The sequence below is a fragment of the Sapajus apella genome, unplaced genomic scaffold (genome assembly GCF_009761245.1).
Source record: "Sapajus apella isolate SASKATOON/1434 unplaced genomic scaffold, GSC_monkey_1.0 scaffold71, whole genome shotgun sequence".
Lineage (NCBI taxonomy): Eukaryota > Metazoa > Chordata > Mammalia > Primates > Cebidae > Sapajus > Sapajus apella.
Genome location: NW_022437011.1, coordinates 2,993,604 through 3,065,692, shown reverse-complemented (window position 1 = coordinate 3,065,692; position 72,089 = coordinate 2,993,604). Strand labels below are relative to the sequence as shown.

General features: G+C 38.2%; 1 protein-coding gene and 1 non-coding gene across 4 annotated transcripts in view; one reads left to right on the top strand and one right to left on the bottom strand.

The window, feature by feature from the left end:
* Positions 1–4,427, bottom strand: part of HTR4 (5-hydroxytryptamine receptor 4) — a 203,611-nt gene extending 199,184 nt beyond the window's left edge. For 2 of the 3 annotated variants that reach the window (XM_032250286.1, XM_032250285.1), the window contains exon 1: positions 3,774–4,427. The gene's annotated coding sequence lies outside the window, so the exon portion shown is untranslated. The remainder of the gene's footprint in view (positions 1–3,773) is intronic. The other variant, XM_032250284.1, reaches the window with a different exon arrangement.
* A 39,805-nt stretch (positions 4,428–44,232) lies between these two features.
* LOC116531693 lies at positions 44,233–44,339 on the top strand. Its single transcript, XR_004260524.1, has one exon. It is a non-coding gene; the product is annotated as a U6 spliceosomal RNA (small nuclear RNA).
* The last annotated feature ends 27,750 nt before the right edge of the window (positions 44,340–72,089 follow it).

Sequence of the window (72,089 nt, the reverse complement as noted above, 5' to 3'; positions counted from 1 at the left end):
GCAGTCATTCTTACTCTGACTATATTTAAGGCTAGCCCTATGAATAAGTCTATTTGATAGCCATTTACATTGTATTTCCCATTGTTCAAATGTGTACCACTTTCTGCTGCCTTAATAGTATAAAAAGTCAACAGCATGCAGAATGAAAGAATCAAAGGGCAAACCAAGAAGTGTAACGAGGGAGTTGATTTAAAATACGGCAACTTTAATTTCGACAAGAGAAGAAATATCTAAAGTTTAGATTGATGGTAAGGAGATGTTAATGGAGAAACAAAGGTATCATGCATTGTTCCTTTCTCCATCCTTCCTTTCCCCTGCACCTTCCCACTTTTCTATTACCCAACCCTGCCACCACCCCTCTCACTCTACATATGCCTTTGAGCTATTTCTGAATAACAGACAGGGTGAGAAGAAATAAAAATGAGAGAAATCACATTTCAGCTGAACACAACTCACAAACTCATAGTCTCTCCTGTTTTCTAAAGGCAGACTTGGATCTACAACCGGGCTTGGGGATATCTAAGCTCTTTTCTACCCTGTAACACCAAGATCCCATTCATGCAAGGCATTATAGTATGGAGGTTCAGAGCATGGACTCTGGAATCAGACAACACATGATCCCACCCCAGCTTCACTACTCCATAGCTGAGAGAACTTAGGTACATTATTTTACCTCTCTGTTTGAGTTACCTCATTGCTAAAATGAGAGTAACAGAAGTATCTCTTTCATAGGATTCTTAATGAAGATTAAATAAGATCATTTTCATTAAGCATTTAGAACAGTGTCTGGCACATATCAAGATCTAGATTAATGTGAGCTATTAAGATTATTATTATATTGTCTCCCAAATGCTCCTCAGCCTTCAGCAGCATGTTGAGCATTTCCAGGCATAGCAACAAGGCAGTGAAAATTGGGAGGGATAAAGGTAAATGTGTGAGGGTGATAAAGTTGGAAGGGAGTGGGAAGACAGCTAGCAACACAGCAATTCATCTATTTATTTAAAAACTTTGTTGTAAGATGTTTCTGTACAAGGTTACAAGACTCGTGCTTGAATTACAGCAGTGGTTTTCCGCTGAACTGGTGGGAGGAGGGGTACTTTCCCACCCATCCTCACAGGACATTTAGCAATGCCTAGAGACATTTCTGGTTGTCACAAGTAGGGGTTGCTACTGGCATCTAATAAATGCCAGAGATGCTGCTGAACATTCTATGATGCAGAGCACGGTCCTCACAACAACGAATGATCCACCTCAAAATTCCAATAGTACCAAGAAATCTTGAGTTTCTGCGTGGTGTGATGTTACTTTAATAAGGCTGGACACATTTTTCAATATTCAAAAGGCAATGATATGGGAGATTCTGGTACTCGATGGGAGGTGAGAATGGGTAACCTCTAAAACTCCTCCAACTCTAAGGCTTCATGTATGCAGTTGAGCTTCAACCTCAAACTGAAGTCAAGAGTGTATTTCACTCTTTCCCTCTTTGCCAGTTTGCTTTTCCTAACAACAAATTGAATTTTCATATCAACAAATTGGCTGGTTAAGTATCAGAAGGTAACCATAAAAAATTAGATGAAATGTTTCTTGCTAAAACCAAGAATATCAATGGCAATCAGAGAATTCTAGCATTGAGAGAATACTTGGAAATGATCTAGTGACTAGATTCTTGCTGAAATCATTAATCACATTTCACAGGTGAAGAAACCAAAACTGAGAAAAGCAAACAAATGATCTATGTCACATAATGATGCCACAGCAATCATCCAGATTCTTCCAAAAACCTGATTTTGCTTGTTCATCAGACAGTGATAATATCAAGGGTGTTGACTTCATGTATTTGCTTTGCATTTTTTCAGTGATCACAGTCTATATCTGTTCCTATCTCCAGAAACTCCCAAATAAAGGTCTTACTTGGTAAGTGGCAGTGGGAATGAAAAACATAATAGATTTAAGAGGTATTGAGAGAAAACAGATAAAACCTGCCTGTTGATGAAAACGATGGCAGCTAGTGATGAAGGAAGAGGAGGAATAGAAAGGTGCCTTCAGTTCCCAGACTGGGTGATGTAGAGGACGGTGGTGCTCTATAACAGGCGGAAAAATCAGGAGGTGGTTTGGAGTAGCAGGATGTTTATGTTGGGTTTCAGGTGCTGTCCTTTAGTCTGTGAAGCTGGGGGAGGAGATGAGGAGATGAATAGAATCAGGGAAGCCCAGAAGAGCAGGGTGAAATACTACGCATTTGATTTTTTGGCTAGAAGGACACGGTGGCCCTAGAAGGAACAGCATCAGGACTGAAATCCAGATAACTCAGAGGAACCAGAGACATGACTGTCCTCTGGGACCTCAGGCCTCCTTCTGCTCCATATAAGCTGGACTAAACTCTCTCTGAAGCTGCTGCTAGCTTCAGTGGGCTACTGTTCTCCTGGCATTTAAATAATGACTGTGGCTCTCCTCTCTAATAATAATTATAATAAGGCTATTTCCCATAGGAGGGAATGATGCAAACATAAGAGAGAATTTAAGATGAAAATGGATGAGGAAAATAAACATGATTAAGAAATCACTTGCTAATGCTGCACAACCTCTTTACTTTTTACTAATTTTTTTCCTGACACTTGTATATTTCCTAGGTGAGAGCTGCTCTTCAGAACTCTGCAGGTCTCATCCCTGCCCTGACTTTTTCTTGTTTTCAGGGCACCGCATCCATCACCCACATCTTTTTCCTTCACAATCTGGCTCACCAGGAGCACACAGCAACATCTCCCTTGGTCACTGATGCTGAAGTTCCACTCAGGGGACAGGTTAAATATCCACTACTGCCCGCCACAGTCACCCACAGCTTTAAGGCCCTCAGAATCCATCCCAGCAATAGAAGACAGGGAAGGCAAACTTGAATCAGTGTCTTTCCATCAAAAGTCACCTTTGGTTCATGCCAAACCTGTACCCTAAGAAACATTCCATTTCTTCATTTGATTGGACCAAATGGAAATCAAGCCAAGATTTTCTCTTAACATTGAACTCTAGGAAGACAAGCTCATGCCTACCACTTTTTCACCTCTGCCAGCTGCCACTTCCTTGTATCAACAGCCACTTCTCCCAAAGGCAACTAACAGCACAGGGCCACACAGGGTAGCAAGCTGTGAGGAAATGCATCTGAAATTGGGATTGGGATTCTGTGAAAGGCAACTGCAGGATGGTTGTGAGTACCAGCAGTGACCGCCAATGTTTTATGCAGCACAGCGTACCCACACACTCATGCCACGTACACACAACCAGGTGGATGCTCAAGACACACGTACTCTCTCTCTCTCTCTCTCACACACGCACTCACACACACGCACACACAGCACACTCTCTGCTCTGTACATCAAGGACCAGTCATAGAGTTCACACACATCCAGTTACACACTTGGCTATGGATGCACAGCCTATGCCCTTTCTTACACACAGGCACAAACACAAATCTTTCCATACATAACCTTCCTTGTATAGTCAGTGAGCACACATGCAGTTTCACAAGTACTTACATACACAAGTGCAAAGCACCAGCCCCAAGCCTACAGTGGACCCACGCTGGAAACACGTCGTATACAACCAGCAAGCCCACCTACGCCCTGAGCCGCCACGCACGCAGCCCACCCTGCCGCAAAGCCGGGTCTCCCGAGTCGAGAATCCCCAAACCCCCGACCCTGTCAGGCTGCCCCGCCCCCGCCGCGTCCCCGCTGGCACCTGTAGGCTCCTGCGGTCCCGACCCCCGGCGCACTTGCTGCACATACCCGCTGCCGGAGGCGAGGGAGCGAGGCGCCCTGGCAGATCCGAGCGGCCACCCCCAGCCGCGGAGCCGAGCTTCTGCCGCCGCCGCTGCCGCTGCACTCCCAGCCGCTGCCTGCGCCCTCCCCGCCGCCCCCTCGGGTGCGGGCTCCAGCCCCCGCGCTGGGGAGCCGGCGGGCGCGAGGCGTGGGCCAGGGGCTGCGGGCGCAGGACCCCAGCCCCGGATCACCTGAGCTCGCCGCGCATCGTCCTTCTCCCCGACCGAGCCGAACTCCGTGAGCTCAACAAGCCCCCAGCCCCGGCGGTCCCCGCTGCCGCCCCCACTGGGCGCCAGAGACGGCGGGGGTGCCTTTCTGGCAGCAGGGCGCACAGGGGAGTGGGCGCAGAGGCGGGCTGGAGCGATCTCACCCGCTCAGGGCTGGCCAGCACGCGTCCTCCCTGGCCGGAACGCTGCCCATCTGATGGAGGGCAGGAGGGAGCCCTGGGATCACTGCAGGCTCCTGGGTGACCTTGGACAAGTTGGTCAGCCTCTCTCAGTATTCACTTCCTCTATTCAAAGACAATAAATATGAAAGCGTTTGTGGTGTCTGTGCCAGGGGAAATCCTACCCCTGTATAGTTTACTTCCTTCTTATGCCTTTGTCTCTGTCAGCGCAGGGTTAGTTTGGGAGGAGGGTTCAGAGTGAGCTTCGTAGCACCTTGGCTATAATACTTAAGTTTTCCAGAGGCAGTGATTCCATTTGCCTGACGTCTTCTTAAATGATCCTGCCCAAACTGTTAGCCCACTATTTGCTGTCTTAGCCTGTTCTTCCCAGCTTTCATGATCTGTGACCTTGAGCTTGTAATTAAACAAGAGTCAAGCCTCAATGTTCCCATCTGTAACACGGGCGTAAACTCACACCTGTGTGGTGCTGGTGTGTCAGTGAGTCACGTCATCTGTAAAGGACTGTGACAGAGTGAAAGACATTTTTCCTCAACACATGTGACAAAGGCCTCAAATTCCAAGGATAAAATAATTCAAGAGTTAGACTAGGCATGTTGGGAAGGACAGGGGAGTGCAGAACCTTCCTTCACAGAGGCAGGCAGGGAGCCAAAAGGGATACTGGGTGAATAATTCACCCCCTCAAGGGTCACTGAGGCGTCCTGGAACCTAAACAAAACAGAGAAGCTGTGGACAGTGATTAACTTGTGGAAGTAAATAAATCTGCCAAGACAATCTTAAATTGTGAGTGAACTGGAAATTTAAATTGGCCAACTTATTCATGCTAGAAACCTCTGAGTTGATCACTTTCTTAGTTTCTCTCTGTTGATATTCCTTGTCTCTCATTTTCCCTCTATTTTGTTAGGTCCTTCCATCATCCTCATAGTCTATATTTCTTCCCCATCTTACTCTTACACGTTTTTCTCTCCTCTTTCCTTCTCCTCCCGTCTGCATCCCCATTCTACGTGTCTCTTCTTCACCATCTTTGTGCCGAGTTTGTCTCTATGTCTCTCAGGCATTTCCACCTATTGGTTCTCTCCCTGGCCTGAATGTCTTGAATATGTATTTATTGCATATCCCCTATGAAAAATTTAAAAGTAGAGGAGCTGTAGATTATTTCTCTGATGACAATAAGATCTAAACTTGAATTTACCACTACTCCACTTCCCTAAACCAAACACCTCAGTTAATGAAGCCATGATCCTCACTCATGGTTGCTCAAAGCCTGAATCATCTTTGACACCTCCACCTCTGTTTCCCTCCTCCCCACTCTCTACTCAAACATTTGCCAGTTCCTGGAGAGTCTATTCCCACTCTGTTATTTGCATCTGTCCCTTCCTTCTTATTTCCACTGGGCCTAATTATATTTTTTTGGTAATCATCAAAGATTTTCTAACTGGTCTTCTCCTCCTCCAGTCTAACCTCTTCATTGATGTCAGCATGGTCTTCCTCAGGCAGATAGATTCCCAACAGTGTCACTCATTACTCTAAAACCCTAAAGCCCATGGAAGGTAGAAAGCAGCTCCCCAAAAATATCCATGTCCTAAACCCTAGAACCTGTGGTTATGTTATCTTGCATGGCAAAAGGGACTTTGCAGATGTGATTGAGGATTTTGAGATGGGAAGATTATTGTGTATTATACAAGAGGACCCTTAAAAATATTCTTAAATGTAAAAGAGAGAGGTTAAAGAGGAGGTCAGAGTGAGGGGACAAGAGAAGTACTCAACCAGCTGTCACTGGCTTTGAAGACAGAAGAAGGGGCCATGAGCCAAGGAATGCAGATGGTCTCTAGGAGCTGGGGAAGACAAGGAAACACAGTCTCCCCAGAAAAAAAAGGCAGCTCCACAGACACTATGATATTAGCACAGTGAGATAGATGTCAGATTTCCGATCTAGAGAATTGTAAGATAATGAATTTGTGTTGTTTTAAGCTGCCAAGTGGTAATTCATTGCAGCAGTGACAGGTAACTAATACAATCCTTCTCTTTTACACGTGGAGTTACACATAGATGCTTTATCTTGTTATTAACATCAATACAGGTAGCCCAGACTTTCAGCCACCCTACTATACCCAAACCTTCTATTTCAAGCAGCGTTTTCTCCAAATGCATTCTTTTCTTTTCTGCTCTGTACCAGTGCTCACCGTGCCCTCTCTTCTGGAATGCCCCTCCACATGAAGCCAGTCCTACCACTCGCCAATGCCCATGGACTCCCTGGAGTTGCTCTTGATCTCTCCCTTCTTTACTTCCACATAACTCTCTGTTTGTATTTCTCAAGGTGTATCTCACATTCTCATTTTAAATAGTGCTTTCTGACGAGAGAGAAGGAAACAAGGAGACTTTAAACACACAAGTTGAAACTGCTTCTGGCTTGCTGCTCTCAGCGTGCTGTGTTTATGCCTCCCCTATGACAGTGGCCACCACACTCTGTTGTCTGCGAGTTATTTCTGGGTCTGCATGGCTCACTGGATTGTGAATGCCTCAAAGCTGGAAACTAGATCTTGCCTCCTTTCACACGCTCCCAGCCCCTCAAACCGTGCCAGGTACACAGTAGGGACTCTATAAATGAGCTTTAAATATATGAATGAAGAGAGCAGGTATAATGTCTGGTAGTATTGAACATACAGGGATATTAATACATTCTTCTTGCACCATCTGTGTCTATTTAGTTGCATCGATCAGTTGAAGCACCTCACTTAATGCAATGTGGTTTTAAATGGGGCTGTCTTGATGCATATCTTGAAATATAGACCATTCTTTGTTTTTGTTTGTTTTGTTTTTGCTGAGGAAGAGCTACAATAAAAGGGCTATTCATTCTTTTAATCAACTTTTTTAAGGGCAATTTTTGTGAGTAAAAGCATTATAAACATGCAAAGTCTTTGGCCCAACAATTCTATTTCTTGCAATGTATCCTAAGGGTAATAAGCTTATGCATACAAGGATTTACCTAAAAGAATGTTCACTGCAGGATCTTTTATAAGAGTGGATACTTGGAGAGAACTCAAATGTTTAATCATGAGGGATTCACCACATAAACTATATTATCCCTCCCATGAGATATGCTTAGGTATTAAACATGATTTTTTCAATTGATATCTATTATATAAGATGTTTGTATATATGCTTATATTTTTTATGCTTGTCTGAATTTTCTAACTACCATACAATAACCATATATTTAAAAGTTTCAATGATTTTTAGAAAACAGTTTTTCCTCTAAAAGACGTCATAGAAAACTTTCATATTTATCCAAGCTTCAAGAAAATTCATCTACAGATGCAGTTCAATTCTCTGATTATGATGAAAGAAAGGAAAAGTCATAAAAGACCTGAAACATAACCTGGGCATATCTTTATTGTGTGAATTTATTCACCCTAGGAACATTTATTATGCCATCTCAATTAAGACCTTTGAGAGTAAACAACAGAAACAGAGTCTAGCTACCTTAAACAAAAGAAAATGATTGGAATAATATGAGAAGCTCACAGAACCACTGAGATACCAGGAAGCAGGCTTGGAGAAGCAGGCACCAGGAGAGCTCCAGAGAACCGAAAAGCAGAAAGCACAGCAACTGGTTCACAGATAAACTTAACCAAGCCACCACAGCATCACTCCTGACATAGTGAATGGCGTCCATGAGTTTTCCATCCTGGGGTAGGACGGTCTCCCAAGTTCAGAGTCCCTGCAAAATACACTGGATGGCCAAGGTTAGCTCTGTGTCTTTTTTTCCCTTGTTCTGAATCAGAGCATAGGAGGGTGAGGCCCTGGTCCTACCACTATGACTACAAGCAATGGGCAATATATTTTTCCAGTAAATTGAGGATGCTGTTAGGAAGGTAACATGGAAGCTGGCAGCCTAAATGCCCGCTACAAGTCCCTGTCACTGTAATGTGCCAGACCTGTGCTGCTCGGGCCACAGGCTCAGGTTCCCTCCCAGAGACCCTCCAGTACAACCAGCTCAGTGGAGCTACCACTCAGAGATGGAGAAATATGACTCAAAGAGATGGAATTCTTTGATTCTATTATTTCACTTGTAAACTTGAACATATTGAGGTTTTCAATTGCTAATTTCTTCTAGTCTACAGAAATAAATTCTATTTGTTTCTGTTCTGGCTATCCACACCATACTTTGCTTAACTGGTACAAATATCCTGCTATGTACTTACTACATAGCAGCTTGCCAAATGGCCTGGAGTATGTCATCAGCACCACACCATGGAGATTATCTTAAAAGTCTCAAAACTTGTTTTAAACCTATTTTATTTAGGGTTCCTTAGCTACAGAAAAGTCCTGTGTGTGGGGTGTATGTGTGTGTATGTGTGTGTGAGAGAGAGAAAGAGAGGGAGAAAAAAAATAGGTAGAGAACAAAGAGAAAGGAACAAGAAAGATGGAAATTAAATTCCGAATTTAAATTGCTAAAATAAATCAATGCTTCTCTTAAATTCACAAACTTGAAACTGCATACCTTCCATCCACTTAAGAGCTGCTAAAAATTTAAACAGTTATACAAAGAGTTTTAATGCAGCTGCAAAGGCATGGAAACCAAACTGTGAATACTTTTCCTGTAATAAAGTCAGGGTGGCTGGCTTTATTTTAATAAACATGACAGAGTAAATAAGATCCTACAGCAAGACACTGTGTCATAGAGAGGCACGTGGGTCATTCACAGCCATCTCAGTTTACCTTATAGACAATCATGCTATGTCAGGAAGGAACTTCTAACAAGAACTCCTCCAAAAAAAGTTGGAAATGGAGAAACCTTTGCAATTTGTTGTTTGTAAGAGTCAAATCCACAGCAGAGGGCCATGTTTATCCTTATTTTGCTGTATGTTCTGAAGTGTATGATTATCTCCTACTCTCCCAAACCCACATCAGACTCATGAGTGGGGCTTGTGGCTCCGACCTTTCTACTCAGCTTCCAGGAAGCTCGGGTTCTGGAAGCTGCTTCCTCTCCCATCCCAGTTCACAGCTCTCTCCTCACCCACTGTGCTGAAACTATAGTGGGCTTTAGGTTTTCACACAGATCTTTCTTGTCTCAGGATCTTTGCATTTACAGTTTCCCAGAACTGAAATGCTTTCTCCTCTGTTTCAGCATAAATATCTTAATATCTTTTTGGTTGTTTTTTGAGACAGAGTCTTGTTCTGTCACCCAGGCTGGAGTGCAGTGGCGTGATCTCGACTCACTATAACCTCAGCCTCCTGGGTCCAAGCAATTTTCCTGCCTCAGCCTCCCAAGCAGCTGGGACTATAGGCACATGCCACCACACCCAGCTATTTTTTTGTATTTTTAGTAGAGACAGGATTTCACCAGACTGGCCAGGCTGGTCTCGAACTCCCGACCTTGTGATCCATCCACCTCAGCCTCCCAAAGTGCTGGGATTACAGGCATGAGCCACCACACCCAGCTGATAAATATCCCTTTTTATGGGTTTTTACAGGTCCAGGTTTCTCTGAACCACTTATCCCTTACCCCATTATTTTCTGTCCCAAGCCTCTGTTGATGTCATTCATAACCCTTATCTCACTCTGAAACTAACTCATTCTTGTGTTTTTCACTCACCCTGCCTCCCTCACTAAAATGTAATCTGCTGGAAGTAAGAGATAATGCACTTCATGAGAACCTGGCTTAGGGTGGACACTCACTTGGTAAGAGGTGAATGGGTGAAAACATGAACACAGGGACAGTTGGATTTTCCCTTAAGCATCTGTCCTCTCCAGAGAGATCACAGTTACCCAGGAACCAAGGGCCTTTGGAGGTCAAAAGAAACCAATTCCGTGTGGAGTAAAGGATAATCACTCAATTTTGTGAGAGAAGATGACTTGGGAAGAAGTTGACTCATGTGCAAGAGGGGTTGTAAAGCAGAACAGGTGTTCAGACAGAGTGACATCATATGTCTGTAACTTAAAAATGAATGTGGAGCCAGAGAAGGAGGAGAGAGACTTCAGTCTGCCTCTAACTGGGAAACAGCTGCCCAGAAGTCAGCCTAGTTCAAAAAGAATTAACAGAATTGAGCAAGAGAGCGCAAAACCACATCAATTCAAGATAGGGCATTCTTAATCACTTACTGTCCGGCAAAGTCCGTATTAACCTGCTGTTTGAACACAGAAAAGCCGACTGTTGAAGCAGCAGAGAATAGAGGCAGATAAACAGTGGTGAAGCAGTTATCGCAGTCCAGATAAGAGCCTCCTGGCCCCTTTCTGTGCTAGCTGGTCTTTGTTCTCCAGTCTTCCCGGTATTGTTTGGTTTAATCTATTTATGTTTGAGATTGCAGTTAACTAATTCATGTTTTATTATCAATAGAAATCAAATAAATGAACATTCAGAGTACTGGAAAGGAAATCTAGAAAACAGACTTTCGAGTCAGCTCTTTCGGGCAAGGGCAACCAAACAATGAAACAGACATCAAGAGCAAGAAGTACTGGGAAAATCCTGACAACGCCAAAATTTTACAATTTATTTTTAGATGTATATGTAGTAAAATGTGCTGGTTTTGGTGTACAGTTCTGTGAATTTTGACAAAGTTATAGAGTTGTGAAACCATTGCCATGTTCAGAATACAGCAAAAGTAAAATTTAACTCGGATAAGTGTACTTAGAGATACATTTTAAATAGCATATTAATAGGGCATCTTTGAATGAGTCTCTGCTTCATATTGTCCATCATGCCTTCCCTTCCATACTGTCTATTGCCCCACTCCTTCTCATTGGAGGAAAGAGAAACAAGGTGAGTATGGCTGACATATTTGCATTTTTGGGTACTGGTGGATCCATTTGGGGTCTCCCACCGATAATAATAAGATGGTCCCATGCATATGCCTAGAAGCTCTTGTCTTGTAACTAGGAAAGGAAGCTCTGAGGAGGAAGGGGCTACAGTGGGAAGAAAAGTGGAGATAGGGAATGGCTTCTGGCTCCAGAAGAGCCCTTAGACTGGTCTGAGCTCTAAAGAGAAGGTGTTAGAAGCAACAATCAATAGGAGTGTTCAAGAGGGATTTGGGCACAAGACAAGATGCTATGTTCTGGGTCCAATTAATAAAGCAGGGCTAGACTCAGGGAGGAGGCCCTTTCCTCAGGCCTGGAGAGACAGGTCTTCATGTCGTTCCCAGCTAGCCTCCTTGGCACAGGCACTGGTGCTCTCATGAAGGGCAGGGCAACAGTGATTCATCTTCAGGCAGCATCGCAGGCAGTGGAGATAGTCAGGGAAAAGAGGGACAAGGTGAATGTGGCTGACATATTTGCATTATGGGTATAGGTGTATCCTTTTGGGGTCTCCTACAGATAACAATAAGATGGTTAGTGGACAATCAGAACTACCATTCAGTGTTAAATAAAGGGCAACCAGGTTGTCTGGGGGTTGGCAAGTATTTGTTCCATAAACATCTTACTCATTTTCTATGTGGTAACCCCTGTGTGATGAATGAGGAGACAGGACTCTACTTTTCAAAGCACTCCAAGCCAAGTAGAGGACATGGAGTTGGACCCAGACAATTTAAACTCACTGAGATCATTAATTAAGCATAGGCAGCAAATGGAGCTCATTATTACTGTTATTATTATTACTGTCATTATTTTATTATTACATAACAAACACATATTGAGCACATACTGTTTGCTAGTCACTGTACTAAGCACTTTATATGCATTTTGTCAGTTAAGCCTCATAGCAAGTCTATGAAGGAGATTCCATTACTATTACCATTTCACAAAGGAAAACAAAACAAAGCACGGAAAGATTAAGAAACTTGATATTGAGAAAGCATGGCTAGAAAGGAGCAGAGCCAAGATTGGAATTCAAGCTGTCCGACATTAAAGCTTTTGCCACAAGCAACTATGAAATAAAATGTTGTTAATAGTAACAACAATGTAAAAACAACATTAATAGTTGATTGCATCAAAAGTATTGAGCACTTAAGTATCTCAGACTATTTGGAGCACTATTATACAGAGGGAAACAATACAATCACGCCAGATTTCTGATGCATGAGAAGGTGGAATAGGGGCCAGGATATTACAGAGAAAGAATTCAGCTTAGTGTAAAGCTGATTCAACATTTGGGGCTGTCTAGCACTGCAGGTACCAAAGCACAGGCTAGGTGCCATCTACCAGGAATGCTGAAGCAAGAACCCCTGTTCCAGGTGTGAGATTCAACATCATTTCTGCTACTCCCCAATCTTGTTCATTCTCTGATGCTAAGATTTGAAAAGCTTAGTCTCTTTTGCCAGCTCCTTCTCTGGCTAGCACTTAAATATCAAAGCCCTCCCCTTCTCCTTTCACTCTCTACAGCACCCCCCATACTATTTCATCCACAAGCCTTGCTTAATTATCATTTGTATCCTAACAAGTCCCAAATTTTGTGCTCTAGCCCAGAATTCTTTTCTAAGCCCCAGATCTACCTTTTGGACATAAAATATCCATGCTGCTGGTCTCAGGAGGACTTGGTCTAATTCACCCTGGATGACCATGGAAGAGATGTCTCTAAAGGAAAGAAAATTAAATAAATAAAAAAGGTAAACCTGTTTAACTGAGATCCTGAAAAACTTACAGAAATGGTAGAGGTATTTGTGGTGGTTAGAAACAGAGAAGCCATTTTAAACTTCAGTGGGACAGGCTTATGTCTTTGATGACCTAGAAGGAAAGTGTAATCACCTGGAGGAACAGCATTCATAATGTCATACAAATTTAAGTAGCAGGATAGAATGTATATTTGTCAATCTCAACATTATAAAAATAATGATACAATTGGCATTAATAACTGGGAAGTAGAGGTGAGAAGGTGTGATGAGTGGATAAAGAAACTCTGATGTCCTCATCATACAAAATAAGAGTCAAGGGATGTCCACCCCCTGTGTTTAATGGAATGAACATTCAAATAAAAATTTAATTGTGCTATTTAAAGTTGCAGAGGTGACTAGAAGAGGAAATAATACTGGGAATTTGTAAACAACAAATGAAGACATATCTATGTAAGCATACTACGTAGAAAGAGGGAGGTAATTTCCAGAAAACTTGTAGTGAACACTGGTTTCTTTAGGTACCTATGCCCATGTTCATGTGCAGTAATCACATTTCCCCCACCCAGACAACCTGTATTGTAGGGAAGCTAAAGTCATTGCCAGTGCTAGGGATAATTTTAACCGGCCTAAACCAATCAGTATATCCCATCTGCTTGGCCATAATGACTGAATCAGGCATAAGCAAGTGATCCAGCTTTGCTACTGAAACACAAAGAGCCCTTGCTTAGGATTCTGGGAAGAAAATATGTTTGCCTTCCTGTGAGAGGTCTCGGAAAGAACGTTTCTTTACTTTTTTGGACAGTGAGGTACAAGAATGATGTATCATGAAATGTTAAAGCCAACTCTGCCATCCAAGAGAGAGCCAGTCTAGAAGTAAAAACATGAGGAGAATTAGCCAGAGACTCTGAGACAATGAAATCAAAGTCCTGATTATGTTGTCATAAATTGGATCAGACTGTACCTGATGCTATAAACAACCCTTGAACTATTCAGTTATGTGAAGCAATACGTTGTCTGATTGCCTGCCCAATATTCTTGATGTCTTTCCATGAATAGTAAAACCTCAATTTTATTAAGTGGTAAATGACTATATTTGCAACTTCCCAGCCCTTGCCTGAGATCTGGCCAGTAAAATTTAAGTGGATGTACTGTATGGAACTTCCAAGAAGCCGCCTTCAAATTTCCTGATATGACTAGAGCATGCCATATTTATATTGATTCCTTACTTAGTATTGCTCTGTAGAATAAGGACCTCCAACAGCAGGCATTTCAAAAACTTGAAAATGGAGGTCATAAGAAAGAAGAAAACTACCACACCCTTTGTCCCTGATAGAGCTTAAATAGCAAAGATTGACTATATATCTTCAGGCTTCTGATACCTGAGAAAACTAATAATAAAGTGTTTAAGCTACTATTAATTTGTAATTTCCATTATATACAATAAACCTCCTTCTAACAAATGCAGCTAATTTTTCATACTTTTTAAAATTAAACACTCCTGATAGACAAACTCAAACAAAAAGATCTCTCTTCTGGAGATAACTGATTCTTAGGTGGTAAATAGGCAGATTACTTTTTGCCTTTTCTTACAAGCACTGTATTACTAGATTTAAAAAAATGATGTAAAAAATAAAATATGAAGAAAATGCAATTAGGCATGAAGAGTCAGGAGTAAAACATTAAACTACATGGTTTGTGGTAGCTGTGCCACAAATGGGAGAGTGATGCTATGTAGGAAGACTGGATGGGTCTCTGCCTAATGCAATGTCAAATTATGGAAGACATCACTGCCTTCTGTCTATGTACACACACATAAGCATATCTAAATGTGGTCACATAGACTATTTAAATAAAATGAGGAAACGTTCACAAAATGTTGCTAAGAGAAAAAGTGGAATGCCTAACAGCACATTTAATAGCATCCTACTGTAGAAATTCCTCTGGTTCTAGATTAAAAACCTATGAGAAAGTTCACAAAATGTTAACAGTGGTTGTCTCTGAGGGGTAGAATCAGAGTTCATGCTGCTTTTTAAAATTTATAATTTTCAGTATTTGCCAAATTCTCTACATTAAATATGCCTTACTTTTAATAAGAAAAGGCACAGTATGCATTCTATAAAATGTTTGCAAAATATTTTCCAATTGAAAAAAGAATCCTGGGTCTCGATAACACAGCTACTTGGGAATAGCAGTTGGCATGAGCTGTGTTGAGGAGAGGGGAGCTCAAAGCAAAGGAAAATGGAGCAGGCTGTTGTTTCCAAGAGCAAATTGGATGACCTCACAGTCTTCCAACCCCACATTCTCAGAGTTCAGAGCTGCAGGTGTGGCCTGAGAACAAATCTGCTAAAGCAGAGACTGCACCCCACATACTCTAAACTTATGTGTGCATAGGTTCACAACAACTCACCTCCAGGCACAACAGCTGGACTGCAGGCACACAAGTTAAGCTCTGGTTTCTTCCATTCTGTATCTTGGAATGAACCCAGGAAAGTGAAGCGGGGAAAAGAGAGAAGCATGTGAGAGGGGTATGAGGTGGCACACACTCAGAGCTAGTGCCCTTCTGCACGCTCAGGTGATAACAAAGCCTGGCTTTGTGTGAGCTTTACAGCTTTGAGTATCTTTCTGATCCCGAAGGCAGCCTGGGTCATAAAGTACCTTGAAGAGGGAAAATGGAAGAAGGTAAAAGGTGATGTAGATAGTGTCTCTCACTGTGCAACAGTACATATAATAAATTCCAGATTAAGAATATAAAGTCAAGGAGATGTCTTTGAAATGAATTAGCCAATTAGCTTTTAAAAACAGAGGAAAGAAAAGTCATGAACTTAGGAGGGAAAAAACAAAGCAAAAAGCAATCAGAAAGGCAAATATTTATATTGCAAATTAACTGGAAATTTGGTGCTCCTGAGCTTATAGTCTTAAAAAAATGAGGTAGCAAGACAAGATTAATGGCTATAAACTTTGGAGAGATATACACTGAAATTTCCAAAAGTGTAGAATTGCAGTAACAGATTCACACTAGTTTATTAACAGACTAGATCTTTTTGTCTGCATTTGTTCCATGCAGTTTAAAATAGAGATGGTTTACAAAACAAAAAGCAATAATTGCCATTCTAGCCTCCAGCTTTTTCTCCACTCAAGTACCTATTTCACACTTTCTCCAAAGCTCAGACTTATTTCCACTTTCCTACATTGTGTACTGCAGTAGGACCCACCAGATCAAGAGGTTCCGAAATCTTTTTTCAACTTTGTTTCCTTCAAGCCTATTTCTCCTTCTTTTTCTAATGATAATAGTAATAATGATAGCAATAAGATATCATGTAAAATATTTACCTGACTCATTGGGACAATACCCATATGCTCCTGAGCATTTATTTTTTTTTAATGAGTAAACCATCTAACATTTCTGAGTGGCTTAAAGACAGGGTTGATCTCTTCATCTCTCTCAAATGTCTCAGCACCTGGGACAGCGTCTGGCACAAAGAAGGTACCCCTGTTACTATTCTAAGAGTAAGTGATGAATAAATTCATGAATTCTTCAAGCTCACTTAAAACAAATGCTCACACCTGCTATCACTAATATTTCTTTCTTAAGAACCCTCATAAATGATAGATCCACACGAACCTAATATTGTTTACCAGGGAGACTCGAAAGTTGAATACATAGTTGAGTAACATGCATTTTCACTTAAGTTACGTAAGTTTGATTTTACATCTTTGTCAAAACATAGAGAAAATAATTCAAATACTAGGAGAAATTCTATTATCTATATCATTCAGTAACTATATGCCCTAGAGTTAGCATATGAGAGGAGCAAATTTTATTTCCCAGTTTTCATGTACTCCTCCCAAAGCAAGCATCTCACTGTGCTGTGATTTTAGTGTCTCAGTTAATACACTTTTTATATAACATTCTCCATAAATACAAACAAGCAGTATCATGTGGTACTCAACTAAAGAAGCAACGATCTATTCTAAGATGAAAAAGAAGTTGGCTGGGTTGGGTTTATTCTGAAAGGACAAAATGGTTTCCAATGTTGCCCTTTATAAGGAAATGTGTTAATGTTATCATTTTTGTCCATATGGTATTTTAACCTTTCAACTAATTTTAAAAATCAAGTCTAAGATGTAACTACACCATAAATATCTGAAGAGTTTGGGAAGAGGGATTTGCTCTGTGGGATACGTGTGTGTGTGTGTGTGTGTGTGTGTGTGTGTGTGTGTGTACTGCATGTGTTGAATGACAGAAATACAGCTCTAGGCAAAATGTAAACTTACCTTCCATCATGGAGCTTCACATTTTGCTACTTTCCTCTGCTTCTGTAGCTACGACAATAGATTTTGCTATAATTTTAGAGGCCCCTAATCCAGAGAAATAACTTTTCCATAAATTGTACACACATTTATTTCAAAGAGAAAATAAAATCTGAATTGAGGGCTATGATATTTGAAGAGTAAGTCCATGGTACTGTGGCTACCAGAGATAGGTGGATTCAGTGAAAGACAACCAGGGAGCCATACACAGGCATGTAAGTCTTGGGAAGTACTTGTATATTCCATCAATCACAGGAATTGATGCTGGGCCAAGTGTCTGAGTTACAAGCTATGTAGCACTGGACAAACTACTTCCCCTCTACAGACTTCCTCTCTAACGTGGGCATAACCAGGATACCTACCTCACAGGATTGTAGTAAAGATTAAATGAGGTAGTAGAGGTAAGGTGATAGGGCACATGATTAGGCATGAACACTCACTTAATAAACACTAGTTATTAACACTTATTCATTCATAAAATAACGTGTGGGAGTAGACAGTTTCTCCCAGTTTTGATATTCTAGTCAATAGAAATATGTATGCCACATATGTAATTTTAAATTTTCTAATAAACACATAAAGTAAAAAGAAACAAGGGAGAATAATGTATTTTATTTAATTCTATACAGAGAAAATGTATTTTAGCACATAATCGATAAAAGTCACTAAAGAGATATTTTGTGCTCTTTTTCTTGTACTAAGTTTTTGAGGTTGAGTATGGCCACACATACAGTACATTTCAAATTCAGACTAGCTGCTTTTCTTGGGCTTAATACCCACACGTGGCTGTTGGCTACCACATTGAACAGCAAAGTTCTAGATAATCAGTTTAGTTTAAAACATCCAATTTGCTTCAGCTGAAGAACATTGGAAAAATAATGCCTACAGGAACTTGAAAGTTTGGCACTGAGACCTTGGGTGAGAGAGCTGGGCTGAAAATGGAGATGAAGGAGCTATTTTCATTGTTAAGGACATGAGAATGGGTGGCCATCACCAAGCCTGGCACCCTCCCTAGGGAGCCATCTTTGGGTTAAGGCATTATTGTCCTCCAAGGAGTTACAGAAATATATTGCCTTGAATGGTTGGTTGCTATCACCACTTGGGTCTCTCTATGAACCTATGAGAGAGCAAGAGAAATTACATTATACTTGTGCTCCTGACTTAATCCCAGTTAATTAATAGTGACTCTAGTCTTATTTGTAGCAGTAACTTAAAGTTAATGGGCAATCAGAGTTGTCATAATCATTAAAATAATAAAGAATGTAAAGACAGTTTTATGCTAGCAGTTAAACCTGAAACACACTAGAAATGAATTGTGAAGCAAAGGAGGTGAATCGTGTGTGTGTGTGTAAACAGTGAAGCATGTAACCTGATAAGGAAGGAGTAGTTTAACTGTTGCTCCAAGAACTCAAAAAGATTCTGAGCATACACACCCGGAGGAAAGGGAGAATGAGCAGATAGAATATCAGGGCAATAATTGATAAGATATTAAAACTGTCACTGGTGGTAATTTAGGTTGATCTACCCCAGAAAGTGCTTTCCAAAAAACTTCCTCACAGCCGTGCAATTGTTCACCAAAATTAAATCCTTTTCAGAGCTGAACACAACAGTGGAAACTATTCCTTCTCATTGTGTTCATCTATGACACCTAGCCTGTGGGAATAAGGATGTAAAATAACCGCACCTTTGAATCGATGTATGTCATGAGTGTAATGCAGAGATTAAGGGCCCAGACTTTAATTCTGCCATACCTGGGCTTGGACACTGGCCTCCCCATTTACCATGTGACCTGAAGCCTGACCTCTCCCAATCCCCAGTTTCCTGTGAAGTAAAAACAGAGCTACCTCACTCACAGGAATGTTGCAAGCCTTAAGAAAGAGGATGCATGCAAACCGCCAGGCTCAGTGGCAGGTACCTCATTATTATGATCATTTGTTGTAAACTCTCTCCCTGCAGATTTAGTTACGCAAAAAACAAGTTTTTAATTTGGCAGATCATAACCAAGAGCAAGCATTTAGATAATTCCATATATTTTGCTCCTTATTATGCATTTAATTATTTTGGATAGTTGGGGGAAAACATCAATAAAGATGCCAAGAAAGGCAATTTTTAAAAATGTTGTTAACACGTTTCAAACATAAAAATAGAAGGCAAAAATTCTATTCCAGTTTCACGAGGAAAATCTTTAAGGTAGCATTGTGATCCCACTGTGACACACTAGAATCTTCTGGGATGAGAATTACATAGTAGGAAATTAAGTTCTGAGCCTCATTTAAAGGCATTTTGCTATTAAAGTAGGAACATACTGCCTTACTTATCAGATGGTCCTGGCACTGAGAAGCTACTCTGGGTTCCTTTCTCTAGACCTTAGACCTCTAATCTGTAAAGTGAGAACATTGTCCTAAGATAACCGATTTCCTTCTGCTTCTCACACTATAGGGTTCTATGTCTGTAGCAGAATTGAGTTCCAGTGATTCTATTAATGAGAACGTGGCTAAATTAAAATAATTAGCTTTTGAGCCTCCTCCCCCATCTAAATGGGGAGTTCCTCCTTATAATTCATGAGATTGCAGGATTCGAGGTCAAGAGGAGATGATGGAGTAATAAAAAGGACGTGAGGATTTGAGGAGAGAGCTAAAGGGCAGAGAAACTGAAGGCAGCACCTGAAGATGGAGAGGCAGGTGGGGAAAAAAACAGGAAATGAGGGATTTTGAATGTTCCTGGAAATTATGTTTGACTTTCCTGTTGCTGAGACATACTTACAAAAGATTTGGACTGTGCTCTTTTGATGAAAACACCATTGCTAGATCAACCAGGTGGGTGACAGCATTATCATTATCCCTGTTTGTTTTAGAGACGCCACTCAGCCACGTGGTCAAGCTTACTCCCTTTCAGATTGATATGTCTTCCCCTGTCATCCCCACCCACAGCCTAAGAAAATCTTTTACATGGGAGTATTGAATGTATACCAAAGGTGACTACTTGACCCCTTTTACTTGGAAAAACCCACAATGACAAATGTGTGGAAATTTTTTCTTCCACAGTTCAGTTTTCTTTAGCTAGATCCACATCCATCCTTCCCACATGGACATAAGCAATGGACGACTGTGTAATTTACTTTTTTGAAGTTTAGTTCCTCTCATTTTTTTTCCTTTTGTGTTTTAAATCTCCTTTATTATTTTGAATTGAAATAGGAGATGATTAACCTAGATTTCTTTCCACTCTTCCCTCCCCTCTCTCATCTGCTGACTCAGGACAAATTTCAAACACAATTTAGGCACTGCCTCTACAGTTTCTAAAAGTTTTCCTGACCTCTTCCCTTAATTCCATAAAATCTCTGCAAAGCTCACCACCACATTTATTTAAATGTACTAAAATTCATTCATGCAGTTCTTCTTTATGGTAAGCACCATATCTTCTTCACCTCCTTCTCCATAACACCCAGCACAACCCCTGACATGAAGCCAGTCTTCAGCCCGTGCTTTGATGAACAGTAAATTTTGAAGCAGCTCTTGGAGACTGTGTTGAGGTCCATTTTCCTTTGCTGAAGCCCAGAGAGGTGGGGAATGCAGGGAAAGTCCTTCTGTAGGTTCCCATGGGAACTGAAATAAATGCAGCAACAATTAGAAGAGAAATGAATGCACTAAAAATATCATTTTACAAAGTAAAGGAATGTCACTATTTCAAGTATTCACATTATACCTGCTGCCCTTTCTTTCTTGTTGGAAAATGTTTAAAACAGCTTATAAAATTATGGTTCTTTGTTAATTAAAAAGCTTATTCATCAATCCTAATAATACTATATATACATCTATGTATGTGCATGTATATACATACATTTATGCATTTTACATTTATATATTTATACACATATAAAATATCAAAGCTGTCTAGATCTATGATCTTCTTCCTTCCCTTTATTTATTCATTCAGCTAGTCTCTACTGCATGCCAACAATAATGTGCTAGACACCATGCTAAGCCTAGGGACACAACAGTGACTAAAAGAGCCAAGATAGTCTTTCTTCATGGAGTACACAATCTAACAGGAGAAATAGACAACTTAAAAAGCAAGCAAACAAATAAATGCAGTCTTACAAACTGTGCAAGTCACATGCAGTAACTAGCAAGGTGCTATCATGGAGAGTAATTGAGAGGTTGTTGGGTTGGGCATCATTCAGGAAGGAGCACCTAACATGAGACCAAGTGGAAGAGAAGGGGCTGGTGTACAAAGAGCTGGAGGTAAACTGTTCCAGGCCAAAGGAAGCGCAGGTACAAAGGGTCCAAGAAAAAGGGAGTCGGGAGCTTGAAGAATGGAAAGAAGGCTCATGTGGCTACAGCAGAGCTGAACAGGAGGAGACTGACTGTGTACGATGGAGAAAATTTAGGTTTTGCTCAAAGGGCAATGGGAATTCACCGAAGCATTTTAAGGAGGAGTGTGCTATAATCCCATCTCAAAAGATCACTGAAGTTACTCCAAGATCACAGTTTTGGAAGGCGAATAAAAAATGTGAAAGCCAACTATACGATTTTCAAGCAGTTAAGCAAGAGATGATAGTGGTTTAAATAAGGAGGCGGTAGTGGAGACTGGACGACATAAATGTGCTTGAGAAATATTTTGAAAAGAGACACACCAAAATCTATTTGACAATTTGAATTCTAGAATTCTATGACAGAATACAAACAAGCTCAACCCTATTTTATTCTGTGATAAAGCCAGTGTTTCAAATGAAATCAAGTTGAATATGCTTTTTCAAGAAGGTAAGAAATACTGATTATGAGGAAACCGTGAGAGACCTAAGCAGAACAACTAAAGAGATAGTTGGATGCTCGCTTGCTCTCTCCCCTCTCTTTTCCTTTGTCCTTCTTTCCTCCCTTCATCACTTGCTTTCTCTCCTGCACACATCCTTAGGGCTTCCCCATTCTGAGGCAACCTCCACCTTGCTCCACCGTGAGCTCTGTCTTCATCCTGTCTCTTTCCCACGTTGTCTACCAATGTCTCTTGCCTTTGCTTATAGATGTCACTATATATCTGGCTTCTGCCTCTCCTGCAAACAAAAAGAATGACTTTATCATAAAATAAGATCCTCCTACAGCTTTCCTTCAACCCACCCTTCCAAACTACTTATGTGGTTATAACTACATGCACCATCCCCTGGGCTAATAAGTCGAGGCCAAACACATACCCCTTTCCACATACTTACTGAGGCCTTACCCTCCTTAGTTGGCCTTTCCCATATCATTCTTCTCCACTCTCTTTTAAATCTCATGTTTAATAAACATGAGATTTAAGCTACAGTGACATGGAATAGTGAGTGGCTTATTTTTAGACTAAGAAGGCTGCTAGAAAGTCGTTGGTGAATAAAATAAACACCAGCATTTCATTACATAGTCCTGAACTAATAAGAATGCTTTTTTTTTTTTTTTTTTTTTTTTGAGACCAAGCCTTACTCTGTCTCCCATGCTAAAGTGCAGTGGCGCAATCTTGGCTCACTGCAACCTATGCCTCATGAGTTCAAGCGATTCTCCTGCCTCAGCCTCTTAAGTAGCTGGGACTACAGGCACAAGCCACCATAGCTGGCTAATTTTTGTATTTTTAGTAGAGATGGGGTTTTGCTATATTGGCCAGGGTGGTCTCAAACGTTATCCTGACCTCAAGTGATCCTCCCGCCTCGGTCTTCTAAAGTGCTGGGACTACAGGTGTGAGCCACCACGTCCAGCCAAGAATTCATTTTTAATTGTTCCCTTCACACTTTCATCCTGATGCTAAGCATACTGCTATGTGCTTGCCTGTTAGAAACAAATTCTTAATTGTCTGTTTGAATAAGATACTGCTGTAGAGAGGATTAAATGGGGTAATACATATGAAGCAATTAGGACAGTGCACAGCATCTAATAGATGCTCACTAAGTAGTAGCTGTCCTAAATTAAAAAGTCCTCTCCCTCTATCTGTTATCTGATTGGAGCTGACTCAAAGAAAAATATCCCCCAAAAGGATTCTTCCCCTTTAAAAGAATACCATTGCTATTGCACGTCTTAGACCCTTTTAACCTTCATCTGTATTCAGTCAAAGACTTTTTAACAGGGGCTGATCTTGTTTAAATGTTGAAAAGTTAAGTTTCACAAAACAGAATGATCATTAAACTAAGAATTACGGGTTTTAATGTTCATTACGGTTTCCCAACTACAGGCATACAGTGACAAGTTGAATATGAGAATATGAGCCCTCAGAAAAATCTTAGAGATAATTTTTCTAGTTTTTCTCATTTTCTTTCTTTCTTTTTTAATAGGAAATTAAGATCCAGAGAGAGAAAATCAACTTGCCTAGGGCTACATAGGGAGTTTGTGGCTGAGCTGGGAAGGCACCAGGGTTTCCAACTGCCAGCACAGTGTTCTCTGGATTTCCTTCCCTTACTAGTAAGAGATTCCTTGTATGGACTTGGAGCCAAATCTTATTGCTCAGGTCTCTTTCTATACAGGAACAGAGAAGGGAGATCCTCAGGCTATGGAAAAACACAAGGCACGGACAATATTCCTGTGATTGTTAATACTGAGTGTCAACTTGACTGGTTTGAAGAATGCAAAGCATTGTTCCTGCCTGTGTATGTAAGAGTGTTGCCAAAGGCGATTAACATTTGAGTTAGTGGACTGGGAGAGGCAGACCCAACCTCAGTCTAGGTAGGAACACTTTAATCAGCTGCTACTGTGGCTAGAACAAAGCAGGCAGAAGAAAGTGGAAAGAGCAGACTTGCTGAGTCTTCCGGACTTCGTTTTCCTCCCATGCAGGAAGCTTTCTGCCCTCGAATATCAGACTTCAAGTTCTTTAGCTTTAGGACTCTTGGACTTACACCAGGGGCTTGCCAGGGGCTCTCGAGCGTTCGACGACAGACTGAAGGCTGCAGAGTTGGCTTTCCTACTTTTGAGGTTTGGGGACTTGGACTGGCTTCCTTGCTCCTCAGCTTGCAGACGACCTGTTGTAAGACTTCACCTTGTGATTGTGTGAGTCAATACTCCTCAATAAACTCCCCTTTATATACACAGCTATCCTATTAGTTCTGTCCTTCTAGAGGATCCTGATGAACATAACTCCTCCCTCATGCCAACTTCTCAGGACACAGAGAGAGAGCTAGAAACCAGTGCAAATGTGTTCATAAGCCATTGGCTTCCCGGATTAGTCCAGATTTGACATAAACCAAATGCCAATTTGAAGAATCAAGAGCAAGTAAAGGATGAGATAGGAATGGAGAAGGGAAGTCATATGAGTATCCCATATTTGGCTTCCTTCAGGCAAGGGTTGTATTTTTGTAATCTTGCATTTCCTAATACAAAATTGTTGAATAAATGAATACATTCTCAGCCTTTCTCTGGCATTACCCTTAAATTATATGTTAAGTATATAGAGAGAATCTAAAGCCTGTCAGAACATCAGATACAGTTAGATTAATCTGAATAATGCAAGACCAAAATTAAGAGCTGAAAAATTAACTTGACCAAAAACTGTGCTTCAAGTAAATGAATCTAATGGACTTATTTTTCAGCTTATTTATCTTATCTAATGTTTTCAAATTCTATATCTGTCTTAAAAGTCTTCTTATTTTGACACTTTTTAAACAAAATATACATAACCATTCTAGTCATGAAGGGAAGACAGAGAGTAATCAAATGATTACAGAAACAAACCTATAATTATAACTGTGGCGAGTAGAATGAAATAGGAGAATTGTAAGCAAAAATGGCATAATTAATAGAGGCATAGAGGTCTAGCTTTCAGAACTTGGAGGGTGATGGTCTGCCACAACTCACACTCTTCTCCAGGTTTGAGTTCAGAGTTCAGTTCTGGCTGCCTCCATTTAAAACCCCTAGCAAGAAATTCTCCTACTGCCGCCACAGTTTGTCTGATTTTTTAAAAATGCCATTTTCTCACATGCTCTGCTTCTCTTCAGAACAAGAACAAAAACAAACAAGAGAAAACTAGATTTCTTTCATTCATTAAAGATTTTTGAGTTCCCTACTATGTGTCAGGGATTTCACTAGAGCTAAGGATATAGTAGATAGAGAAATGAACCTGGCTTCTGCTCTCCTGGGGCTTATGGTCTTGCAAGAGAGACAGATAGTAATCCCATGATTGCACAAATTAAAGGTGTAAACACAAATGATAAGTGCCAAAATGTACAGGAAACTATGAAGAAACATAATGTAATTCCAATTAAAGCTCTTAAAAGGCTTTTCTAAGGATTGAAATTCACACTGATATTTAAAGAATATGTAATAATTAACAAATCAGAGAGGGGTGATGTCCCATTATAGATAGTAGGGAACCACTTCCACTGGCCAAGTTCTTCCTGGGAAATTGTGTGACCTGATTATGTAAACTGTGAATTGGAAGGAATTGAGTATTCCAGAGTAATGAATTAAATTTCTAGGGCCAGCAAGCCAAATCCAGCCCTGCTGCCCATTTTTGTACAGCTCATGAGATAAGATTGGTTTTTACTCTTTAAATGGCTGAAAAAAAAGATCAAAAACAGAATAATATTTTGTGACATATGAAAATTATGTGAAATATGGGAAAATTTCAGTGCCCATAAATAAAGTTTCATTGCAACACAGACACAGCCACTTCTTTATGTTCTATGGCTCCCTTTGTGCTACAGCTGCAGAATTGAATTGCTGCAACATGGCTCGGCAAAGCCTAAAATATTTGCTATCTGCCCCTTTGCAGAAAAAGTTTACCAACCTCTATATTATAAGAAAGTGTTTCTTTTCAGAAGATAAAATTGTCAGTGTTGAGGTTGCTGCTTGAGGGAAGGGTTTAAATGTTTACGGTAGTGGAATTATATCGGTTCCGGGAAACAACTTTTCAACGTTTGTAAAAGTGATTGGCCTGCTCTTTGGGCCCAAGTGTCCCTAAGAGATAACTGAGGCTTTAGTGGATGGCTTCTTTTCTATAGAATGCAGCCACTTTGCCCCTGCTAATATGAGGCAGCCACTTTCAAGAGTGGGAAGATTTTAGTTGCAGTTGCAGTGCCCATTTATTTAAAAAAAAAAAAAAAAAAAAGAGAGAGAGAGAAAGGGAAAACAAAAGACCAAAAACAGCCTATGGGACCTGTCATCTTCTGAATTAGCACCCTTGATGTCATCAAGACTGCCAGGGCCTGCCATTTCTCTTCTCCTGATGCACAGACACAGGAAGATTAAAAAAGAGATTGTATGGTTTTGCCTGCTAAAATCATTTATACCCCTCTCTTAGGGTCAGCAGCTCAGAAAGGTAGGGTGTAAGCAAAAAAACAGCATATGTACTTGGTTGCCTGCTTTCTCCATGCTAATACAACAGCTTGTAGAAGCAAGGTCAAGGAATTTAAAACAAAAAATATACCCACTGTATTAATCTGTTTTCACACTGCTATAAGGAAATACCAGAGACTGGGTAATTTATAAAGAAAAGACATTGAACTGATTCACAGTTCCACATGGCTGGGGAGCCCTCAGAAAACTTATAATCATGGCAGAAGGCAAAGGGGAAGCAAGGCATGTCACACATGGCGGCAGGAGAGAGAGGGAGAATGAGGGGGGATCTGCCAAACACTTTTAAATCATCAGATCTCATGAGAACTCACTCACTATCATGAGAATAGCCAGGAGGAAATATGCCCCCATGACCCAATTACCTTCCACCAGGTCCCTCCCTTGACATGTGGGGATTACAATTTGTGATGAGATTTGAGTGGGGACACAAAGCCAAACCATATCACCTTCTTTGATCTTCCTTTTGGGAGGAACAATACGAAGAAGAAAAGAGTATTACAGGCAGAGAAAGCAATGTGCTTGAAGGTTTCAAAGTGAGAAAAAAGGTTGATGTGTTCAAGAACAGAAGGAAGACTGGTATGGCTGAAGCTCAGAGAGCAAAGGAGTGGTAGGGTCAGAGAGAGACTGGAGTCAGATCATGCTGGGCCATAGTAGGATATTAAACATGTTAAGATGTTGTCATCAGAAATTGCAGAAAATTTAAGCTCTTCATAGATGCTGCTGGGAGATGTGGCCCAGCATGTTTTCCAAAACTGGTCACACCAAATATCCCATGCCATGTGCCCTTCTTTCAATGTGAAATAGAAACTCCATTGAGATATGGGGTCTGTGTTCCCTCTCCTTGAATCGGAAGGACTGTGATGACAAGAGACACTCACAACTTCCTAAGCTACATCATAAGAAGAGATGCAGCTTCCACATTGTCCTTTTAAGATGCTTATTCTTGGAACTCAATCATCATATTGGGAGGAAGCAGACAGATTATGTAGAAAGGCCACATGACAAGTTCCAGCCAACAGCTCCCACTGAGGCCCCACTGGACAGAGGACATTAACCTCCAGACATATAAATGAGCAAATGTTGAGATAATTCTAGCCCCCAGCCGTTGAGTCACCCGAGACTTCCAGTGTTCCCGGCTGAAGTCCAAAGCACTGAAGCAGAGGCAAGCTTCCACCGGTTTCCCAACCCAGAGTCCATGAGTATAACAAAATTATTGGTGGTGTTTTATGCCACTAATTTGCAAAGGTCAGATAATTAGGGTACATAGAAACAGATAACCAGAACAAGAGGCTCACAGCTCCAAAATCTAGGTTTACTAAATCCCATTCTTACCTATTCCCTTCCTTTTTAAAAAATAATTTAGAATATCTACTGGCAATAGTTCCCATTGTTATTTAACCTAACTCCATATAGGACTCTTTCCATGCCTTACCAATCCCCTCTCTGCTGCCCAACCCCTCAACCAATTCTGCTGCAATGGCTTCAGCTCACAGGTTCAATTCTTTTACAGAAACAGTAAACTCAGAGTATAATCTTATAAGGCATTTGAATAAGGCATTTTAACAGCATTTGTAATTTTATCTTCCTTCTCATCAGAGGTATAGGTCCTTTAAGGGAAGGGGGAAAACCCTGGCAAGCCAAAGTCACTGTTAGTAGCTACAGAAGATTAAAAAAGAAAGGAATATCACATGCAAATCTAGTTTTACTTGGTTGCAGAAAAACTTGGGAGATATGAAAACCTGTTCACAAATTGTCACCTTTCTCACAAACTGCAGCATGATTCACAATTCAATCTGCATGCAAATTTGATCAGAACACTGCTTTCTTACTCGTCATAACCTGTTTTCTTGGAAACAGATCCCTCCTGGGAGAGCAGGAAGTTTGACGTCAATTTTAAGGTTTCCACAAGTACTGGCAGGGAGTTGTTCTGTAGGTACCTCCTACAAATCACAGATTTCCTTGCCCACCACCTTATCTATCTTTTTGTCCTGAGACCATTAGGAGGATGTTAAGAGAAGGCAAGAAGAAGGCAACAAATTGTCTCCTTGCTCTGATTCTTGACCTCCAGCTTGAAGATTCTTCATTTGCAAATAGGAACAAGAAGATAGTGTGAGCCCTAGTGACTGCCTTTTCCCATTGGAAAGGAATGGTCACCCTCAAAGGGGAAAGCACTTTGCTCTGCTTTGGACAGGATCTGCTCTTTTAAGCACTGTTTGATTTAAATATAACAGTAAGCCTTCCAGATTGAATACTTTTCATTTCTAAGAGCAGATCAATTCCAATTTACTTCTGAAATTCTGCTTCCATGAAATAACTAATTATGTGTCTTATGGGATTGTAGCGGACGTAATGAACTGTTATAGTTTGGTGAGGGATATATGTGAAAGGGTTTTGGAAAGCCTAAAAAACACATTAAGGGAAGAAGAATCTTGTTGACTGCATACCACTAACATTTTTGAGCATTGATCAGGGCCAGTCTACTATGATACACTGTTCACAGACAGTTATTTGTTTAATGCTCTCAATTTTATAAGTTTGAAAATAAACTTGTTCCCCTTTTAGAGAGGCAGAAACTGAGGCTTGGAGACCTTCAGCAATTTTCAGAGGGTCATACAGCTGGGCAGTGTTGCTGGGATCCAATCCATGTTAAACAGCTTCAGATCCAGCACTTGCTAGAACACACACTTGACTCTGATGTGAAGCCTGAGAACTGATGGCTTCATTCAGTTCTAATCATGCAGCAGATCAGCCACACACAATATAGTTTTGAAGGATATCTGATCTCTGTTGATGGATGATGAGCACTGCCCACAATGTTTGCAATTTCTCTGTTTGACTGTCTGGATATTGTTGTTTTTAAAAACCCTTGAAAAAGTGCTTAGTGCCTAAAAATACCCCAGCAAGCTATGTAATGTAGTTTCTAATTTGAACTTGCTTAGAATGGAATGCACAGCGATCACACTATCAAAAGTAAGGGCTGCCTGGGACTAGAGCTGGAAGGACTAGGTCATGATTGCTACTCTGCCTGGATCCGTTGGGCAGCTTTGAGCAAAGCTCCTTTCCACTCTGGACCCTGCTTTTCCCATTTGTGAAATGAGTGAATGGTACTAGGATAATAGCTTTTACGCTTTATACCTCATAGAAGGTTATAGGGTCACCTCTAGGAGGTAGACAGAGGAAGAATAAGCCAGATTCAGGTTTACCTGTTCCCACAGAAAACAGAGCACATCCACAATTATTTTATACACTTGGGCCCTAATTACATTGTTAATTGAAAAAATAGCCAAATGTTGCTTTTGCCTAACCACCTTCCATTCCCTCCCTGCATACTCTTCTTTATTCTCATAATTTTTCTTTAAGAAACAATCTTCATTCCAACTTTTCATGGACCAGTGGGGATGTCTGCCAAGGACCCTAAACACTCTGGACCTACAGGTGGTTCCATGGCTCAGATCAGAGCAAACAAATCCTTTGAGAACACAAGTTTAAAGTGTGGAAGCCAAAAACAGAACAAAATTGGAGCAGATTCATCCCCCCAAAGGCTCTTGAAAAGATAGATGTGAAAGACTGAATTGTATCCCTGCCCAACCCCAATTCATATGTTGAAGTCCTAGCACCTAATGTGACTATATTTGGTGATAGAGCCTTTAAGTGGGTAATTAATGTCCAACAATGCCATAAATGGGAGCCCTAATCCAATAGGATGGGTGTCCTTATAGGAAGATAAAGGGACACTGGAAGTGAGCATACAGAGAAAAGGCCATATAAGGATACAATGAGAATGTGGCCATCTGCAATGTAAGAAAAGATGCCTCACCACGAATCAACCTTGTGAGCTCCTTGATCTTGGACTTCTAGCCTCCAGACTATGAGAAAATACATTTCTGTTGTTTAAGCCTCCCAATGTATGGTATTCTGTTATGTCAGCCCAAGATGACTAAAACGGCCTAGTTTTGCTCCCCAAATGTCCAGGCAAATCTTCTCTATTGCCTGTTATATCAATTTTCTTTGGGATCTGTGAGTTACCCCAGATCTTCTCAATATCCTCATTGGCATACATTATAAATAGTGGGTTTTTGTTGCTTAAAACCAAATAGCCCAGCACAGTGCTTTTAAGGAGAAAAAAATTCAAAACTGCAAAGTAGACAGATGCTAAAATCTCCTCCAATCCTAGAACTTCATGGTTTTTGTATTACAGTCATCCAAGGATTTAAAGATGTTTGTCTACCATAGCAAAACTTCATATTTAGGTTGAAAAGAAAAGAAAAAATTCAAGCAATTTGGCATTTATTCTACAAGTTTTTAAATACTAAGTGGCTGAAAATTAGGGGAAGTTTGGCTGAATTTTTTACTCTTATAGTTACTATAACAATGTGATTGTAAGGGGCTCTCCTGCCACTGCTGGGTTGAATCCTGTGTCTCTGAAGCTGTAACACATAGAGCATATTGAGTAGGAGAATCTTGGACTAAGTCATGTCAGTATTCTTGTGACTCCACTCCATTCACCTTCTCTCTCAGCTGTGCTTCTAGAGTCCTCTATAGTTTCCAAATGAAACAAAATAAATGAATAAATCACACCACCTACTGGCTGGGAGGTCAACCCGCATGGTCCATTATAACTTCTGCAGACACCTATGTATAGTGCTTGAATAGCTCTTACCCATGAGCACCACATACTGGACTATAGGGTGAACTGCACAACCCAACATAATTTCTGCAGACAGAAGCACACAGTGCTAGGGAACAAGGTAAGCCTTCCAAGATCACCTCCAATCTCTGCAGGAGACAATAAGCCTGTTCACACAATAATCACGACTAAAATCTAGAAACAACTAGCAGTTGAGAAAACTACTACACTAAGGCTGTCTATACCAAGGAGTTTGTACAGAGCCTTGGCTCCTAAAAGTATATAGAAATAAATCCGAAGAACCCTAACCAATATACGCAACAGTCACTCCCTCAAGAAGGAAAAATGACATTCCCATGAAAGTAAATTCAAAATAAGAAGTGGCAGCTTCTCCAGATGCAAAATAAACAACACAAAGACCCTGACACTATAAAAAAAACAGTGTGGTAATACTCTCCACAGAATCACACTAGCCTTCTAGCAGTGTATCCTAACCACATTGAAAACTCTGAAATGACAGATAAAGAATTTGAAATATAGATTGTAAATAAGCTCAGTGAGATCCAAGAGAAAGTCGAAAACCAACACAAAGAAATCAGAAAAACATTTCAGGATAGGAAAGAGATAGACATCTAAAACAAACAGACAAACAAACAAACAGAACTTCTGGGAATAAAAATCTCACTAAAAGTGTTACAACATACAATTGAAAGCTTTAAAGATACTGTAGAACAAGCAGAAAAAAAGAATTTCAGAGGCTGAAGATAGGCCTTTTAAATTAATCCAGTCAGACAAAAGTAAATAAAAAGCAATTAAAAAAAAAAAAAAAAAGAACCAAGCCTCTAAGTAAAACAATGGAATTACATAAAGTGACCAAAGCTATGAGATGTAGGCATTCCTGAGGGAGAAGAAGAAGACAAGGTAAAAAGTTTGGAAAACCCACCTGAGGAAATCGTTCAGGAAAATTTCACTGGTCTTGCTAAAAATCTAGACATCCAGGTACAAGAAGCTCAGACACTACCTGAGGAATAGTCTGCTAGATAAGCACCACCATATAGGCATATGGTCTTCATACTACCCAAAGTCAACACCAAGGAAAAAATCCTAAAAGCAGCAAAAGAGAAGTATCTAATTACTTATGAAGGAAATTCCATCAGACTAACAGTAGACTTCTCAGCAGAACCCTTATAAGCCAGAAGATATTTGGGGTCTATCTTTAGTCTTCTTAAAGAAAAAAGTGCCAGCCAAGAATCTTATATCTGCCAATCTAAGCTTTATATATGAAGAGGATACAAAGGTATTCCCATACAAACATGTGCTAAAGGAATCTCTCACCACAAAACCAGTTCAAAAAGAAATGCTCAAAAGAGTTCTGAACAGGAAAACAAAAGAAAAATACTCACTATCATAAAAGCACATGAAAGTACAAAGCTCATAAATCCTATAAAGCAATTACACAATTGAAACTATAAAGCAATTAGGTAACAACATTATGACAGGAACAAAAACCTCACATATTAATATCATTTTGAATGTAAATGGCCTAAATGTCCCATTTAAAGTAGATAGACTGGCAAGTTGGATTTAAAAATAAGGCCCAGCCATTTTCTGACTACAAGAAATCCACCTAACTAGTAAAGATATTCACAGACTCAAAGTAAAGGGGTAGAAAAAGATGTGCCACAAACACGGAAAACACAAACAAGCAGGAGTAGCTATATACTTGATATACTTATATCAGATAAAATAGACTTTAAATCAATAGCAATATGTTAAAAAAAACACACAAAAAATGTCATTATATAATAATAAAGGGTTCAATTGAACAACAAGTTACAGCTATTCTAAATATGTATGCACCCATCTCTGGAGCACACAGATTCATTTTGAAAAATACTACTAATCCTAAGAAAAAAGATCAACAGCAGCACAATAATAATGAGGGTCTTCAACACTCCATTGACAGCACTAGACAGATCACTGAGGCAGAAAATCAACAAATAAACTCTGAACTTAAACTAGACTCCAGACTAAATGAACCTAGTTGACATTTACAGAACATTCTACCCACCGACTGCAGAATATACAATTCTCTCATCTGAGAATGGAACATTCTCCAAAATAGACCATATGCTTGGCCATGAAAGCAAATCTCAATAAATTAAAAAAAAATCAAAATTATATCAAGTATCTTCTTGGACCACAGTGAAATAAAATTAGAAATTCATACCAAAAGGAATTTTCACAACCATACAAACATATGACAATTAAATAGCTTGCTCCTGAATGATCTTTGGGTAACCAATGAAATTGAGGTAGAAGTTAAAACATTTTCTGAAATAAATTAATATAGAAATACAATATACCAAAACTTCTGAAATACAACAAAAGCAGTGCTAAGAAGGACCAGAGAAGAAACAAATGATACAAAGTATCAACAAAACAAAAAATTACTTCTTTTAAAATATAAAATTTATACATGCTACAAGAAATAAAGAGGAGATTCAAATAAGTGCAATCAGAAATGATAAATGTAACATTACAGTTGATACTACAGAAACGCAAAAAATCATCAGAGACTACTATGAGCATCTCTACACACACAAACTAGAAAAGCTAGAGGAAATGGATGAATTCCTGGAAACACACAATTTCCCAAAATTAAACCATGAAGAAGTAGAAATCTTGAACAAATCAATAATGAGTAGTGAAATTGAATCAGTAATAAAAATCCCCTTTAAAAAAAGCCAGGACCAGATGGATTCATAGTGAAATTTTACCAGCATACAAAGAAGAGCTGGTACCAATCTTATGGAAGTTATTCCCAAAAAATTGAGGAGGAGAGATTCCTCCTTCACTCATTCTATGAAACAGGTATCACAGAATCAGGTTGTATCAGACTCAGGTGAAGACACCAGAATCAGATAAGGATACAAGCCAATATTCCTAATGAATATAGAGGCAAAAATCTTCAACAAAATACTAGCAAATTGAATGCAACAGCACATCAAAAAGTGACCCATTATCAAGTGGGTTTTATTCCAAAGATTCAAGGATGGGTAGACATACATAAATCAATAAATGTGATTTGCCACAAAACAAAAACCATACAATTGTCACAATAGAAATGCAGAAAAACATTCAATAAAATCCAATATCCCTTCATGATAAAACTCCTCAGCAAACTAGACACTGAAGGAACATACCTCAAAATGATAAAAGCCATATACAACAAACCCATAGCCAATATTACAGTCAATGAAGAAACATTGAATGCATTTCCTTTAAGAACTGGAACAAAATAAAGATTCTCACTCTCACCACTTCTATTCAACATAATACTAGAAGTCCTAGCCAGAGCAATCAGGCAAGAAAAAGAAATAGAAGGCAATCAGATTGGAAAAGAGAAAGTCAAATTATCTCTGCTTGCTAATGACAAAATTTTATACCTAGAAAACCCAAACACTCCTCCAAGACTCCATGATTTGATAAATTACTTCAGTAAGGTTTTAGAATACAAAGTCAACATGCAAAAATCAGCAGTATTTCTATGCACCAATGTTTGATCTGAGAATCAAATCAAGAACCACTTACAAAAGCCACACAAAAAATAAACTACCTAGGAAGACTAAAGAGGTAGAAGATCTCTACAAGAAGAACTACAAAACACTGATTTAATAAATCAGAGGTGATAGAAACAAATGGAAAAATATCTATGTTTATGGAATTAAAAGAATTAATATCATTAAAATGACCAAATAGCCCAAAGCCACATACAGATTCAATGCAATTCCTATCGAATTACCAATGTCATTTCTCACAGAATTAAAAAAAAATCTAAAACGTATATGGAACCAAAAAAATGCCTGAATAGCCAAAGCACTTCCAAACAAAACAAACAACGCTAGAGGAATTATATTGCCTGACTTCAAATTATACTGCAAGACTGTGGTAACCAAGAGAATATGGTACTTGTACAAAAATAAACACATAGAGCAATAGAACAGCATAGAGAACCTAGAAATAAAGCCACAGACCTACAAGCAACGATTGTCAACAAAGCTGACAAAAACATGAAATTGGGAAATAACTCTCTATTCAGTAATTGTTTCTGGAAAAATTGGACAGCTGTATGCTAAAGAATGCAACTGGACCCCTATCTCTCGGATGCAAAAATTAACTCAACATGGGTTAAAGACTTAAATGAAAAACCTGAAACAATAAAAATCCTAGAAGATAACCTAGTAAAAACTCTTCTGGATGTTAACGTAGGCAAAGAATTTATGACTAAGGCCTCAAAAGCTAATGCAACAAAAATAAAAATAAACAAATGGTACTTAATTAAACTAAAAAGCTTCTGCACAGCAAAAGAAATAATCGACAAAGTAAAAAGACAACCTAAAGAATGGGAGAAATATTTGCAAACTATGCAGACAAAAAAGGACTAATATCCAGAATCTGCAAGGAACTCAATTCAACAAGAAAATAAACAATAACCCCAATAAAAAGTGGGCAAAGACATGAACAGAAATTTTTCAAAAGAAGACATGCAGATGACCAAGAAACATATAAATTACTCAACATCACTAATCAGAGAAATGCAAGTTAAAATCACAATGAGATAGCATCTTACACCATACACCAGTCAGAATAGCTTTTATTAAAAAGTAAAAGGACAACAGATGTTGGTGAGGATGTGAAGAAAGGAGAACACTTATAAACTATTGCTGGTAATGTAAATTAGTACAACCTTTATGCAAAATAGTATGGAGATTTCTCAATAAACTAAAAATAAACCTACCATTCTGCTGAGTGCAGTGGCTCATGCCTGTAATCCTAAAACTTTGGGAGGCCAAGGTGGTAGGATTGCTTAAATTCAGGAGTTCAAGACCAGCCTGGCAACACAGTGAGACCTCATCTCTATTAAAATTTAAAAAATAATAAATAACCGGGTATGTTAGCACATGCCTGTACTCCCAGCTTCTCGGGGAGGGGGCAGTGAGGTGGGAGGATCACTTTAGCCCAAGAGGTTGAGCCTGCAGTGAGCCTTGACCATGCCACTGCACTCCAGCCTGGGTGACAGAGGAAGACCCTGTCTCAATCAATCAATCATTCAATAAAACTACCATTCAACCTAGCAGTGCCACTACTGGTTACCTACCCAAGGGAAAAGAAATAATCATATCAAAAAGATACCTGCACTTGTATGTTCATCACAGCACTATTCACAATAGCAGTCATGGCATAAAGCTAAGTGTCCATCAACAGGTGATTGGATAAGGAAAATGTGGTACAGGTTCAGGCATGGTGGCTCATGCCTGTAATTCCCAGCACTTTGGGAGGCCACGGCAGGGGGATCACTTGAGGACAAGAGTTCAAGACCAGCCTGGCTAACATGATCTCTACTGAAAATGCAAAAATTAGCCCGGCATAGTGGTGTACACCTGTAGTCCCAGCTCCTCAGGAGGCTGAGGCAGGAGAATTGCTTGAACCTTGCAGGCAGAGGTTGCAGTGAGTCGAGATCATGCCACTGTACTCCAGCTTGGGGTGGGGGTGGGGGAAAGAAGAAAGAAAAGAAAAGAATATGTGGCACATATACCGAATGAAATATTATCAGACATAAAAATAATAAAATCATGTATTTTGCAGCAATATAGATAAAGCTGGAGGCCATTGTCCTATATGAAATAACTAAGAAATGGAAAATAAAGTACCACATTTATACATTGTTTATCAGATCTAGGAGATCTGGGGCAGAGACTATGGTGTTTGCTAGGTATACAATCAAGTTATCTGCAAATGGAGACAGTTTGACTTCCTCTCTTCCTATTTGGATCCCCTTTATATCTTTCTCTTGCCTTACTGTTTTGATTAGCACTGCCAGTACTATGTAGAACAGGAGTGAGGACAGTGGGCAATTTTGTCTTGTTGCCCATTTAGTATGATGTTGGCTATGGTTTTGCCACAGATGGTTATTATTTTCAGGTATGTTCCTTCAATTCCTAGTTTGTTGAGGGTTTTTAACACAAAGGGGTGTTGAATTTTATTGAAAGTCTTTTCTACATCTATTGAGATAATTTTATGGTTTTTCTTTTTAGTTCTATTTATGCACACACAGATTTTGAAAACGTAGTCAGGACTTTTGCCCTGAAGACAAAATCTCTTCTAGGCCTTGTTTTCTCGCACTCTGAGCTCCTGGGGTCATTTGTGCTGGGGAGGGTGATACTAAAAGAAGAGTTCTCAATATGGGCAAGAGAGCATGGGTCTGTGAATTCCACAAATAGGAACCTGGGCTCTGATTCCCAGAGCCACCCCTAAGGAAGAGCCAGGACCTTGGAGGGATGTCATGGAGTGAAAGCTTAGTCTCAATAGATTCTCCCTGTAGGCTTAGCATGTTAGGCACTTTGCTGCCCAGCTAAGGAACCAGGCAAGTGTGAACAGAATGAGTATCAGTGGCCACGATGGAAGACTGGGACAAGAGGATTTGTTATGTAGAGAAGGGAAAACCTCCCCCAAAATGATGATTTGTTCTAGATAAGGAAAAATCTCCCCCAAAATGAAGAGAAGTAAATTTGCTCTCCTTCTGTCAAGATGACGACTTAGAGTCAAATTTCATGTGATTCATGGAAATAAACTGACATTTCTTTCACACTCAGGTGTGAATGAGATTTGAAAGGACTAGCCAGCTACATTAGACAGATAATTCATGGTTCTCATACTTTGCAAGTTTCAAGTGCAATGATTTCAGGCTAAAGACATACTACTTCCATAGAAGTGGAAAGTGTTAGTGAGCTGGGAAAGTGTAGACTGGTATCATATTTGCTGGTTATCTCCCAAGGTGGAGACTTGGCCATTGTTTCCTGTGGAAAATGTTGAGAAAAGAAGAGGCTTTGCCTTCAGGATGCATTTTGGATCCTCCCTGCAGTACTGCCTTGTGCAAAGATCCTTTCGAATCATTTTACTATCCTCATTACCATCCCTGCTGTCATTGTGTCTCTATTATCAACATGGTCATCATCATCATTGTTGTTGTCATCGTCCTAACAGATAGTGATTTATTGCAGACGGTATTCTAAGCCCTTAAGTGTATTAACTTATTTATTCCACACATCAAGCCTCTGAACAAGCTCCTTTTATTATCCCCATTCTACAGATTAAAAAAACCAAATGCAGTAAGATTAAGTAACTTGCAAAGTTAAGTGGCAGAGCAGCTTTCACTAATGTGGTAGGATCACTAGACCACGTAAAATCCCATCATCGCATATTTAAATATATTCTTATGAAAATATGTTTAATTCAGAACAAAATGTAACACACCAATATACATGTAATAAGACCTTAAAGCAAATGTGAAAAACAAACAATTAAATGCTAAATGATAGGATTATAGCCCATATGCCACTGACCAGTGATTACCTAACCCATAGGGTCAACATAGGCTATTACCAACTTTTTTAAAAGTCCCTATTTTTTATGTCATTTTGTGGAACTAAACCTTTCCATGGTACTTTTCTGCCTTCCTTTTAATGCTATTTTTAAAAAATTTGTTATGATAAACCGTATCAAATGTGGGGTGTTTCTTGGAAATTGGTAAGAAATATACTTTTTATTATTTTTTTCTCACTATATAAGGTTAGCCCATTATTTAAAATTAAAACATAATAGGCCTACATTTCCCAAAAAGTTAATGTCTCTGAAATCTCTCACGCAGGAAACACAAATATAACTAACAGTTTAGTGCATCCGCTCCTCAACATACTTTTTTCTCCATACATATACTCCTGCTAACAAATTTATAATAGAAATACATGCATGTGAATATATGTAAACATTTACTTACAAGGTAAAATTATGCAATATATAACATTTATCACTTTTCTTCAGTTAACAATATAGTTAGGATTCCTTCCATGGCAGTACATATAAGCCTGTCTGATTGCTTTTTAATAAAAGTAGTATATCCTCATGGTTAAACAAATTTCATATATAAAGATATTAAATTAAAAGTGAAAACATCTCATACTGTTGCAGAAATACATTCCCAGAACTAACTATTGTATCCCTTTGAGTATTTTAAGCATATGAGAGCATATCTTATTTCTACTTTTAATAAGCCGTAACCAAGATCAGTTATTGTGGTCTCAATTTCTTCTCTTTCCTCTCCCCATGTGGTTATCTGAACTATCAACCACTGATCCTCTAGTTTGATTTCTAAGCCATTCCCTATGTAAAAGAATGTTAGAAATAAAGATTTCAGCAAGAGATTTCTAGTTCTTAAAGAGACGGGCTTTTTGTCTTTTAAGTGTTTTTTAAGGCTACAAATAACAGTGCTTAAAATGAGAACATACAGGCTACTAAGCAAAACACAAATATTTTTGAGTGTTATATAGTTTTAAAAATGGGCCATAATGGCCAGGCGCGGTGGCTCAAGCCTGTAATCCCAGCACTTTGGGAGGCCGAGGCGGGTGGATCACGAGGTCAAGAGATCGAGACCATCCTGGTCAACATGGTGAAACCCCGTCTCTACTAAAACTACAAAAAATTAGCTGGGCATGGTGGCGCGTGCCTGTAGTCCCAGCTACTCAGGAGGCTGAGGCAGGAGAATTGCCTGAACCCAGGAGGAGGAGGTTGCGGTGAGCCGAGATCGCGCCATTGCACTCCAGCCTGGGTAACAAGAGCGAAACTCCGTCTCCAAGAAAAAAAAAAAAAAAAAAAAAAATGGGCCATAAACAGCTTTCTTCAACAAACCCCACCTACCTATTCTCAATGATGATCCCAAGTCCAATTTTCATGCTTCCAAACCTGCAAAGGAGCAGATTTTCTAGCTGTTTATTGAACACATCCCTCATTTATCACATGACATCTCTGCTAGTCCCAGTTATCCAAGCCAAATGTAATTCAGAAACCTAAATAACTGCTAATGACCAATGGAATTATGAGACAAATATTTTAAACACAACTTTGATTACATATCTAGTCTTCTCTGTATTCTCTACAACCATTCCTTGTCTGTTGAGGAATCTTGATCATGTCAAGGGCTTAGCTCAAAACCTCACTCCATTAAGCCCCATTTAACACTACAATTATTTGTTTGGTCATGTGGTATTTCCCCTAAAAGGAACTCACTCAAATGACACAGAGGAGTATGCACTTCTGTGGGTAACAGCGAGTTAGAAACTTTCAAGCAAGAAAATGTCACACATTGGTCTGCCCTTTGGAAAGATGTTTTTAGCTGGTTTAGGAAGAGAAATTAAAGTGACTGAAAGCTAGAGATGATGCTCAAACCCATGGTCCAGACAATACATAATAAAAGCTCAAATCAGAGAAGTCCCCGTGGGACGAAGAGGGCTAGGTAGATCCAGGGAGATAAAATCAGTAGGATTTACTGACATTATGCTAGCTAAGAGAAAGAGAAGGGTCAAAAACAAAGTCAGCGTTTGTGGCTTTTAGTGATAGCATAAATAGAGATAACATACATAGAGACACCTAGGAATGAAGTTCTGATGCAGAGAGAGGAGTACTCTTGAGGGTGAGAAGGGGCAGTAAGGACTTCCATTCGGAAAAGTTGAGGCTGTCATGTTTACTTGGTATCCACCATTTCAATTACAAAGGGAACAAAAAGAATAACCCCTCACAGCAGTCAGGACTATGGGAGGAAAAGCATTAATGGCAAAGCATGAGATTATACGAAAGATACAGCTGAGATAAAAAGGAACATAGGGGACTCTCCACAATTTTAGTTCCCATGGTCACAAAACTCATCTTTACCCCAACTTGTTTATTATACTCAGCAAAGAAGCTGACAGTGAAATCCACTAGCTAAGCCCAGAGGGACTCCCAGGGCTTATGCTACTAAACTTCAGCTCCTTACAAATATTCAAATGATGCCAGGGACAAAGGCTTCCCCTTCTGAAAGGAAACCTAAGAGCCAGCTTTCTCCCTCTGCCTTCCAGATGGCATTACACATGTCGATTAGAAATGTTCAGGAAGTGCTTTCTCTTTGCAACCAAGAGAAACATTTTCCTTCTTTGGAGCTTGCTCCCACTTTCTCTCTTTCCTTAAATGGAATCTGATGTGTTTTTTCTCAAATTATCCATGACTGATCCTTTGCACTGTTTGTGCTCTTGGTAGATACTCTGCAGTAGGCAGATAAGGATGGGGCTGAGTGACGTATATTTCTCCACTGGTTTCCTTAGCAATGCCTCAGCAAGCCTCCAGCTCCCCTACAAACCTCCTTCTGAGTCAGCTTCTTTCGGCTATAGTCCAGGCTCTGCCAGATAATCACTGTTTAAACAGTAATAACTTTTTTCCTTCATGGTACTTTACAGTGTATGACAATCTTTTAAGTCTTTATTTCATTTTATTTTTACAGCATGAACTCACAGAGAAGATACTATCAATATCAGCATTTTATAGGTAAATAAATTGAAACTCACAAAAGTTTAGTAACTTGCCTGAGTTTCCTGGCAATAAGTCAATAATCAGAAACAGGGGCTCATGGAGTTTATTCCTCTGGCAGTAGTGGCCACTGAGTCACAAGGAGACTTTCCTATGCAGTCTGAAGACTTCAGTTAGGGGTTATTCCGTCCAATGATGAAATAGGGGGCAGACCTTCCCTGTAAATTAGGATATGCTTAAGATTTATTGACATGAAGTTCAGTTCATGAACAATGACAATAAAAAGGCTCTTAATTCAGCCACTAGCTTATCCCAGGGAGGATTAGTGATTAAAATACAATAGCTTTCATAGTGCTTATCAAATAATAGTTGTACTATGGATTCCTCACAGGTGTGCCCTATGATTGATGAATGTATAAAATTAATTTTGTCTTAACTGTTAATACATACAACTGTTCCATGGTGTTCAATATAAAATACTGTTATGGCAAAGTTTGTTGACTATAGCATTGAGTTGAGTAGATTATCAAAATGCTGTAGAGTTGGTATAACTTATTTTGAATAATTGGTATAGATTAATATCAACCTGGCATCTAAAAAAGAGTGCACATCTCCTGCACATGGCCGTATGTGTGTATAACAGGGGCTGCACAGGACAATCAGGGCTTTCCTCAAGGAGCCCTACTGTGCTGATGGGTGAAAAATTTTTATCGTGTACAAATATAGATGCGTCTATAGAATCTTCAAGACACCTGTGTATGTGATTAGTATTTGCATTGTGATTATATTTTTGTGTTCTCTTGAATCTCATATTATCTTGAGGGGAACACTAAATTTCTAGTGTATGAATGTGAACTACACACTGAAAAACCTAAGATCTCTTGTTTTAATTTTTATTTCTGGCAAAACAAAAATTAATATTTAATTTCAAAAAGTTTTTTAAAGGCCACTGAAAAAGATTTAAAAGGGCATAGAGTTAGACTGTCCATCTAAATGTAGATTCTATCTGTAAGAAGATATTTCACCTACTCCACTTGACCCATTGACACAAGGCAGTCTGACTTTTCTATCTCACACTCCTCACTCTATTTCTAAAAATGTTGTTCTAGAGTCTTATGCAGGATTAGTATGAATGGGCTTCAGTTCACAGAGTCCCTCTTTCTTTTGTGGGCAAAGCCCACGTAGGACAAAGCCTCTACATGGATCAGTCCATCAGGTACCTCCTGAAGCTCCACATTCTTAGTATTTTCCTTTTTATTGATTAACATTCTGCCTTATTATAGCTTTCAGAAGAGACAATTAGGCAAAAATGATTGATAGGATGTCAGGTTTTGAAGTCAGATTGCTTAATTTAAATACCAGCTGTGCTACTTCCTGTTTCTGCAACTTTAGATGAGTTACTTAACATTTTGAGGTGTCAGCATCCTAATCTATAAACAAGGGAAAAAATAGTATAATACCCACGACTTCTAACTGTGATAACGATTCTCTGAAATAACATATATAATGTTCTTATGGCACAGTGTTTTTCACATAGTTATACATTTAACTGTAACTTCTATTGATGCTCTATACACTGGTCTTATCAGACATGGTCTTATCAGACATGGTCTTATGGAGTAATGTGAAATAGATCAGTGAGCCCTTTCACATGAGAGCCTTTTCCTATATTGGAAAACTGCTCTCATTGACATCCATGTCTTCTCTTAAGTTAACTAATCACAAGTAATATTTTAAAGACAAATGTATTAGTCTGTTTTCAACTGCTGATAAAGACATACCCGAGACTGGGAAGAAAGAGGTTTAATTGGACTTACAGTTCCACATGGCTGGGGAGGCCTCAGAAAGGCACTTCTTATATGGCAACATCAAGAGAAAAATGAGGAGGAGGCAAAAGCGGAAACCTCTGATAAACCAATCAGATCTCATGAGACTTATTCACTATCATGAGAATAGCATGGAAAAGACAGATCCCCATGATACAATTACGTCTTCCTGGGCCCCTTCCAAACCATGTGGGAATTCTGGGAGATACAATTCAAGCTGAGATTTGGGTGGGGGCACAGCCAAACCATATCAACAAGACAATCCACTCTTTTCCCCACAAAATTAATTAAAAGGTAACTGACCACCACTGATATTTCAGATGGTAAGATTTGGGCTCTAAATAAGCCTGTAAGAGATTTAAAGAGGTGGCATAGCATAGCAGTGGAGCGAGAACTCAACTAGGATTCCTGAGAAATGGATTTTACTTGTTCTGTGCTCTTTGGTAAATCATTTGACTACTTCAATATCTTCAATTGCAGAAAGAAGGAAATGAGACAATTGTCACAACACTATTGTGACAGTTAAGGAGATATGCAAAAATACTATGAGAAGGACAGTGTTCAGCACACACAGGCATTCAATTAGTACTGGTTGATTTTATTTCTAGGCTGCAGACATTCTGACACCCAGTTAGTATTTTCAGTTGAGATAGTTGGCTGTAGCCTTTCAGATGATGGTTATGATGGCTTCTTCAACTAGTCCCTCTGTTTCCAGTCCATCCCTGAAGATCACATGTTCAGAAGGTAAGAGAATAATATTAAGAGAATAATAATTATGTGTCAAAATCTATAGGAAATGGTCAAAACAACATTTGGAAAAAAGTTTTTAGCTTTACTTGTCTTTATTCTTAATAAAATAAAAGAATATTCACTATGTTCCCACATCATATAAGATGAGAAAATGAGTTTTTGAAAAACTATAGAAGAATAGGAAACTATAAACATGGTAAAATAAACAAGCTGATCATGTAACAAAGAAGACGAAAACAAGTGATTAATATAACCAAAGAATGCTCACTTCGGCAGCACATATGCTAAAATTGGAATGATACAGAGAAGATTAGCATGGCCCCTGTGCAAGGATAACATGCAAATTCGTGAAGCGCTCCATATTTTCAGCATTCCCTTTTGAAATCTGGCAATAGACAAGGATGCCCTCTCTCACCACTCCTATTCAATATAGTACTGGAAGTTCTAGCCAAAGCAATCAAGCAAGAAAAAGAAATAAAGGGTATTCAAATGGGAAAGGAGGAAGTCAAATTGTCTCTATTTGCAGATGACATGATTGTGTATCTAGAAGACCCCATCGTCTCAGCCCAAAATCTCCTGTAACTGAGAAGCAACTTCAGCAAAGTCTCAGGATACAAAATCAATGCACAAAAATCACAACCATTCCTATACACCAATAACAGACTTAAAGAGAGCCAAATCAAGGACGAACTGCCATTCACAATTGCTACAAAGAGAATAAAATACCTAGGAATACAACTAACAAAGAATGTAAAGGACTTCTTCAAGGAGAACTACAAGTCACTGCTCAACGAAATCAGAGAGGACACAAACAGATGGAGAAACATTCCATGTTCATGGTTAGGAAGAATCAATATCGTGAAAATGGCCATATTGCCCAAAGTAATTTACAGATTCAACGCTATCCCCATCAAGCTACCAATGACCTTCTTAACAGAACTGGAAAAAAAAAAACACCTTAAACTTCATACGGAACCAAAAGAGAGCCCGCATAGCCAAGTCAATTCTAAGCAAAAAGAACAAAGCTGGGGGCATCACGCTACCTGGCTTCAAACTATACTACCTACAGTAATCAAAACAGCATGGTACTGGTACCAAAACAGAGATATAGATGAATGGAACAGAACAGAGGCCTCGGAGGAAACACAACATATCTACAACCATCCGATCTTTGACAAACCTGACAAAAACAAGCAATGGGGAAAGGATTCCCTGTTTAACAAATGGTGTTAGGAAAACTGGCTAGCCATGTGCAGAAAGCAGAAACTGGACCCCTTCCTGACGCCCTACACTAAAATTAACTCCAGATGGATTAAAGACTTAAACATAAGACCTAACACCATAAAAACCCTAGAAGAAAATCTAGGCAAAACGATTCAGGGCATAGGCGTAGGCAAGAACTTCATGATCAAAAAACCAAAAGCATTGGCAACAAAAGTCAAAATAGACAAGTGGGACCTAATCAAACCCCACAGCTTCTGCACAGCAAAAGAAACAGTCATTAGAGTGAATTGGCAACCAACAGAATGGGAAAAAATTTTTGCAGTCTACCCATTTGACAAAGGGCTGATTGCCAGAATTTACAAAGAACTAAAACAGATTTACAAGAAAAAAACTAACAAGCCCATTCAAAAGTGGGCAAAGGATATGAACAGACACTTTCCAAAAGAAGACATACATGAGGCCAACAAACATATGAAAAAATGCTCATCATCATTGGTCATTAGAGAAATGCAAATCAAAAGTACATTGAGATACCATCTCACGCCAGTTAGAATGGTGATCATTAAAAAATCTGGAGACAACAGATGCTGGAGAGGGCGTGGAGAAATAGGAACACTTTTACACTGTTGGTGGGAATGTAAATCAGTTCAACCATTGTGGAAGACAACGTGGTGATTCCCTAAGGACCTAGAAATAGAAATTCCATTTGACCCAGCAATCCCATTACTGGGTATATATCCAAAAGCTTATAAATCGTTCTACTATAAGGACACATGCACACAAATGTTCATTGCAGCACTGTTTACAATAGCAAAGACCTGGAACCAACCCAAATGCCCATCGATGATAGACTGGACAAGGAAAATGTGGTATATATACACCATGAAATATTATGCAACCATCAAAAATGATGAGTTCGTGTCCTTTGTAGGGACATGGATGAACCTGGAAACCATCATTCTCAGCAAACTGACACAAGAACAGAAAATCAAACACCGCATGTTCTCACTCATTGGGGGGTGTTGAACAATGAGAACATATGGACACAGGGAGGGGAGCACTACACACTAGGGTCTGTTGGGAGGAAATGGCAGAGGGACGGGGGGTGGGGACATGGGGAGAGACAGCATGAGGAGAAATGCCAGATATAGGTGAAGGGGAGGAAGGTGGCAAATCACACTGCCATGTGTGTACCTATGCAACAATCTTGCATGTTCTTCACATGTACCCCAAAATCTAAAATGCAATAAAAAAAAAATAATAAATAAAAATAAAAAATATATATAACCAAAGATTACTACTAGAAAAAAGCTAAGAAATACCCAACAAACAGCAAAATATAATTTATAAAACTAATAAAAATATAAATAAGACAGAAAATAGAGCACACATCAGGAAACAACAGATGCTGGAGAGGATGTGGAGAAATAGGAAGGTTTTTACACTGTTGGTGGGAGTCTAAAATAGTTCAACCATTGTGGAAGACAGTGTGGCAATTCCTCAAGGATCTAGAAGTAGAAATACCATTTGACCCAGCAATCCCATTACTGGGTATATACCCAAAGGATTATAAATTATTCTATTATAAAGACACATGCACACATATGTTTATTGCAGCACTGTTTACAATAGCAAAAAGACTTGGAACCAACCCAAATGCCCATCAATGATAGACTGGATAAAAAAAATGTGCTACATATACACCATGGAATACTATGCAGCCATTAAAAAGGATGAGTTCATGTCCTTTGCAGGGACATGGATGAATCTGGAAACCATAATTCTCAGCAAACTGACACAAGGACAGAAAACCAAACACTGTGTGTTATCACTCACAAATGGGTGTTGAACAATGAGAACACATGGACACAGAGAAGGGAAGATCAAACACCGGGGCCTCTTGGACTGGGGCCAAGGGAGGGATAGCAGGGGGTAGGGAGATTGGGGAGGGATGACATTAAGAGAAATACCTAATGTAGATGATGGGGGGATGGATGCAGCAAACCACCATGGCATGTGTATACCTATGTAACATTCCTGCATGTTGTGCACATGTACCTCAGACTTAAAGTATAATAAAAAAATAATAATACTAATTAAAAGGCAAAAAAGAAAAAAAATGTATCAAGAAACATTTGGCATAATTAAATGCTAATATATTTTAAATTCTGTGTGAAATAAATTATTCTCTCAAAGCACAGGAATTAACACTTACTGGGTACTGAGTTTATCACAGTGCTGAGTTTTTTATGCACATCCTTTTTTTGCTGGTACGATAAGCCAATTTTATAACTATATCCTCCTTTTACAGCAGAAACTGAAGCCTACAGAGATGAAGGTATATGGCCAAGGTCACCCAACTACTAAGAGAACCAGCTGGAATTTAAATTCAGATCTACAAGATCTATGCTATTTTAATTTTTCCAAGTTTTAACACTAAAAACATAAAACAACAAAATGGTCATAAAAGGAAGAGGGAATTTGAATATACAGTTCTAAAAAGCGTTCATACACCATTATTAAAATAAGACTCAGACATGCTTGTTAGATCAAAATTTCTTTCAACTTTCAAATAGCAAATAGTAACCTAACTACTCATTTCATCTCCCAAAAGAGAAAAAAATAGCAAATTTCCTACTATAAAAGAAAAAATGTGGTCTTAATCCTAATTGCAATTAAAGTATGAATGCACATGCAACTACAGTAGGATTTCCTCTTATAGACACAAGTTTTTAATATAAATAAAACATGTAATAATGAAATCAAATGAAAGTTATTCTATGCTACAAGAATACAGGCATACTATAAGAATACAACATATTCTATTTCTTTCTAAAAGGAAAACATATTCCATTTAATCTTTTCATTTCAAAAGCTTATTCATGACAAAAATCTCATCAACAAAAGCAATAAGTCACTTGAAAGAATCTGGGACCCATTTCTAATATTTTGAACATTTAAAAATAGTAAGGCAACATGACAGCATGAGGGGCTTCACAGACCTGAAACATCAGAAGCTAAGAACTGTAGGGAAGAGAAATAGACTTCACTGAAATAATTCAGCTGTTCACTAAGCAAATAGGAATAAAAAGTCGTAAGGGAGGAAGATTAGAATCTATAGTTGCTACAATATATTATCTAAAACATTTAGTTTCCAACCCAACCTGTAAAGCCATTCAAAGAAACAGGAAAATAAAACATATACTGGAGGAAGAAAGAGGGCAGAAGAGACTGTCTGTGATAACAACCAGATATCAGATTTTACAAAGTATTCAAAGTAGCCATTAAAAATACATACAAAGAACTAAAGACAATTATAATTATAGAAAGAAAGAAGGATATAATGACAACAGTTTATCAAATATAAAAATATCAGTATTGATAAGGTCATAGAAATTTGTTTAAAAGAAACAAATGGAAATTCTGGAGCTGAAGATACAACAACAGAAATAAAAAATTCACTAGAGGAGCTCAATAGTAGATTCGAACTGGCAGAAGAAAGACAGCCTACATGAAGATAAACCTATAGAGACGATAAAATCCAAAGAAGAGAGAGGAAAAAAGAATAAAGAAAGAACACAACCTCAGAGAAATGTAGGCATTATTAAGTACACAAACATACATGTAAAATGAGTAGGATAAATGTAAGGAGACCTACAGATACAGCATTGTCAAAATACTGAAAGTCATAGACAAGGAGAAAATCTTGAGAGCATTAAGAAAAAAATGACTCATAACTTAAAAGGCAACCCAAATACAATTTGCAGATGACTTCTCACCAGAAACAAAGGGCACTAGAAGACAGTACAATAACACATTGAAAGTTCTCAATAAAGGCTGCTGACCAACCAAGAATCTTACATTCATGAAAACTATATTTCAAAATTTTAAGTACAATGAAGAAATTTCCAAATAATCAAAAACAGAGAACAATTGCTGCTTGCAGTCATTTAACAAGCAATAATTAAAGAAGTTCCTCAGGCTGAAAGCAAGCAACCCCAGACAGTAATTCAAATCCACACAAAAAGAGATCATCAATAAAGGTAATTATACAACTATAACAGATAGTATAAATTCGTATTTCTTTTTCTTTCTTCTCTTAACTGATTTAAAAAGCAGTTGATTGTGTTGTCTATTATTTCTTTCAGAAGTGTTTTATAGTTTTCCTTGTAGGGCTCTTTCATATCCTTGGTTAGATATATTCCTAAGGATTTTATTTATTTGTTTGTTTGTTTGTTTGTTTGGCAGTTATACTGAAAGAGGCTGAGTTTTTTATTTGATTCTCAGCTTGGCCACTGTTGGCATATAGCAGAGGTACTTATTTGTGTACACTGATTTTGTATCCTGAGACTTTGCTGAATTCCCTTACCAGTTCTAGGAGCTTTTTGGATGAGCCTTTAGGGTTTTCTAGGTATATGATCATATCATCAGCAAACAGTGACAGTTTGACTTCCTCTTTACCAATTTGGATGCCCTTTATTTCTTTCTCTTTTCTGATTGTCCTGGCTAGGACTTCCAGTACTATGTTGAATAGAAGTGGTAATAGTGGGCATCCTTGTCTTGTTTCGGTTCTCAGAGGAAATGCTTTCCACTTTTCCCCATTCAGTATAATGTTGGCTGTTGGTTTGTCATAGATAGCTTTTATTATCTTAAGGTATGTCCCTTCTATGTTGATTTTGCTGAGATTTTTACACATAAAGCAATGCTGGATTTTGTCAAATGCTTTTTTTGCATCTGTTGAGAAGATCATGTGATTTCTTTTGTTTTTAATTATGTTTATGTGGTGTACTACATTTATTGAGCTATGTATGTTAAACTATCCCTGCATCCCCGGTATGCAGCCCACTAGATCATGATGTATTTATCTTTTTAATATGCTTTGGATTCAGCTCACTAGTATTTTGTTGAGGATTTTTGCATCTATGTTCACCAAGGACATTGGTCTGTAGTTTTCTTTTTTTGTTGTGCCCTTCCCTGGTTTTTAGTATTAAGGTGATACTAGTTTAATTGAATAATTTAGGGAGGATTCCTTCTTTCTCTATCTTTTGGATTAGTGTCAATAGGATTGGTACCAATTCTTTGAATGCCTGATAGAATTCAGCAGTGAATCTTTCTAGTCTTGGACCTTTTTTTGTTGGCAATTTTTAAATTACCATTTCAGTCTTGCTGCTTGTTATTGGTCTGTTCAGAGATTCTATATCTTCCTGGTTTAATCTAGAGGGTTGTATACTGTCAGGAATGTATCTATCTCCTCTAGGTTTTCTAGTTTATGCACATAAAGGTGTTCATACTAGCCTTGAATAATAATCTTCTGTATTTCTGTAGTATCAGTTGTAATATCTCCCATTTCATTTCTAATTGAGCTTATTTAGATCTCTCATCTTTTATTGATTAACCACTTTATTTATCTTTTCAAAGAACCAGCTTTTTGTTTAATTTATCCTTGTACTTTTGTGTGTGAGTCAATTTCATTTAGTTCTACTCTAATCTTTGTTATTTCTTTCTGCTGGGTTTGGTTTGGATTGTCCTTGTTTCCATGAGGTGTGACCTTAATTTGTCTATTTTTGTTCTTTCAGACTTTTGATGTAGGCATTTAATGCTATGAACTTTCCTCTTGTATGGGTAGAATCACTATTGTGAAAATGGCCATACAGCCAAAAGTAATCTTCAAATTTAATGCAATTTTCATCAAAATACCATCATCCTTCTTCATAGAACTAGAAAAAAAATCCTAAAATTCATATGGAACCAAAAAAGGACCCACATATTCAAAGCAAGATTAAGTAAAAATAACAAATCTGGAGACATCACATTACTCATTTTCAAACCATACTATAAGGCCATAGTCACCAAAGTAGCATGGTACTGGTATGAAAATAGGCACATAGACCAATGGAACAGAATCGAGAACCCAGAAAGAAAGCCAAATACTTACAGCCAACTTATCTCTGACACAGCAAACAAAAACATAAAGTGTGGAAAGGACACCCTATTTAACACATGGTGCTGGGATAATTGGCAAGCCACATGTAGAACAATAAAACTGGATCCTCATCTCTCACCTTTTACAAAATCAACTCAAGATGAATCAAAGACTTAAACCTAAGACCTGAAACCACCAAGATTTTAGAAGATAACATCAAAAAAAATCCTTCTAGACATTGGCTTAGGCTAAGACTTCATGACCAACACCCCAAAAGGAAATGCAACAAAAACAAAGGTAAATAGATGGGACTTAATTAAACTAAAAAGTTTCTTCACAGCAAAATAAATAGTCAGCAGAGTTAATGGAGTATCCATAGAGTGGGAGAAAATCTTCACAATCTATACATCTGACAAATGACTAATATCCAGAATCTACAAAGGACTCAAATCAGCAAGAAAGAAACAAACAATCTCATGAAAAACTGGGCTAAGAAACATGAATAGCAATTCTTAAAAGAAGATATACAAATGGCCAACAAGCATATGTAAAAATGCTCATCAGGAAATTGCAAATGAAAACCACAATGCAATACTCCTCAATCCTGCAAGAAAGACCATAATAATAATAATAACTTAGCATGGATGTGGTGAAAGGGGAACACTTTTACACTGGTGGTGGGACTGTAAACTAGTATAACCACTATGGAATACAGTGTGGAGATTCTTTAAAAACTAAAAGTAGACCTACCATTTAAACCAGCTTTTTCACTAAGAGTTACCTACTCAGAGGGAAAGAAATCATTATACAAAAAGTATACCTGCACATGCATGTTTATAGCAGCGCAACTGCAAAAATATGGACTCAGCCCAAATGTTTATCAATCAACAAATGGACAAATAAAATTTGCTATATGTATTTAGCATGGACTACTACTCAGCCATAAAAAGGAATGAAATAATGGTGTGTGCAGCAACCGAGATGTAATTGGAAACTATTATTCTAAATGAAGTAACTCAGGAATGGAAAACCAAACGTCATATGTTCTCATTCATAAGTGGGAGCTATGCTATGAGGATGCAAAGGCCTAAGAATAACACATTGGACTTTGGGGGCTCAGAAGAAAGGATGGGGTGTGGCAAGGGATAAAAGACTGCACATTGGGCACAGTGTACTCTGCTTGGGTGATGGGTGCACCAAAATCTCAGAAATCATCACTGAATAACTTACTCATGTAACCAAATGCCACCTTTTCCCCAAAAACTTACTGAAATAAAAAAATTAAAAATTTGAGAAAGCAATTTAAACAATATGGGTAGCATGTATTGTTTGGCCTATAACTTACAGAAATGTGATACATTTGCCAATAAACACCACAAAGGAAGTAGATGGAATCAAAGCTGTATTGAGTTTAGGGAATAACTGCACATGTTAACTTGAATCCACAAGAACAGTTGAAGAGAAGCAGAAATGATAAATAAGAAGGCTAATATAATAAAAGCTATAAATTGGGGGTGTCCAATCTTTTTGCTTCCCCGGGCCACACTGGAATAAGATTGTCCTGGGCCACACATACAAAACGCTAATGCTAATGATAACTGATGAGCTTTAAAAAATTGCAAAAAGGATGTGGAGAAAAAGGACTTTTACACTGTTGGTGGGAGTGTAAATTAATTCAACCATTATATAAGACAGTGTGGTGATTCCTCAAGGACCTAGAAATAGAAATTCCATTTGACCCAGCAATCCCATTACTGGGTATATACCCAAAGGATTATAAATTCTGTTATAAAGACACATGCACACATGTTTGTTTCGGCACTGTTTACAATAGCAAAGACCTGGAACCAACCCAAATGTCCATCAATGATAGACTGGACAAGGAAAATGTGGCACATATACACCATGGAATACTATGCAGCCATAAAAATCGACAAGTTCGTGTCCTTTGTAGAGACATGGATAAATCTGGAAACCATCATTCTCAGCAAACTGACACAAGAACAGAAAACAAAACACCACATGTTTTCACTCATAGGCAGGTGATGAACAATGAGAACACGTGGGCACAGGGAAGGGAATAACAATCACTGGGCTAGGTTGGGGGGTGGAAGGAAGGAGAGGGAAGGGGAGGGACAGTGGGGTGCAAGGAGGATGGGGAGGGATAACAGTGGGAGAAATGCCTGATGGAGGCAGCAAGCAGAGGGGGTGGCAGGGGGAAATGGTGACAGCAAAGCACCATGGCACATATGTACCTATGTAACAATCCTGCAGGATGCAGGATATGCACATGTACCCCAAAGCCAAAAGCACAATAAAAAAAATTGCAAAAAAAACACACAATGTTTTAAGAAAGTATATAAATTTGTGTTGGGCATCATTCAAAGCCATCCTGGGCCACATGTGTCTTGCGAGCTGCAGGTTGGACAAGCTTGCTATGAATATATACCTGTCTCTTTTCTCCTATCAGCTTTTAAAAAATACATAAAGTTATATAAATTAATAATTATAAAAATATAATGTTGGGTTTGTTACATTTATAGATGTAGTATCTATAACAATACTACCACAAGAAAAAGGAAAGGAAAATAGAACATATAGAAGTAATGTTTCTATATCTCACTTGAAGTAAACTGATTATAAATCTGAAGCTGTTTCTGATAAAATATATATGATAAGTTCTAAAGAAACCACTGAGAAAATTATGAGTGAAGAGTCATTAAAGCTATTTAAATGGTATATTAGAAAATATTCACTTAATGTAAAAGAAATCTGTGAAGAAAATATGGAGGAACAAAAACAACATGAGTCATATAGAGGACAAAATTTAAAATGGCAGACATAATCCAAGTACATTAATGATAGTATTAAATGTGTATGCATTAAACAGTTCAACCAAATCACAAGGAAGATTTTATCAGACTAGGTTTTAAAATCAATACCTATAATATATTGTCTACAGAAGACACATTTTAGATTTAACGATAAAAATAGATTGAAAGTAAAAGGTTGAAAAAAATATATATCATGCAAACAGACATCACAAGAAAGTTAAAGACTATACTGATATCAGGCTAAATAAACCTGAAAAAAAGTAACTGGAAGTAATGAGAGATGTTTTATTAAGATAAAACAATCAACCCATCAGGAAGAATTGTAAATCTATACATTTACAATTATAAAAGAATTCAACTAACAACAGCACTCAAATACATGAAGCAAATGATGTCAAGAATGAAGAGAGAAATACACAATTCAACCATAATAGTTGTAGACTTTAATATCCCATTTTTAAAAATCACTATAGCAACTAGGCTGAAGACCAACAAAGAAATAGACTTGAAATACACTACAAACTGACTAGACCTGATAATTATTACTAGGACACCCAACAAATGAAGAGTATACATTCTTTTTGAGTGCACATGCAACTTTCTCCAGGATAGATTATATGTCAGGACAAAAAATAGACCTCAATACATTTAAAAAATATAAATAATACAGAATATATTCTCTGACTATAATTGGGAAAAAATGTGGATATTAATAGCACACTCCTAAATCAGTAACGGGCCAATGAAAAAACTAAAAGGGAAATCATAAAATACTTTAAGATGAATGACAATTAGGATACACTATACCAAAGCTTTCAAGATTCAGTTAAAGTAGTTTTAAAGGGAAATACAGCTGTTAATTCTTACATTAAGGCAAAAGAATGATCTCAGATCAATAACCCGAACTTATGACACTGGAAAAAGAAGAGCAAACTCAACCTATAGCCAGCAGAAATAAGGAAATAATAATCATTAGAGTCAAAATTAATGAAATTGAGACTGTATAAACAATAGAGAAAATCAATGAAATCTATGCATTTCTTTAGAAATGTATAAAAAGCTGGTTCTTTGGAGTGATTGACAAAATTGATATACCTTTAGCATTTATTGGCCAAGAAAAAGAAGAGAGAAGGCTCAAATTCCTAGAATCAGAAATGAAAGAAAGGACATTACTACCTTCCTTACAGAAATAAAAAGCATTATAGAGAAATACTATGATTACTTGCGTGCCAATAAAATAATTTAGATGAAATAGACAAATTTCTGGAAAGACACAAACTACCAAAACTGACTCACAGAGAAATAGGCAATCTGAATAGATCTATAAGTGAAGAAATCAAAATAATACTTTTCAAAAAATTGTCTACAAAAAATTCAGGTCCAGATGGCTCCACCACTGACTTCCACAAAATATATAAATAATTACTGTCAATTCTTCATAAAAGCTTCCAAAAATAGGAATGAAGGAAGTGTTTTTCAATTTATTCTACAAAGCCAGCATTACTCTGACTCCAAAATCAGACAAAGACATCACCAAAAAGCCTAAAGACCAATATCTCAAATAAAGACATATGCAAAATACTAGAAAATCGAATCCATTTGCAAATAATTATACACCATGACAACGTGGGATTTATCCTTGGTCTTAGGGATGCAAGGTTGGTTTAATACATGAAAATGAATTAATATAATACAGTACGTTGATAAAAATTTTAAAACCACATAATCATTTTAATAAAAGCAAACTAAAACATTTGACAAAATCCAACATATTTTTATGATTACACAAAACACACTATAAACGTTACTTCATAAAGTTCATCCATGAAAACCCCATAGCTAATAGCATACTTGATGGCAAAAGACTAAATGCTTTCACCCTAAAATCAGAAACGAGACAAGAATGTCTGCTCTTAATCACTTTTTTCCACATTTTACTGTAGGTCCTATTCAGAGCAGTTAGGCAAGAAAAAGAAATAAGAGTTATCCAGACTGGAAAGGAAGAAGTGAAATTATCTTTATTCACAGACACAGAAAACCCCAAGAAATTCACTAAAAAACTATGAAAACTAACACAAACTTAGTAAATTTGAGGATACAAGATCAAAACACAAAAATTAACTGGATTTTTGTACACTTGAAATGAGCAGTTCAAAATGAAATTTAAAAAACAATTTAATTTGCAACAGAATCAAAAAGAGTAAAATACTTATGAACAATTTAACAAAAGACATACGAATGTATACCATAAAAACTATAAAACATTGTTGAAAGAAAGTTTAAAAGGCCTAAATAAATGATATACATTCCATATTAATTAATCAGAAGACTTAATATTTTAAGATGGCAATACTTTCCAAACTGATCTACAGAATCAACACAAATCTTGCCAAAATCTCACTTAACTTTTTTGTAGAAATTAAGCTGATTCCAAAATTTATATAAAACTGTGATGGATCCAGGATATTAAAAACAATATTGAAAAATAACAGTGTAAGAGGGTCTGCACTACCTTATTTAAACACTTATTAGAAAACTGTAACAATCAAAGCAGTAAGATACTGGCATAAGGATAGACATATAGATTAGTAGAATAGAATTGAACACAGGAAATAAGCTCTTGTCTGTGATTTTAGACATGAGTGCCAAGGTCATTTGATGCAGTAAAGAATAGTCTTCGATAAATAGTGTTGGGACAAATGGATAGCCAAATGTAAAGAAATGAAGCTGGACTCTTACCTCATATCATATGCAAAAATTAACTCAAAATGGATTTAGTACACTTAAGTACTAAAACTATCATAAAACTCTTAGAAGAAAACATAAGGGTAAATTTTTATGACCTCAGATTTGATAATAGATTGTTTAAAGATGACACTAAAATTATAAGCAGAAAAAGAAAACATAGATAAATTGGACTTCATCAAAATTCAGACTTTCATGGTGCAAGGTACACTATCAAGAAAGTACAAAGACAACCCACAGAATGGAAGACAATGTTTTCAAGTCACATATCTGATTAAAAACTTGTATTTAAAATATATAAAGAAGTCTTACAACTCAATAAAAAAGACAAACAGCACAATTTAAAAATGAGCATCAGAGCTCAGGTGCTGTGCTGGGAGCTCCATTGTTCTGTTCAGAGTTTCTGGGAACCCACATAGCCAAGGCAATCCTAAGCAAGAAGAACAACATTGAAGACATCACACTACCTGACTTCAAACTATAGTATAAGGCTACAGTAATCAAAACAGCATGGTACTGCTACCAAAACAGAGATGCAGACCAATGGAACAGAACAGAGGCCTTGGAGGCAGCACCACACATCTACAACCATCTGATCTTTGACAAACCTGACAAAAACAAGCAATGGGGAAATGATTCCATGTATAATAAATAGTGCTGGGAAAACTGGCTAGCCATGTGCAGAAAGCAGAAACTGGACCCCTTCCTGACACTTTACACCAAAATTAACTCCAGATGGATTAAAGACTTAAACATAGGACCTAACACCATAAAAACCCTAGAAGAAAACCTAGGCAAAACCATTCAGGACATAGGCATAGGCAAGGACTTCATGACTAAAACACCAAAAGCATTGGCAACATAAGCCAAAATAGACAAATGGGATCTAATTAAACTCTAGAGCTTATGTACAGCAAAAGAAACAGTCATTAGAGTGAACTGGCAACCAACAGAATGGGAAAAAAATTTTGTAGTCTACCCGTCTGACAAAGGATATTCTAATATCCAGAATCTACAAAGAACTGAAACAGATTTACAAGAAAAAAACAAACCCATTTAAAAGTGGGCAAAGGGTATGAACAGACACTTTTCAAAATAAGTCATACATGAGGCCAACAAACATGAAAAAATGCTCATCATCACTGGTCATTAGAGAAATGCAAATCAAAACCACATTGAGATACCATCTCATGCCAGTTAGAATGGTGATCATTAAAAAAATCTGGAGACAACAGATGCTGGAGAGGATGTGGAGAAATAGGAACACTTTTACACTGTTAGTGGGGGTGTAAATTAGTTCAACCATCGTGGAAGACAGTGTGGTGATTCCATAGGACCTAGAAATAGAAATTCCATTTGACCCAGCAATCTCATTACTGAGTATATATCCAAAGGATTATAAATCGTTGGATTATAAAGACACATGCACACGTATGATCATTGCAGCACTGTTTACAATAGCAAAGACCTGGAACTAACCTAAATGCCCATCGATGATAGACTGGACAAGGAAAATGTACATATACACCATGGAATACTATGCAGCCATAAAAATCCATGAGTTCATGTCCTTTGTAGGGACGTGGATGAATCTGGAAACCATAATTCTCAGCAAACTGACACAAGAACAGAAAATCAAACACTGCATGTTCTCACTCATAGGTGGATGTTGAACAATGAGAACACATGAACACAGGGAGGGGAGCATCACACACTGGGGTCTGTTGGGGGGGCTAGGGGAAGGACAGCAGCGGTTGGGGAGGTTGGAGAGGGATAACACGGGGAGAAATCTCAGATACAGGTGACTGGGGGAAGGAGGCAGCAAACCACCTTGCCATGTAAGTACCTATGCAACAACCCTGCATGATCTGCACATGTACTGCAGAACTTAAGTACAATACCAAAAATAAATAAAAATAAACAAATGACTTGAACAGACACTTCTTCAAGGAAGATTTACAAATGTTTCATGAGCACATGAAAAGACAGTTGACATTAGTCATCAAGGAAATGTGAATCAAAACCGCAGTGAAATCACACTTCACACTCACTAAGATGGCTACAATCAAAATGTCATATCATAACAAGTGAGGGAGAAATGGAACCCTCATACACTGCTGGTGGTGCAGCCACTGTGAAAAATAGTGTGGGAGTCCCTAAAACAATTTATCATAGAGTTACCTTATGACCCAGCAATTCCACTCTTAGGCGTACAGTCGCATGTCACATAATAATGTTTTGGTCAATGATGGACCAGATACACAATGGTTTTTCCATAAGATTATAATGCCATATTTTTACTATACCATTTCTATGTTTAGATACATTTAGATACACAAATGCTTACCCTGGTGTTAAATTGCCTACAGTATTCAGTACTGTAACATGCTGTACAGTTTTGTAGCCTAGGAGCAATAGGCTCCATAGAGCCTAAGGGTGCAGTCAGCTGTACCATCTAGGTTTCTGTAAGTGTACTCCATGTTTCCACAATAACAAAATTGCCCAAAGATGCATTTCTCAGAATCTATGCCTATCATTAAATGAAGCATGACTGAATAGGAGAATGAAAACATATGTCCACACAAAAGCTTATATAGTTTGTAACTGAATGATTCATAATAGCCAAAAGGTGGAAACAATTCAAATATCCATTCAATGATGAATGGATAACCAAAATGTGGTATGTTCATACAAGGGATATCATTAGGCCATGAAAAAGAATGACATACTATACATGCTTCAACATGAATGAACCTGGAAAACACGCAAAGGTAAAGGAAGTCAGTCACAAAACACCACATTTTATATTTACATGAAATGTCCAGAATAGGCAAATCCATAGAGACAGAAAGCAGAGCAGTGGTAGTTCAGGGTTGAGGTAGTCAGGGAGGATGGGAGGTGGTGATAGCTTAAGGGCTGGGGCTTCTTTTTGAGGTAATAAAATTGCTGTAAAATGAACTTTAGTGATGGTAACATGTATCTGTAAGCACACTAAAAACCATCTGTGCTAAGACTGCTGTAACAAAATACCACAGACTGGGTGGCTTAATCAACAGAAATTTATCTTTTCAGAGTTCTGAAGGCTGGAAGTTCAAGGTGCTGGCAAGGTTGGGCTCCTCTGAGGGCTCTCCTCTGGACTTGCAGCTAGCCACCTTCTTGACGCTTCGTTATCCTTTTGTGCACATGAGTCACTGATGTCACTTTCTCTTTTTAGAAAGACACCAGTCATATTGGATCAGGGCCCCACACTACTGATATTACTTAAACCTAATCACCCCTTTATAAACTTTATCTCCAAATATGGTTATGTTCCACGGTACTAGGGGCTGGAACTTCAATACAAGAATTTAGGGGGGTTATGATTCAACTCATAACACGATTGACTTGTACACTTTAAATGGAAGAATTGTATGATCTTTATCTCAATAAAGCTGTTTAAAAATAGTATAATAATGTTCTCTTAACACAATAACAATCTTTTACTAAAAGCCTAAATTAAACTTAGAGATGCATCATTCTCCTTAGAAACAAAACCCTGATATTATAAAACATTTATAACGAAGCATATATGAATAGCAGACAGATACAGTAGAAGAAAGAGATAATTACAATCTCTTGGAGAAAAGGAAAACTGCAAGAAAGAAGATGAAATTGCCATAATATTACAGTGGGCCCTACAGAGTGTCACATTAAATCATCATATCGATGCATTCATATATCCAGTTTTTTGAGGAGCTACTATATGCTAGGCAGATGTGTGACATATTTTGGTAAACAAAATGAAGATCCTGCTTTCATGGAGCTTGTATTCCACTAAGAGTAGGGATACAGACAATAAACTGAAGACATATTTAAGTGACTTCAGTATATTAGAAGGTGGTATGGTTTGGCTCTGTGTCCCCACCCAAATCTCAACTTGAATTGTAATCCTCATGTGTCAAGGGAGGAAAACGACTGGATCATGGGGGTGGTTTTCTCCATGCTGTTCTCATAATAGTAAATTAGTTCTCATGAGATCTGATGCTTTTATAAGGGTTTGGAAGTTCCTTCTTTCTTTTTTTTTTTTTTTTTTCTCTCCAGCCACCTTGGGAAGAAGGTGCCTGCTTCCCCTTCCTCCACGATTGTAAGTTTCCTGAGGCCTTCTCAGCCATGAGGAACTCTGAGTCAATTAAATCTCCTTTGCTAATAAATTACCCAGTCTTGGGTAGTACAGTATGTTTGTAGCAGTGTGAAAATGGACTCATACAAAAGGTGACAAGTGCTATTGAAAAAATAAAAGATTTAACAGACTAAGAGGCAGGAGGACAGGCTGAGAGAGAGCAAGAGTATTGGCCTTATAGATATCTGAGAGAAGAGCATTTCCTTCTGATGCAACTCTGTAGAGGCCCTAGGGAAAGCATATGGCTGAACTGCTTAACAAATAGCAAGAAAACAAACAGGACTGAAAGGACGTGTGCAAAGGAGAGAGTAGTGGGAGACTATATTAGATTGCATTGAGAGGCAGAACGTGCATGCCCTGAAAGACATTGTAAGGACTTGGATGTTCACTCTAAGTAAGATAGAGAACCATTGCAAGGTTATGATTAGAGAAGTACGAGATCTTTCTTGCATTTTAGAAGAAGCCCTGTGGCTGCTGTGTTGAGACTAGAATGTTGACAGGCAAGGGTAGAAGCAGGGTGACTTTTAGGGGCTATTGTATGCAAAACTGAAAAAGACTAGACTCAAATTTTATTTTAAAAATAGTGAAAAATGCTGCAAATATTGAGAAGGTGAGGGAAAAAAAGGAAGCAGGGATAGTCTAAGAGAGTTGAACTACCGTCTACCATAATAATGAGTTAAGTAGGTAATATTTAAAATTAATAATTAAAGAAAAAACAGTAAAATCATAGCATTTAGAAATATGTAATTAATAAAAGAACAGATAACTAAAATAATTTAAAACAATTGCCGTTAGAGGGAGAAACGGGAAGAGGCACAAGAGACAGCTGTTTTCTATTACAAGCCTTTTACTTCATTTTATTACTCATGTGAATTAATTGGTTTGATAATTATTTTTATAAAGGACAAGACAAAAAAGAGTGGCATTTAACTTGATAATCAATATTGAGTTGGGGAATTGTGCAACTGCAAGAGGTTAAAAAGGAAGAAACATGTCTAACTGTTGTGAAAGTGTATGTAAAATATCATTATTTGCAGATGGCAGAATACCTAGTTAAAATAAGAGTCACTGAAAATATTTTGGATACAGAGACATTTTTTAACTTACTGGTTAGTATAATGTCTTATTTAAAAAATGTTTCTCTTCAGTGCAATAAAATTGTCTTCGCTACTAAAAGTTCAGTGCTAAATTTGGCACTCAACTGTACTTAGTGATTAATATCCTAGAGCTTGCTCTTTTTAATTCTGAAAAACTAAATGACCATCTGTACTTTTAATATTATATTAGTATTAAATTATTATAATATTACTGCTTTGAGATCCTTTGGTAAGGAAAAAAAACGGTGTATCCTTTTATCCTAGATATTTTTGGCTTAGAAACATTTGCTGAGCAGACCAACAACGGTTCAGGCATATGCTATGCTCTGGTCAAAAGTCAAGGGCAGGTCACTAGAAATAGCTTTTAATATTCATTTCCTTCTAGTCTGGAAAGGGGAAGTAGAAAGTGATTTCCACCTAAATTCAAGTCAACAAATCATGCATTTGCCCATTTGTCCACCCACACATTTATTCATCCATTGATTTGAATTCTTCGTGAGCTAGAGTAAGCTGAGCAATGGAGATGCTATCAGTAGGCTGTGTGAATAATAAATTTAGAGGACAGTTAGAGTACACTGCAGGAAGAACTAAGAGAGAGGTCTGCCTAAAGATTTGCTGGTAGAGGCAGACCCAGAGTTAGCAGGGGTGGAAAGTGATGGAGAGAGGGAGTGCTAGAGAGGCAGGAAAGGAGGTGGATTGTATTGGTTGAATGTAAATAATAGAATGGACTGTTGAGAAACTGAAAAAAGGGAAAATGGCAAAGTGTAGTGGTTTGGAAGAACTACAGAGGAGAGACGGACAGAGTTATTCAAGTCTTAACTTCAAATGGCCACAGGAGTCAGGCAAGTTATATGAATGAGTGAAGTGGGCTGAATCCTGGAAAAGACAAGAGAGAGTAACTTAGACTATGGTTAATCGAGTAGAACATGCCCCACTGGAAGGGGCAACGTCTCCGTAGCTTCTATGATTGATGGTAGGCAGGACCTAGTGTCCCATATCTTTTAATTTTTCAATGGAAATCCAAATTTGTATTGAAGCTTATATGTATGAAATTATTGGTTAATTCAAATATTTTAAAATTATAAAAATTAAACCTATGCATTCTCCACCCCCACCCCCACCCCAACAACAACAAATCCGACTGGTTTCAAAGCCAAAGCTATCGTTTTGTATTCCTAATATAGTGGTTGAGTTCCTTGACCATATATTATGTTAAATAAATTATTTAAGTAATCTTAAAGCCTTACTTTCTTTATGCACAATAGTAACATTATTTAACTTCATTTATTTAAATCACAAGATTTTTGTGAGAACAAAATGAGAAAATGTATGTTCAGCTATACCCTATTTAACGATGCTATTGTGCTATAAAGTTTATGAGACATTTTTATTAAAATATACTGCATATACATATAAACCATTATGGTACACTACATATAATGAATTCATTGCAGCATTCTTTATACACATACATATTTGTTCTCATCCAATGGAAGCTTAAAAACAGACTGCATAGAGGGTATCCATCAAGATGTGTAATCTACCCTTCTGCCATTTAGTTTTGCATTCTAGCAAGCAGCATTGACCCATAAGATTGGGTAGGTGACAGTGATGGACCTCCCTAATCATGACTAGGGAAACTTGCCCATCTGCAGGTGTCAATCTGAAATGCAAGTATCACAGTACAACCCTAGCCAATAGGGGAACAGCACAGCAGTAAGGGCTACCTGTGTCAGGGATAAGAACATTTTTCCCTCCCTTGTTCAGGTGTGCTCTCACCACTGCTCCATCCACTAGATGCACCTTTTATAGAAGTAAATTGCCCTGCTGAGAAAATTTATATTCAAATATAGCATCTCCTCAAACTTGGACTGCAATCTTTAAGTAGACACCAGAGGTGAATCAAAAGATACATTAGTTCTGGTTTGGGATCCCCGAAAACAACATCTGTTAGAGCCAAGAGAAGGCAAAAAGTGAGTGAGAGAAGAGCAGGACACCGTATTTTGCTGATGGAAGTTGTTTCTGGATAAGATCTAACCCAGAAATACTAAATGGCCAGACACCAAAGTATGGCAGAGGAAAGGTTTTCTCATCCTTGGTGTGAAAAGGATCTCAGCAATTTTGCAACATTATTTCCTGATGATGGGACAAAATTTAGTGGAGATGAAATGCTTTTGTGAATTTAACTCCCTGGTAGTTTCTAAACTCCTTAGCTCCAGAATCACAAAGGGCACAGGAAACTAACATTGACTGAATGCTTGCTAGGTTCTATCTACTGGACATTTTCCTTAAACTGAACTCAGAAAATTGTCCAGTCTTTTTCTACCCATCTCTTCCCTACACTGCCCCTAACCCCATATAATCTGTCATTATCTCCCTAAGGCAGAAAGATTTGGAAAATGGCCAATGGCCAGACAGTTACACAGTTTTGTTACTGTTGTTGTTGTTGACCCAAATTTAGAATCCTACTGTGGCCTCCTGCCTCCCCTGTTGGGGTGCCGTCCTGTTTCTATTTAACTCATGAAGCCACTTACCTTTAAAAATATGCTGCAGAACATGTTTTAAGTAACAACAATCCAACTAGAAGAGCAAGAGATTAGACAGGGCTCTTGAACAGGAAGCACCAGTCCCTTTTGCTTCAGAGTAATTGCAGGTGAACCTACAGGAATAAGTTTAAGAAAGTTAGTGTTTCTGCTAATAAAGTTTTTAAAAAGTTTTCTACCTCTGCATCTACTTTTGGTCATTGCTGGGTACCATGTGGTAAATAAAGACCTATTAATATTCTTCCAGATAAAATGATCTCTGTGATCTCTTAAGTCATCCAGGACTCTTAAGTCATCCACTAGCCCATGACCACTGGAGTAAGTGGGTATTTGACTTAATTGTGTAACTTGAAATTATTATTGACTTAAGGATTATTAAGACATCTTGGCAACAAATGCTGTGTGGCAGAAGCTGATAATTACCTATTTCTTACCCATTCCTTCATCCTTAATGGAAATCTAGCTTTGTCAGGGGTATTGATGTGCACTGATACAAAACTACTTTTTTTAGCCTCACTTTAAGATAGCTGGCCAGGTAACTAAGTTCTGAACAAGGCTTTCAGGAAGGGTGAGGGGCTCTTTTTCCCTATTCCATATTTCCTCCCTCTTCCTGCATGGCAAAAGACTTGATGTCTGGAGCTACCTTGGCTTTCTTGCTCCTTGAAGCTGGAAGTCACATGCTAATGACGACAGAATAAAAGGATAGCAGTCTAGGACATAGGCAGTATCCTGGAACCACTGCAACAACTATAGAAAGTCAACCTACAGACTGCCTATATATAAGAGAAAACAAACCTTCATCCTGTTAAACCATGTTGTTTCAAGTTTTCCTTATTAACCCCCAAATGTATTTCTTAACTGAATCATTCTTTGTGTGGCTAAATAAGAACAAGACAAAAAATATTCAATCAAGGTATGAAAAAAGGAACATAACATTTAAATTCTATGACTGCCAAAGAGGGGTTCATTAAATGTGGGGAAGAGATTACTAGGTGGTGGTCACGGAGAGCTACGATGTCCAAGTTGGCTATGAGAGAAAGATTGTTTATAAAAGAAAGCTCTAAGAATTCAAGAGATTTCATTTGTGGTTTCAAACACTTTGCCCTTTGTGGCAATTACAAAACTGCATTATTTATTAACATTGAGTTTGTTTAGTCTGTAAGATAAGTGACTGATTCTTATAAAGTGTTTCTGAGATATTTTGGACTCTATTTAATGAAAAATCAAATGCGACAGGATAACAAGTTTAAGTTTATTCAAGTCAACATCAATGCCAGTTACTCCAGAAGCAGAAAAAGAGACCAGCAGAGAAGAAGGTAATAAAAAGCTCTTGGCACTGCTTTCTTAATTACCTCTAATCCACTAATGAGCAGGAAACATCTTACAAAGGCTAATTAATTAAACCCCCTACCAGTCAAATGATGACTCTAGGAAGATGCTCTGTGCTACAGGTATGTACTGTAAGAGAACACAGGGGGCTAGTAATGGACATGCAGTTAAGCAGGCAGTTATTGAAGTCCTGTGAGTTCAGTTAAGGCAGTGAGAAGCACTAACCAGAGTACAGAATTGAGAACTTGGAGCAACATGTGAAACAAGCAGTGACCTCTTTCCCCTCTCCTCCATGCAGTTTTCAACTTGTACTTCAAGCTAAAATAACCACATTGCACCCTAATCTAAGAATTCTTTGTCTTCATGAACTCTTCCGAATTTTACCTTTGTGTTCTTTCAATTGCTCATTAACAACACATACACTTGCGAGAAATTATCATCTCATGGTATTGTCCTGTTTTCATGCTTCCCAAATTGTGTTCTGCTGAATCATGTTACAGGACACATTTGAGTCAGCCACAATACTTTTGGCTGCAAATAAAAGGGAGTTCAACTCAAAGTGGCTTAAACTATAAAGGGAATTTATTGTTTCTGGTTCACTTAACTGATGAGTTCAAAGGTATGACAGCTTCAGGCACTGATTTAAAATTAGGGTACTCGTTCCATTTCCCTGCATTTCTGTTTGTGCTATTCTCGCCTATTTGCTTTTTCCTTTGGTTAATTTTTTTTTTTTTTTTTTTTTTTGAGACGGAATGTTTCGCTCTTGTTACCCAGGCTGGAGTGCAATGGCGCAATCTCGGCTCACCACAACCTCCGCCTACTGGATTCAGGAAATTCTCCTGCCTCAGCCTCCCGAGTAGCTGGGATTACAGGCACGCGCCACCACGCCCAGCTAATTTTTTGTATTTTTAGTAGAGACGGGGTTTCACCATGTTGATCAGGATGGTCTCGATCTCTTGATCTCGTGATCCACCCACCTCGGCCTCCCAAAGTGCTGGCATTACAGGCGTGAGCCACCACGCCCAGCCGGTTGATTTCTATCAGTAACAAAACGCTACTGCATTTGGTGAGGTGTCTGGTGACACTACTATATGTCCAAAGAAAGAGTCTCTTCGCTAGATGCCAAACCAATGCTTTGAGCTTCATCCCTAATAGGTAAAATTAGGTTATACAACCACTCTTGGAAAATATTTACTCTGACCCAAAGAATGGTGAATGAGTCCGATTAGACTAAGCAGTACTGATAATAACAAATGACCCCAAACTGTCAGTGGCTTGCAAAGCAACAAAGGTTTATTCTCATTCAACTTGCATATTGGCAGCTGCAGATCAGCTGCTACTTGATCCATGTCCTCTTTATTTTGAAACCGAAATTGAAGATGACGTCACTTTCTAGGAGATATTAATCTTGTAGCAGAGGTAGAGGAGTAACAGCAGAATTATATGGTGACTCTTAAAACTTCTGCTTGAAAATAACACAGATAACTTCCACTCACATTTTGCAGGACAAAGAAAATCATTGCCTAGGATTTTGTCAATAGGATGAAAAGTAAAATCTTTCTGGAAGAAAATCCAGATAGGAAGAGTTTAAAATATTTTGAACATAATGCGATCTACTGCAAATGCTCTAGGTTGATTGCCTTAAACTCGGTTGCTCGTCCCTAAACCAATTACCTGGTGAGGGAGATGGGATTATTCCTTTGGGTTTATATCAATCAAGGCCTGCTTCTCTAAGAGAGAATGGGATGAATCATACCTAAACCACCTGGTCCAATTTACCTACCATTAGATAGGGCATATTGTATACACCTTTTAAACATGAGCAAACTGGAACTTAAAGGATTTTACCTGCTTGAGACTTCAGAGCCAGAATTTAAAGCCAGGTCATTTAAATTGCTATCTAATTCTTTCCATTGTACTAAAGACTTTGAAGTTGATACTACTATACCTCAAAACAATCTCCTTACCTGACTCATTTGACCAACAAATTTAACTAACATAGATAGAGGCCGTATTGGAAATTTACTATTATTCTTGGACAATCACCATCTTTAAAATAATTCATAGATCCCAAATTTGAAAAGGCATATTTAATTAATTTAATTGAAATATTTAGTACACAAATTGGAGAAAAAATCAGAAAAGGGCATATTTCATCTAGGAAAACAGGCATTCTCATACAATGCAGTACAGAATGTACATTGTACGAACTTCCTTAAGATTGATTTGGCAGTACTGTATCACTCAAAGCAAAAGACTTTAAATGTGCTCATAGATTTACCCAGTAATTCAACATCTAAGAATTTAGCTCATGCAAATAATCATGGATGAGCGGGAAAAAAATAATAAAAATAAACTATAAAGGTGTTCAATGAAACAAAAATTTAAACAATCTAAATATCCAAAAGCATGAAATTTGTTAAGTAAACCAAGAAATACGCATTCAACAAAGGACTATATAGTTATTAAAAAAGAACTTCATGCCTGGATATTTAATTACATAGAAAGATTCTTCAAAATTGTTCTGGCAAATGTGAGTTACTAAATGGTATACTCAATATGTTTCCATATATATGTGCAATAATAGAAGATTTGTTTTTTTAATTTTTGTTTATGTTTATACGCAAATTTTCTACATCAAATGTGTATGACTTTTATACCAAGAAAATAAACAATAAAATTTTCTTTCTTAATGAGCCACCCTCCTAAAGCCAAGTGAAACAGATAAGATTACAACTGCAGAAGTAATTAACTCTAAGAATATGTTGCTGATTAGACTAGGATGCCTCTCACATATGATAGAAGGGATTAAAATACAACCTAAACAATATGTGATATGTAGTTTTGTGATAGCCCAACAAAAATGGGTCTAGAAAAATGGAAAATTCTGATTTAAAATGATCAATGTGACTTTCACCCTTGTCAGAGAGTGAGGCAGAATTTTACTCAGGCAGAAGATGGCCACACATCCAAATGTTCCAGTTTGGTGCTTAACAATTCCAGGTTCCTTTTATTTTAATCCTGTACTGACCCAGCTATCTTCTGTCTGGATTTTCTTTTTCATCAATAAGCGAAACCTCATGTCATGACATATATTATTTGTCCTGACTGGTAGCATTCCCATTGAACCTGGCAAGGAAAGAATTCTGGTCTACAAGTCAGGTTTTTGGGAAATGTAATCAGTGTCATCGTGTTTGCCAAGCTCATTTTCAATTAAGAATGAGTTAATCCCATCAAGTGGAGGACAGCCAACTGGCTTCTTTGTCTTCATTAACATTTCCGCTTTCTTCTATACTTACAAAATTTCCAATGAAACTAGATGTGTTGGCCAATGGTTATAAAATTTAATTCTTGAGTTCTTTAAAACTCATATGTAGGTGTTACCTCTACTCAGGAATTTAATTAAAATATTTGGTTTAGCACCTTAAAAAGAAAAATTTCACATGTGACTTTTCCATATTCTAACCAGACTCCAACCTAGTATTTCAGTGATAAATCTCCTTTTCTATTGCCACAGTGCCTGGGCACATGTTGCACAGCTACAGTACTGTGCTTTATTCAGACTCTTCCTTAAGTCTTGAGCACTTTCCCTACCACAGGTCAAAATCCTTCCCAACTACCAACTCCCAGATGAAAAATAAGTTCTCTGGCCCATACCACTAAACCCCACAACTCTGGATCATATAAAGTAAGAATGTAAATTCAATACAAGCCTGTAGTTTATTTTGTTCATTTCTGTATGTACATTACTTATTTAAAAGTGTTTTTGTGTTAGTAGGAAATGCAAATTGCAAAAATTAGTGTAATTGTCTTATTTCTAGCTTCTCTCCTCACTAGACCGAATGCTTATTGGAAACAGACAAGGACAGTATTCATCAGAATCTCTGATGGTATTGCACAACATGCATGTTTAGCTTTTTATGCTGATAGTTTTCAAACATATCCCTAGTAGAGATAATGGCTACAGCTCAAATAACCCAGTTTCTATTTTAACTGGCTTTTTCATATTCAACAATAAAAATTTTGAGCAATTCAAAAATGCATTTATGCATGAACCAAAGATAGAATGATCTCATGATATCAAATAAAATTTGTATCCTGAATATTACATCCCTCATTTAAAAGCTAAAAACTTTCAATGTTTTCAAGTTCATGTCCTAATTTAATGGATAGAGTCAATTAAACCTCTCAAACTGTCACTTGAAGAATGGAATTAGTAAGATAACACTTCTTGCTGAAGCATAATACATCGGTATCAGAAATATAACTTGCACTAGCATTCAACGTTTGTTTCAAAAACGCCATATTCTGAGGCTTTTCATCATGATAGCTGAACTCCTTGCATTTCTTTCCCAAGAAAATCTGACAGAGGGAAGTACCCAGACTGCCAGGACATGCTCAAGAATGTCTTTTAAAACAAAAGTAAAATGAATAGAAAAGTAGGTCTATGCCTCCAGATACCTCTACGTCGTGGAGTCACAAAGGAATTCTGGCTCAAGACCACTCCTGAAGTATCTTTGACATTTGCTCCTTCTCTGGAAAACAGAAATGTATTTTTGAAGTTATAAAACACTTCTGCAGTTCAATAAAAGATAACTGAATCTCACAGTTGAAAATATGAACAATTTGAACTGGGACCTGGAAGACAGGAAATGAAGGCAAGAGTTCGTGTCCTTTGTAGGGACATGGATGAACCTGGAAACCATCATTCTCAGCAAACTGACACAAGAGCAGAAAATCAAACACCGCATGTTCTCACTCATAGGCAGGTGTTGAACAATGAGAACTACACACTGGGGTCTATTGGGGGGAAATGGGGGAGGGATGGGGGGTGGGGAGGTGGGGAGGGATAGCATGGGGAGAAATGCCAGGTATAGGTGAAGGGGAGGAAGGCAGCAAATCACACTGCCATGTGTGTACCTATGCAACAATCTTGCATGTTCTTCACATGTACCCCAAAACCTAAAATGCAATAAATATATATATATATATAATAAGAAAAAAAAAAAAGAACGGCCAATAAAGAGGAGCATCCTAGGCCAAGTGAGGAGTCGTTCCCCCAGAATTGGGTAGAAGGTTTGCTGTTAATTCAATCCAGCCTTGGCAGGCTCGGTGGCTGATGCAGCGAGTAGGGGACTATTACAGGGGTCTGTGCACAGCAGCTAAAATTCTGTGTCATGAGAATGATAGCATCACAGTCCCAAGTCAATCTATTAAGTTTGAAGCATGACTCCAGCAGGATCAAATGAGCCAAAGGTAGGAGGAATCAGGGTCACAGCAGATTGGAACTCACTGCCAGGCTCCGTATCTGGTAGGGTTGCAGTAACAAGGTCAGAAAATCAAGAGGCAAATGCAGTCCTGACGACTTGAAAATCATGACCCACGTGAACAAGAAATGCCCATTGACATTATTCACTTTGACACAAGGTAGCAAAACTACTTAGAGCCGACACAGCTGATGAGGATGGAGTTCCTGTTACCCTGAGAGGCTAGAACTGAGTCAGGTATTGGGGATAGATGTAGTTGTGAGAGAGTCCTAAAAGCAGGGAAAGCCAGAGTAATAATAGCTAACACCTACTGAGGGCCTACTATGTGCCAGACTTTGCCATGGATCTTTATATGAATTACCTTTTACTATTAACAGTACCACCACTAACTATAAAACATTTACTGAACATATATCATGTGCCAGGTATTTCTCGATGTATTTTACATGCATTATCTAATTTAGTCCTTACAACAACTGTATCTGCTAAATATTTTGTATTTAAATTTTTATATAAAGAAATTCAGTTAAGTAACTGACTAACTTGTACCCGATTCAATATCTTGCTCCCAGATCACACAGATGAATAAGGGGCAGAGCTGAAATTTTAATCCAGGCATTCTGAATCTAGAGTCCAAATCACTACCTCATGATCTCATTGAACTCTTAGGAGTAGCTCTTGCTATGTGCAATTTGCAGTTGATGAAATAGACTCATTGAGGCTGCATGATTTTCCAAGGACATCCAGGACTTTCTTGGTGTCCTCATGCTTTTAACCCAGAAAGACCTTGCCTTGCGTCACACATTAGGAAAGCGCTAAAGGCACAGTGAAATTAGGTGTTCCCATCTCAAAACTAAGGATGGGCTACTCACGCTGAACAGTTTCCTCATCTACTGCCCAAGTCCCTCAGTTTTTGTCTCTGGTTACCTCTTCCATTTTCTGGCCATTTCACAAAATCTGAAATACAACTTTTTTCTGTCATTCTTCCTTTCTTCT